The sequence below is a fragment of the Oenanthe melanoleuca genome, unplaced genomic scaffold, assembly GCF_029582105.1.
Source record: "Oenanthe melanoleuca isolate GR-GAL-2019-014 unplaced genomic scaffold, OMel1.0 S075, whole genome shotgun sequence".
In the NCBI taxonomy this organism is placed as follows: Eukaryota; Metazoa; Chordata; class Aves; order Passeriformes; family Muscicapidae; genus Oenanthe; species Oenanthe melanoleuca.
Window position 1 is genome coordinate 1 of NW_026612724.1, and position 67,014 is coordinate 67,014.

Genomic DNA, 67,014 nt, shown 5'->3' on the forward strand with positions numbered 1-67,014 from the left:
ACAGGATATTCCTGGCTTCTAGTGCAGCAGGGAAGGGAAGTGTTTGGATAATCCTGTCTTCATTTGAAGATTTCTTCATGAAAGCCATCACTGCCCTCAATCGGGACATCCAAAACACCCAGGACATCTAAAAAATGAAGAAAAAAATCTAAGCAGAGGATCCAGACAACCAGGAAAAACAACAGAGGTAGAATGCAACACTCCAAGAATACAAGGCATCTTTTTAATTTATCAAAAAAAAAAAAAAAAAAATCAAAAAAAGGACGAAAGCCACCTTTGTCACACAATACAACGTATTATGCCAATTATATATTTGGTTTTTGTTCCCCTGTATTGTTCTGTGTTTGCACTTGCTGCTGCATTTTCATGCCTTGCTCTGTATGTAAATTCACCTTTAGCACTGTGTCCATGGAGTGTATCTGTAATTGAATTGGTACCTGTCCTTGCCTTTGTACACCTTGCTGTGTTTTGCTGTGAATAAAAACATTCATTCAATAAAGTTAAGTCACCCCTAGTCAGGATACCCCACTTCTTCCCCTTGGCTCCTGTCTTTCTTTGGTGTGATTTAGTCTTTTTTTTTCACTGTATTTCTTGCTTTGCTTCTCACTTTACCTTTCAGTCTATTTATGACTGTGCTTTTCTGTTTTTAACTTTATTTTTGACTGCCTCTCTAACTCTATCTCTGTGTTTCTGTTTCTCACTGTTTCTAACTCTATCTCTCTGGTTCTCTAACTCTATGGCTGTTTCCTTATTTCCCTCTACCACTCTTCCACTGAAAGTCTTTCTCTGTTTCTCTAACTCTGTTTTACTATTTTCCCCTAACCCTAACTCCATTTTGCTCTTTCTCTCTATTTCATATTAGCTCTAGTTTTAACCCTAACTCTAACCCTGTTTCCAACTTTGCTTTCTAGCTGTAAAATTAAAAATCAGCAGTAGAAATTTTCAGGCTCCCTGTGAGAAAAAAAAAAACAAAACAAAACCAAACAAATTAAAAAAAAAACAAAGCAAAACAAAACACAACAAAACAAAACAAAAAAAAACACAAAAAAGCCCCGGCAAAATACCTTACATTATTATTTAAATAAAATATTACACCTCAGGAGCCTGAAATTTTCTACTGCTGCACCAGACATACCTATTTTTTCTTCTTTTTCATATATACCAGGTAGGGCCCCTCATTAATACTCCAGATGGCAGTGACTAATAATTACCTTGATTGACCATTCCATGCCTACTCTGGAGTACTAATGAAAGTAGAGAGTTAACTACAGCCACACCTTATTAGTTAGTTGGGCAGTTAATTCAGTATTTAGCTAACTAGCCAATTTCTCGGTGCACCACCACGCCTGTCACTCACCCAAAGATCCACTTCTCACACAAGCCCAGCCCGTCGCAACCCCAGCCCCGCTCCGGCGCCCTGGCAGCGCTGCCGTCCTGTGGGCACAGCGCGGTGCTGCGCGCGTGCCCTTCCGATGATGGGGGCGAGCGCGTGCCGGGACCTGCCCTGTAGGACTGCCGCCACGCTGCGGATGCCGCTTGCGGCAGGAGCCCGGCCGAGACAAGCATCCCCGCCCGTGCCTGCCGCCGCTCGAGCGTCGGCCGGAGCTTTTCGGCGTCGTTGCCGGATTCAGGCAGGCGGATTAGAAATTGACATGGTGAGGGGCGTTACGGGTACCACAACAAAGATGGCAGCCGGGCCGGAAGTGGCCTCTGCCAGTACTAAAGACGGCAGCAGCGAAGGGCGGAAGTCTTGTCTTGCCACTCTCAAGATGGCGGTTTGGCCGGCACGCGCCTGACCTTCTATATATGGCGGCAGAAAGGGCGGGAAAGCAAGGACCTCAGTGTGATTTTGGGGGCTGCCTGCGCGCGACGCAGACACCGATCCCCGCGGCGCGGTTTTCTGCGGCGTTTCCGAGAGTGCGGACACGGGCTGTGGGCTCAGCTGCGCCGCGGGCGCGTGGGAGTCGGACAGGCGCCGACAGGCAGCGGCGGGGATGCCTTTCTCTGCTTCGGGGTTCTGCTGCGGCCGTAGGGCCATCTGGAGCGTGGCTGCAGTCCCACATGGCAGGGTCCCGGCACGGGGGGGGGGGGGGGGGGGGTGGCTTCGCCATCTTGAGAAGGGCAGCATGCAGTACCGCACTGTGCCCACAAGGCGGCAGCACTGCCGCCTTCCCACGCTCGCAGCCACGGCCGGTCTCAGCCTTCGCCAGCGCGGACCTCGCAGCCCGAACTCGGCGTCACCCTCCCCTCTATTCACACACACCCCCGCTCCCCGCTCGATCCCGGGCGGCGGCGGCGACGCCTCAGTGTGAAAAACACGGTTCACGGTTCTGGGAGAATTACAAGGTTTAATAAAAAAGGCAATAGGAGACCTGCACGAAGCCAAGGGTTAAAAGGACCGGGTGCTTGGCATGCTGCCCGGAGCACACCTGCATTGGGAACACCCCTGTAAATACGTTTCACGATCCATCCATTTGTTACATACTCATAGACCTTCATGTACAGTCAGCAGTTTCTGGGAACTGTTTAGCACGGCCACTCCTTGGCTCCGCCTTTTTAGCGTGCCGTGCTGGTTTTTGGCTTGTGGTTTTATTCTTCTCCTTTCCCTTTTCATTTGGGTGGTGGTCCAGCCGGTGAGTGTTGATAATTGTCAGCTGCAGGGGTCCCCAACACCCTAAAATATCTCCCAAAACCCCCCCAAATATCCCAAAAAACAAAAAAAAATCCCAAAAACCCCCAAAAATTGCTAAAAATACCAACCCCCCCCCCCACCAAAACAGCCCAAAAACACCCAAAAGATTACCGAAAACCCCCAAAAATCACCTGAAGCTGGCGGCCAAATAGGAGAAAAAAACCCAAAACCACCCAAAAACATTCTCAAAAATTACCAAAACCTCCCAAAACATTCCCAAAAACAATCCCTAAAATATCCCTAAAAATTACCAAAAAAAACCCCAAAATTCCCCAAAACGCAAAAACAGTTCCCAAAAAAAAAACCCCCAAAATTACAAAAATATTCTTAAAAAAATCCCCCCCAAAATCACCTGGAGCTGGCGGCCAAAGGTAAGAAAAAAACTCAAAAACCCCCAAAATACCCCAAAAAATACCCAAAATATCGCAAAAAAAAAAAAAAAAAAAAAAAAAAAAAAAATCAAAAATCCTCCAAAAATTTCCCAAAACTCCCCAAAAATCAAGAAACCACCAAAAATCTCAATAAAAACTCAAAAAAACCCAAAAAATCCCAAATATATCCCCCAAAATCACCAAAAATCCAAAAAAAATTCCCGCCAAAAAATCCCCAAAGATTACCAGAAATATCCCACCAAAAAACCCCAAAAGCCACGTGGAAGTGGCGGCCAAAGGTAAGAAAAATCCCAAAAAAACCCCACAAAAATACCCCAGACAAAATCCCCAAAAATCGTCAAAAATTAAAAAAAAAAAAAAAAAAATCTCCAAAAAAGTCCCCCTAAAAATTCCCCAAACTGTTGCCTGTAGCTTAGGCTAGTGCGACCTGGTTAGGAGCGAGACCACGGCGCACTTACTACCTTGCCGGACAGATCACATCACACCAATGGGTGAACGGCGAAATGCAATTTCTTCCTGTGGACACCCGCTTATAGAACCGCGGCGTGCCCACGTCACTTCCTTTTGCGGTTACGTAACTTGGCAACTCAATGGAGAGGAAGGGGCCCTACCTCGTACAACCCGAGATCTTCCGTGCGGTTGTGGCTAACTACATTTCCCCCTCTCCATGAACAATTAACTTTAACTTATACAAACGCAACAACTACAATTTGGATAGACAACTTGTTAACAACATGCAAATAAACTAAATCGTTAGTAATTAAACGAGCTTTGCGGTTAGTTTAAGTTAGCTGCCTTTGCTGCAAAAGCAAAATATCAACTTGACTTAACCGGGCTTTAACAAACGGGTGACTCTATTAAGCAAACAAGGTCCAAATATAAGGGCAAGTATTATAACAACAACGGGTCCTATTAGGGTAGAGACTATAGGGGTAATCCAAGGGTGTTGGCTGAAGAGGGATTTAAACCAGTTTTGCTGCTGGAGCTCGTAGCTGCGACGCTTGAGTCTATTTTTGAGCTCTGCCGTAGATTGTCGGATGGGACCTGAGCGGTTCACGTAGGTGCAACACTCTCGTTTAAAGCTGCGCATAATCCTCCCTGCTGCATTAGCAGCAGCTCCAGACCTGCCTATTTTGGAGGACCATTTCTGACAGGAAAAACAAAGATTCTTCCAGTCTTAAAATATTCGTGGATTTCAAGGAGGTCTTCGTCTATTGTTTGCTGTAACTGCTGCAGGCTTTGTTTTTGTGTGGCTAGTGATGTAATGCCGGTGGCTGCACCTGTTCCTCCGAAAGTTAGCAGAACTGCTAGACTGACTGCGGTGGCTACTTCCCGTTTTATTCGCTGCGGCTCAGTCTCGAAGTGCAGCGTGACCTCATCATCCGTGTGGTAAAGGATCCTGGGAATGACAACAACTTGAACACAGAAATCGTTAATTTCGTTAAAGTGCTTTACGGAAACACAGGGGGTAAGCCCGGTGGCGTGACAAGCCCACATATTTCCCGATGCAGGAATGGCCCATTTTTTGCGTTGGTCTAAGCGGATTGAGGAGCCACACAGCTCTTTATTTTGGGTTTTAACACTTTTGTTTCCTATACAAGCTCCATAGCCTGAAATTATTCCTAGGGTGATCCCTTTGCTGGGAGCATCCCACTTGCATTGTTTGGGACTGGCTTCCTGGGAATATTTAAAGGTTTTTTGGAACCAATTCCCTCGTAAAAGGGCGGTCTGGAATCGTAACACAACCAACATGACCTTGTGAGTTCGGGACGTGAGGTGTTAAGGGATATAAAGGCAGCACGCAACATTCGGGTAAACAAATTTTGCGAAAGGGTCTCGGGTGTAGGAATAGCTTGTGCAGGGTTTAATAAGGTAGCGGTGGCAAGCGGTTTTTTTCTCCATGGATAAGGTGGCCATGGGGGTTTATTTTTTCGAAAGGTCGCCAATTCATTAGGCACTACTGCTATGTGTCGCTTATGTGATGGGGACCTAATGATTTGCACGACAGCGCCTCTGTCAGGATTGCGGGTGAGAGACATATCTTCACGCATGTAAATTGACCATAATTTGCCTATTGCCCAAGATGGATCATTCGCCCGCAGGACCGTAACTGTGAGATGTGTGCAGTTTCCAGGATGCTTACCTTGGTAAGTGCTCCTGGAAATGCAGCTACTGGGCCAACCTGTCACTTTTAAGAATTCGTCTTCCTTGGGAGGCTTCCATCGGTTGCCAGTTACTATGGTCTCGCATCCCCAATATCCACAGAACCAGTAACCTGGGTAGGTGCAATACTCTTTACCGGGGTTATTACTCGGGCACCAATATGTCCCTACCTTGATGACTTGAGAGGCTTGGCCGGATCGATCGCTGGTAAAAATGTCTGTCAGGCGCACGGTCCAGGCTGGAGTGTTGGTTTCGGTCTGGCCTATGATGGCGCCAGTGATGAAGTTTCGAAACGTCCAGACGTGGGGCTGATAAGGGTGATGGCCGGTGTTGAGGTGGATCGATGTCAACAGGATGCAAAGGCACAAGAAGAGAGTCGGAGGCTTGGCTGATGGCCTGTAATAGGAGACCTGTGGGAAAATACTCAGAGTGCCTGTTAGCTTTTGCTAGGCAAAACCGGCCTTATGGATTTTAAGGGGCACCACTTAATGTCATTATCTCTTTTTACTGCTGCGTACCCTCTGCCAGTTACAACTAGTTTCCACCCTGTTTCCCATTCTCCTAACTCATTTTTTATGCTGACCGGGGGACCCTCTTGCACCGCTTCTACAGCCCAATGCTTCTGTGAAGGAGCCTGACCTTGATCCCCTCTAGGAAATTAATTTAGGGCGAGCATGGCAGTTGCGAGCAAACGTGGCTGCTCTGACGGGGGAATGGTACTGACAAACCCCTCAGCCCTTGCCAGAGTTTCCAGTTTTGACTTTAGGGTTTGATTGGCTCTCTCCACAATGGCCTGTCCGGTAGTGTTGTATGGAGTGCCCTGCTTCAGGACAATGCCCCATTTGTTGGTGAATTCTTGGGCCGCTTTTGAAACAAAACGAGTTCCGTTGTCTGTTTTAATTTGCCTTGGGATACCGAGCCAGGCCATGGCTGATAACCAGTGTTGGACTGCAGCTTTAGAATTTGCTTTCGCCTGTTGGGTCCCAATAATGACTCCGCTGAACGTGTCTACGGTAACAGCGAGCCACGCTCTGGGTTTTAGTAGCTGGCATAGTGTGAAGTCGGTTTGCCAAATTTCTGAGGCTTTTAGGCCTCTAGGGCTGACACCACAGGACCACAATGGAGACTTCTGGCAGTAAGGACAGGTGGCTACAATGTGCTTGGCATCAGACATGGAAATGTCGCATTGCTTGGCTAGTGCTCTGGCTCCTATGTGCAGGGACTCGTGCAACTGTCGCGCGCTTTGTAAGGTCCATAGGTTCTTGGCTGCGGCATCAGCTTTATCATTTCCCAGCTGGAAATATCCTTTAATGGGGCTGTGGCTGTTTATATGGATGACTGTCACAGTGCCTTGTCGTGAGTGCAGTGCTTCTTCAATCGTTAAAGCAGCCGGTGAAATGGCAACGCCTGGGTGAGACATGGACTGACAGAGCTTTGCTGCAAACAAGGAGTCAGTAACGATATTGAGATGGTTGGTTGGGAACAAGTTGCAAGCCAGCACTATTGCGGACGCTTCTAGCAACTGAACAGACAAAGACTGATCTTTCATTTTTACACATTGCCACCGACCTTGTTCTTGCCATACGACTGCTGCTGTAGAGGTTGTTGATGATGCATCCGTGAACACAGTTGGACCGGGTAGAGGTCGATCTAGGACTTTAGGTGGGAGATTAATGTCCACTACAGCGAGTAGCTGAATCCATGGAGGCTTCGCGGCGTAGCAGAGTTCTCCTCCGAATCCGAACAGAGCTAGTGCAAGGTGTTCTGAAAGCGCTACCGATGCAGAAGGAATTTGCTTTCTGAATGGGAGATATATTTTTGTGGGCTCGGAGCCTAGATGGTTCAGGGCGAGCTTTCGGCCCTTCATAATTACACTTCCGAGGCACTCAACTCCGGGAGTAAAGGCTCCTTGAGATTTTCCCAGGAGTACCCACTGCACTGGCTTGGCTGACTCGGGAGGGCCTTGAGCTAACGCTCCGACTCCCCCCTCCTTTGTGAAATGCACGTACAGGTCTAAAGGCAGGTTGGGATTCCACCTAGCTAGTGCAGCTACAGCCAACTGTCGTTCGATGTAATCAAGCGAGTGGGCGGCCTCTTTTGAGATAACTTTGGATTCCCAGGGGTGCTTGCCTTTCAAGAGGTCATACAAGGGGGACATGACCTCTGGGGGAATAAGGATGGTGTTTCGCAGCCACTGTAAAGACCCTACCAGCTGCTGAACATCATGCAGCGTCTTGACGTCGCGTCGGATTTTGAATGCAGGAGGTGACACACAAGAACTGTCAATTTTTACGCCCAAAAAGGTGACGGAAGGGCCCTTTTTTATCTTTGCTTCTGCTATTTCAAACCCGTTGATTTTCAGGGCACTTGAAACCTCTGTTACGATGGCGTCTACTTGGCTTGATGTGGAGGCGGCGATCAAGATGTCATCCATATACTGGATGATTGTTGCTTCGGGGTTCTTCAATCGGACTGGGGCCAGGGCTTTGCTAACGACGATTTGGCAAATCGTGGGAGAGCTGATCATGCCTTGGGGTAGAACCTTCCACTGAAACCGAAGGCTAGGTTGATGACCATTTGAAAAAATGATGGAAAAGGCGAACCGCTCTTTGTCCTGCTCATGCAGCGGAATTGAGAAAAAGCAGCTTTAATATCAATCACGGCACAAGGCTGGTTTGTGGGTATAAAAGAATTGCTGGGCAGCTTGGGCAGCACTGGTCCCATTGGCTGAATCTTTTTGTTGACAGCTCGTAGGTCATGTAACAGGCGAAAACCTTCGCCACTGCGCTTGGGAATGACAAAAACTGGTGTGTTCCACGGTGAAACTGAGGGCTCGCCATGGCCCTGCTGCTGCTCCAGGCCCTGCCCGAGGGGCTGCCCGCCGGCGCGGAGCCCGCCCAGGCTGAGAGAGCTTGTCAAGATACTGACATTTGCTAAATGTCCTGGAGAGGGAGAGGAGTGACTTGAGCAGGAAACTGGATTTTGTTAATGAAAGAGATAATTCACAGGAGAAGGGTTTTGGCTGGTGTGGACCATCATCATCATCCTCAGCTGCTGTTGTGCTTGCCATCACCGCCGCACCAAGCACCGCCTGCAGGCCCAGCAGCGGCAGCACGAGATCAACCTGATCGCCTACCGGGAGGCCCATAACTACTCAGCCCTGCCCTTCTATTTCCGGTTTTTGCCAAATTATTTGCTACCTCCCTATGAGGAAGTGGTGAACCGACCGCCGACCCCCCCCCCCCGTACAGTGCCTTACATCAGCAGTGTGTCCCAGCAGGCAGCAGTAGCACAATCCCGGACACGCCCAGAGCCCTGCAGCCAGCACAGAGCAGCTCTGCAGCACCCAGCAGCAATACCAGCAGTACTGACAGCACGGGGCGCCCGGCCGCGGGGACCCCGAGCCCTCCACCACCGTGCTGGGTGAGAGAGCCGTGGCCAAAACGCAACGCATGGAGCCCAGCGGCGCCAGCACGGGAGCCGAGCTGGTGGAGAGGGCCGGTCCCGATAAGGATACGGAGTGCAAGGAGGAACTGCTGAAAGGTTACAGCTCTAAAAGCTTGGAGCAAAGCGGCGCCATCCCCGACGCCAAGGACAAGACGCCGGGCAGGCAGCGCCGTTTCACCGGCGACTCGGGCATAGAAGTGTGTGTGTGCAACCGGGGTCATCACCACGACGACCTCAAGGACTTTGATGGGCTCATTGACGACGCTCTGGACGGGCCCCTGGACTTCTGCGACAGCTGCAGCAGCCGTCCCCACGGGGACGAGGAGGAAGGGCTCTTCAGTGCCACGGAGGAGCTCTTTTTGTTTGCACGCCACGGGGTTTGATTTACAAATTCGGCAAAAGTTGCCGGCATAAGCTCTGAGTCTGGGTCGGAATCCGAATAGAAATCTGAATCGAAGCTGGGCTTTGCGCAAGAAGGACATTGTTTTCTAGATTTAAACTCCTTGCACCACTCATCCCGGCTCGGCCTTAGGGGTGTCTCGACCTCGCTCTCTGACTGGGAGGAAGTGGAGTGGTCAGGGACTTCCGGCAGACTGTGCTTTTTAGTTGGACTCCGCCCTCTGGGTTTTTGGTGGCGACGCCTGCCTTACTCCGCCTTTTTTCTAGGGGCTTCTTGGCCATATAACGTGTGATGGCTCGCTCTCTGATAGGCCTCCGGTCTCCCCTCCCAGTTAGAAACCACGCCTCCCTCCCCTTGGTCTTGACCGCGCATGTCTGTGGCGGGAATCAGCTGTTGGCCCCGCCCCTCCCGCTCCCTTCGGCGCCATTTTGTGGGGCATAGGGTGGTGGTCTTATTTTCATTTCACTTTCATTAATATCATTAGTACCGGCGTTAGAAAACGGGGAACTATCGCGTTGGGGAAGTGGGTTTGGGTTAGGTTTAGGATCGGAGGTCGGGAGTGGAGATGAGGGTCGCGACAGCGAAGGGTTGTTAGTATCCAACAACGAATGTGAACTTGCAAGGTTATCGGTAACAACAGTCTGAGTTGCGGCTCCAACACCCAGCTTCGGAATGGCTCTTAAACATTGCTGGGCTGCCTTCCACGTCTCTTGCTCTTCTAGAGCCTTTGTCAATGCTTGTTTAACTTTGCCCCATCTCTTTAGACATTTACTAGAGCCGGAGGCAATAACGTCTTCAGCAAGAGCAGTCGTGCACAACCCCCAACATTCGGAGTGCAAAACGTCCACAGGACGATCAATAGCATTCAGCATTAACAACCGCCTAATAGCAGTATTAAAGTCATTAAACTTGCAATGAATTCCCCACTGTGTGTGGATTTCTTCAATTACCTTCCCGAGTGATTCCATCTCGGTGGTACTGGGAGCGTCCTCCCCACCGGGGTCAGCCAGCTGCCTCGGTCGTCTCCTCCGCCAGCGTGCTTCCCGTCGCCCGCCGCTCAAGCCCGTGTGCCGGGGAGCAGACCGGGTTGCGGCACCACTATGTTGCCTGTAGCTTAGGCTAGTGCGACCTGGTTAGGAGCGAGACCACGGCGCACTTACTACCTTGCCGGACAGATCACACATCACACCAATGTGGTGAACGGCGAAATGCAATTTCTTTCCTGTGGACACCCGCTTATAGAACCGCGGCGTGCCCACGTCACTTCCTTTTGCGGTTACGTAACTTGGCAACTCAATGGAGAGGAAGGGGCCCTACCTCCTCGTACAACCCGAGATCTTCCGTGCGGTTGTGGCTAACTACACCAAACCCCCAAAAAATCCCCCCAAAAATCCGCAAAAAACTCAAAAAACCACCAAAAAACATCCCAAAAAATCCAAAAATTAACAAAAGCCCAAAAGTAATTCCCAAAAATCCCCAGAAAATCCCCAAAAATTTTTAAAAATATCACCCCAAAAAAATCCCAAAAATAAGCTGGAGCTGGTGGCCAAACCAAAAATACTACCCAAAACCACCAAAAATTACAAAAACAAAATATCCAAAAATCGCCAGGATAAAATAAAAATTAAAAAAAACAAAAAAATCCCCGTAAAAATTCCCCAAACCCCCCAAAAATCCCAAAAAATCCCCGCAAAAACCTCAAAAAAAACCCAAAAATACCATCCCAAAAGTATCCCCAAAATTACCAAATTCCTCAAATAAATCTCCAAAAACTACCCAAAAAATCCCCAAAACTTTTAAAAAATATCCCCCCAAAAATCCCAAAAATCCGCTGCAGATGCGGCCAAAGGGGAGAAAGAACCTCAAAATCCACCTAAAAACCCCCCAAAATTACCATAAAAACTCAAAAAAATCGCCAAAAATTTAAAAAAAAAAAAAAAAAAAAAAAAAAAAAAAAAAAAAAAAAAAATCCCCAAAAATATCCCCCAAAAATTCCCAAAAATCCCCCAAAACACACCCCAAAAAACCTCAAAAAACCCCAAAAACCATCCCAAAAATAGCCCCAAAAATTACCAAAATCCCCCAAAAATTCCCAAACTCCCCCAAACCCTCCAAAATTACCAAAACATTCCAAAAAACCCCAAAAACCACCTACCCAATAAAAAAAGCCCAAAATCCCAAAAATTACCAAAAATATCCCCAAAATTCCCAAATTCCAAAAACCCCCAAAAATCCCCCAAAATCCCAAAAAACCCAAAAAACAAAAAAAAAAATCCCATAATATCCCAAAAATTCCCAAACCCGAAAAAAATTTCCTAAAATCCCAAAAGATTCCCAAAAAATTTCCCCCCAAATGCCCCAAAAAATCCCAAAAAAATCCCAAAAATTACCAAACGCCCCTCCCAAAATTTCCAAAAATCCTGAAAAAAATTCCCAAAAACATCCCCCAAAAAACCAAAAATATTCCCCAAAAAAACTCCAAAAATTAGCTGGACCAGGTGGCCAAAGTGAGAAAAAAAACCCAAAAAACACCCCAAAAAACCAGCCAAAACACCCCAAAAATATCCCCAAAAATTATTAAAAATGGCTCAAAATGATGCCCCTTTCACACCGCTGGTAGAAATGACACAATACCAAAAAAACCTGTACCTGTTCCGTTTTCAGACTGAAGCAACAGGATATTCCTGGCTTCTAGTGCAGCAGGGAAGGGAAGTGTTTGGATAATCCTGTCTTCATTTGAAGATTTCTTCATGAAAGCCATCACTGCCCTCAATCGGGACATCCAAAACACCCAGGACATCTAAAAAATGAAGAAAAAAATCTAAGCAGAGGATCCAGACTACCAGGAAAAACAACAGAGGTAGAATGCAACACTCCAAGAATACAAGGCATCTTTTTAATTTATCAAAAAAAAAAAAAAAAAAAAAAAAAAAAAAGGATGAAAGCCACCTTTGTCACACAATACAACGTATTATGCCAATTATATATTTGGTTTTTGTTCCCCTGTATTGTTCTGTGTTTGCACTTGCTGCTGCATTTCCATGCCTTGCTCTGTATGTAAATTCACCTTTAGCACTGTGTCCATGGAGTGTATCTGTAATTGAATTGGTACCTGTCCTTGCCTTTGTACACCTTGCTGTGTTTTGCTGTGAATAAAAACATTCATTCAATAAAGTTAAGTCACCCCTAGTCAGGATACCCCACTTCTTCCCCTTGGCTCCTGTCTTTCTTTGGTGTGATTTAGTCTTTTTTTTTCACTGTATTTCTTGCTTTGCTTCTCACTTTACCTTTCAGTCTATTTATGACTGTGCTTTTCTGTTTTTAACTTTATTTTTGACTGCCTCTCTAACTCTATCTCTGTGTTTCTGTTTCTCACTGCTTCTGTCTCTCTGGTTCTCTAACTCTATGGCTGTTTCCTTATATCCCTCTACCACTCTTCCACTGAAAGTCTTTCTCTGTTTCTCTAACTCTGTTTTACTATTTTCCCCTAACCCGAACTCCGTTTTGCTCTTTCTCTCTATTTCATATTAGCTCTAGTTTTAACCCTAACTCTAACCCTGTTTCCAACTTTGCTTTCTAGCTGTAAAATTAAAAAATCAGCAGTAGAAATTTTCAGGCTCCCTGTGAGAAAAAAAAAACCAAAACAAAACCAAACAAATTAAAAAAAAAAAAAACAAAACAAACACAACAAACAAAAAAAAAAAAAACACAAAAAAGCCCCGGCAAAATACCTTACATTATTATTTAAATAAAATATTTACACCTCAGGAGCCTGAAATTTTCTACTGCTGCACCAGACATACCTATTTTTTCTTCTTTTTCATATATACCAGGTAGGGCCCCTCATTAATACTCCAGATGGCAGTGACTAATAATTACCTTGATTGACCATTCCATGCCTACTCTGGAGTACTAATGAAAGTAGAGAGTTAACTACAGCCACACCTTATTAGTTAGTTGGGCAGTTAATTCAGTATTTAGCTAACTAGCCAATTTCTCGGTGCACCACCACGCCTGTCACTCACCCAAAGATCCACTTCTCACACAAGCCCAGCCCGTCGCAACCCCAGCCCCGCTCCGGCGCCCTGGCAGCGCTGCCGTCCTGTGGGCACAGCGCGGTGCTGCGCGCGTGCCCTTCGATGATGGGGGCGAGCGCGTGCCGGGACCTGCCCTGTAGGACTGCCGCCACGCTGCGGATGCCGCTTGCGGCAGGAGCCCGGCCGAGACAAGCATCCCCGCCCGTGCCTGCCGCCGCTCGAGCGTCGGCCGGAGCTCTTTTCGGCGTCGTTGCCGGATTCAGGCAGGCGGATTAGAAATTGACATGGTGAGGGGCGTTACGGGTACCACAACAAAGATGGCAGCCGGGCCGGAAGTGGCCTCTGCCAGTACTAAAGACGGCAGCAGCGAAGGGCGGAAGTCTTGTCTTGCCACTCTCAAGATGGCGGTTTGGCCGGCACGCGCCTGACCTTCTATATATGGCGGCAGAAAGGGCGGGAAAGCAAGGACCTCAGTGTGTTTTGGGGGCTGCCTGCGCGCGACGCAGACACCGATCCCCGCGGCGCGGTTTTCTGCGGCGTTTCCGAGAGTGCGGACACGGGCTGTGGGCTCAGCTGCGCCGCGGGCGCGTGGGAGTCGGACAGGCGCCGACAGGCAGCGGCGGGGATGCCTTTCTCTGCTTCGGGGTTCTGCTGCGGCCGTAGGCGCCATCTGGAGCGTGGCTGCAGTCCCACATGGCAGGGTCCCGGCACGGGGGGGGGGGGGGGGGGGGGGGGTGGCTTTCGCCATCTTGAGAAGGGTAGCATGCAGTACCGCACTGTGCCCACAAGGCGGCAGCACTGCCGCCCTTCCCACGCTCGCAGCCACGGCCGGTCTCAGCCTTCGCCAGCGCGGACCTCGCAGCCCGAACTCGGCGTCACCCTCCCCTCTATTCACACACACCCCCCGCTCCCCGCTCGATCCGGGCGCGGCGGCGACGCCTCAGTGTGAAAAACACGGTTCACGGTTCTGGGAGAATTACAAGGTTTAATAAAAAAGGCAATAGGAGACCTGCACGAAGCCAAGGGTTAAAAGGACCGGGTGCTTGGCATGCTGCCCGGAGCACACCTGCATTGGGAACACCCCTGTAAATACGTTTCACGATCCATCCATTTGTTACATACTCATAGACCTTCATGTACAGTCAGCAGTTTCTGGGAACTGTTTAGCACGGCCACTCCTTGGCTCCGCCTTTTTAGAGCGTGCCTGGTTTTTGGCTTGTGGTTTTATTCTTCTCCTTTTCCCTTTTCATTTGGGTGGTGGTCCAGCCGGTGAGTGTTGATAATTGTCAGCTGCAGGGGTCCCCAACACCCCTAAAATATCTCCCAAAAACCCCCCCAAATATCCCAAAAAACCAAAAAAAAATCCCAAAAACCCCCAAAAATTGCTAAAAAATACCAACCCCCCCCCCCACCAAAAGCCCAAAAACACCCCAAAAGATTACCGAAAACCCCCCAAAAATCACCTGAAGCTGGCGGCCAAATAGGAGAAAAAAACCCAAAACCACCCAAAAACATTCTCAAAAATTACCAAAAACCTCCCAAAACATTCCCAAAACAATCCCTAAAATATCCCTAAAAATTACCAAAAAAAACCCAAAATTCCCCAAAACGCAAAAACAGTTCCCAAAAAAAAAAACCCCAAAATTACAAAAAATATTCTTAAAAAAATCCCCCCCCAAAATCACCTGGAGCTGGCGGCCAAAGGTAAGAAAAACAACTCAAAAACCCCCCAAAAATACCCCAAAAAATACCCAAAATATCGCAAAAAAAAAAAAAAAAAAAAAAAAAAAAAAATCCCTCCAAAAATTTCCCAAAACTCCCCAAAAATTCAAAAAGAAACCACCAAAAATCTCAATAAAAACTCAAAAAAACCCAAAAAATCCCAAATATATCCCCCAAAATCACCAAAAATCCAAAAAAAATTCCCCGCCAAAAAAATCCCCAAAGATTACCAGAAATATCCCACCAAAAAACCCCAAAAGCCACGTGGAAGTGGCGGCCAAAGGTAAGAAAAATCCCAAAAAAAACCCACAAAAATACCCCAGACAAAATCCCCAAAAATCGTCAAAAATTAAAAAAAAAAAAAAAAAAATCTCCAAAAAAGTCCCCCTAAAAATTCCCCAAACTGTTGCCTGTAGCTTAGGCTAGTGCGACCTGGTTAGGAGCGAGACCACGGCGCACTTACTACCTTGCCGGACAGATCACACATCACACCAATGTGGTGAACGGCGAAATGCAATTTCTTTCCTGTGGACACCCGCTTATAGAACCGCGGCGTGCCCACGTCACTTCCTTTTGCGGTTACGTAACTTGGCAACTCAATGGAGAGGAAGGGGCCCTACCTCCTCGTACAACCCGAGATCTTCCGTGCGGTTGTGGCTAACTACATTTCCCCCTCTCCATGAACAATTAACTTTAACTTATACAAACGCAACAACTACAATTTGGATAGACAACTTGTTAACAACATGCAAATAAACTAAATCGTTAGTAAATTAAACGAGCTTTGCGGTTAGTTTAAGTTAGCTGCCTTTGCTGCAAAAGCAAAATATCAACTTGACTTAACCGGGCTTTAACAAACCGGGTGACTCTATTAAGCAAACAAGGTCCAAATATAAGGGCAAGTATTATAACAACAACGGGTCCTATTAGGGTAGAGACTATAGGGGTAATCCAAGGGTGTTGGCTGAAGAGGGATTTAAACCAGTTTTGCTGCTGGAGCTCGTAGCTGCGACGCTTGAGTCTATTTTTGAGCTCTGCCGTAGATTGTCGGATGGGACCTGAGCGGTTCACGTAGGTGCAACACTCCTCGTTTAAAGCTGCGCATAATCCTCCCTGCTGCATTAGCAGCAGCTCCAGACCTCGCCTATTTTGGAGGACCATTTCTGACAGGAAAAACAAAGATTCTTCCAGTCTTAAAATATTTCCGTGGATTTCAAGGAGGTCTTCGTCTATTGTTTGCTGTAACTGCTGCAGGCTTTGTTTTTGTGTGGCTAGTGATGTAATGCCGGTGGCTGCACCTGTTCCTCCGAAAGTTAGCAGAACTGCTAGACTGACTGCGGTGGCTACTTCCCGTTTTATTCGCTGCGGCTCAGTCTCGAAGTGCAGCGTGACCTCATCATCCGTGTGGTAAAGGATCCTGGGAATGACAACAACTTGAACACAGAAATCGTTAATTTCGTTAAAGTGCTTTACGGAAACACAGGGGGTAAGCCCGGTGGCGTGACAAGCCCACATATTTCCCGATGCAGGAATGGCCCATTTTTTGCGTTGGTCTAAGCGGATTGAGGAGCCACACAGCTCTTTATTTTGGGTTTTAACACTTTTGTTTCCTATACAAGCTCCATAGCCTGAAATTATTCCTAGGGTGATCCCTTTGCTGGGAGCATCCCACTTGCATTGTTTGGGACTGGCTTCCTGGGAATATTTAAAGGTTTTTTGGAACCAATTCCCTCGTAAAAGGGCGGTCTGGAATCGTAACACAACCAACATGACCTTGTGAGTTCGGGACGTGAGGTGTTAAGGGATATAAAGGCAGCACGCAACATTCGGGTAAACAAATTTTGCGAAAGGGTCTCGGGTGTAGGAATAGCTTGTGCAGGGTTTAATAAGGTAGCGGTGGCAAGCGGTTTTTTTCTCCATGGATAAGGTGGCCATGGGGTTTATTTTTTCGAAAGGTCGCCAATTCATTAGGCACTACTGCTATGTGTCGCTTATGTGATGGGGACCTAATGATTTGCACGACAGCGCCTCTGTCAGGATTGCGGGTGAGAGACATATCTTCACGCATGTAAATTGACCATAATTTGCCTATTGCCCAAGATGGATCATTCGCCCGCAGGACCGTAACTGTGAGATGTGTGCAGTTTCCAGGATGCTTACCTTGGTAAGTGCTCCTGGAAATGCAGCTACTGGGCCAACCTGTCACTTTTAAGAATTCGTCTTCCTTGGGAGGCTTCCATCGGTTGCCAGTTACTATGGTCTCGCATCCCCAATATCCACAGAACCAGTAACCTGGGTAGGTGCAATACTCTTTACCGGGGTTATTACTCGGGCACCAATATGTCCCTACCTTGATGACTTGAGAGGCTTGGCCGGATCGATCGCTGGTAAAAATGTCTGTCAGGCGCACGGTCCAGGCTGGAGTGTTGGTTTCGGTCTGGCCTATGATGGCGCCAGTGATGAAGTTTCGAAACGTCCAGACGTGGGGCTGATAAGGGTGATGGCCGGTGTTGAGGTGGATCGATGTCAACAGGATGCAAAGGCACAAGAAGAAGTCGGAGGCTTGGCTGATGGCCTGTAATAGGAGACCTGTGGGAAAATACTCAGAGTGTCTGTTAGCTTTTGCTAGGCAAAACCGGCCTTATGGATTTTAAGGGGCACCACTTAATGTCATTATCTCTTTTTACTGCTGCGTACCCTCTGCCAGTTACAACTAGTTTCCACCCTGTTTCCCATTCTCCTAACTCATTTTTTATGCTGACCGGGGGACCCTCTTGCACCGCTTCTACAGCCCAATGCTTCTGTGAAGGAGCCTGACCTTGATCCCCTCTAGGAAATTAATTTAGGGCGAGCATGGCAGTTGCGAGCAAACGTGGCTGCTCTGACGGGGGAATGGTACTGACAAACCCCTCAGCCCTTGCCAGAGTTTCCAGTTTTGACTTTAGGGTTTGATTGGCTCTCTCCACAATGGCCTGTCCGGTAGTGTTGTATGGAGTGCCCTGCTTCAGGACAATGCCCCATTTGTTGGTGAATTCTTGGGCCGCTTTTGAAACAAAACGAGTTCCGTTGTCTGTTTTAATTTGCCTTGGGATACCGAGCCAGGCCATGGCTGATAACCAGTGTTGGACTGCAGCTTTAGAATTTGCTTTCGCCTGTTGGGTCCCAATAATGACTCCGCTGAACGTGTCTACGGTAACAGCGAGCCACGCTCTGGGTTTTAGTAGCTGGCATAGTGTGAAGTCGGTTTGCCAAATTTCTGAGGCTTTTAGGCCTCTAGGGCTGACACCACAGGACCACAATGGAGACTTCTGGCAGTAAGGACAGGTGGCTACAATGTGCTTGGCATCAGACATGGAAATGTCGCATTGCTTGGCTAGTGCTCTGGCTCCTATGTGCAGGGACTCGTGCAACTGTCGCGCGCTTTGTAAGGTCCATAGGTTCTTGGCTGCGGCATCAGCTTTATCATTTCCCAGCTGGAAATATCCTTTAATGGGGCTGTGGCTGTTTATATGGATGACTGTCACAGTGCCTTGTCGTGAGTGCAGTGCTTCTTCAATCGTTAAAGCAGCCGGTGAAATGGCAACGCCTGGGTGAGACATGGACTGACAGAGCTTTGCTGCAAACAAGGAGTCAGTAACGATATTGAGATGGTTGGTTGGGAACAAGTTGCAAGCCAGCACTATTGCGGACGCTTCTAGCAACTGAACAGACAAAGACTGATCTTTCATTTTTACACATTGCCACCGACCTTGTTCTTGCCATACGACTGCTGCTGTAGAGGTTGTTGATGATGCATCCGTGAACACAGTTGGACCGGGTAGAGGTCGATCTAGGACTTTAGGTGGGAGATTAATGTCCACTACAGCGAGTAGCTGAATCCATGGAGGCTTCGCGGCGTAGCAGAGTTCTCCTCCGAATCCGAACAGAGCTAGTGCAAGGTGTTCTGAAAGCGCTACCGATGCAGAAGGAATTTGCTTTCTGAATGGGAGATATATTTTTGTGGGCTCGGAGCCTAGATGGTTCAGGGCGAGCTTTCGGCCCTTCATAATTACACTTCCGAGGCACTCAACTCCGGGAGTAAAGGCTCCTTGAGATTTTCCCAGGAGTACCCACTGCACTGGCTTGGCTGACTCGGGAGGGCCTTGAGCTAACGCTCCGACTCCCCCCTCCTTTGTGAAATGCACGTACAGGTCTAAAGGCAGGTTGGGATTCCACCTAGCTAGTGCAGCTACAGCCAACTGTCGTTCGATGTAATCAAGCGAGTGGGCGGCCTCTTTTGAGATAACTTTGGATTCCCAGGGGTGCTTGCCTTTCAAGAGGTCATACAAGGGGGACATGACCTCTGGGGGAATAAGGATGGTGTTTCGCAGCCACTGTAAAGACCCTACCAGCTGCTGAACATCATGCAGCGTCTTGACGTCGCGTCGGATTTTGAATGCAGGAGGTGACACACAAGAACTGTCAATTTTTACGCCCAAAAAGGTGACGGAAGGGCCCTTTTTTTCTTTGCTTCTGCTATTTCAAACCCGTTGATTTTCAGGGCACTTGAAACCTCTGTTACGATGGCGTCTACTTGGCTTGATGTGGAGGCGGCGATCAAGATGTCATCCATATACTGGATGATTGTTGCTTCGGGGTTCTTCAATCGGACTGGGGCCAGGGCTTTGCTAACGACGATTTGGCAAATCGTGGGAGAGCTGATCATGCCTTGGGGTAGAACCTTCCACTGAAACCGAAGGCTAGGTTGATGACCATTTGAAAAATGATGGAAAAGGCGAACCGCTCTTTGTCCTGCTCATGCAGCGGAATTGAGAAAAAGCAGCCTTTAATATCAATCACGGCACAAGGCTGGTTTGTGGGTATAAAAGAATTGCTGGGCAGCTTGGGCAGCACTGGTCCCATTGGCTGAATCTTTTTGTTGACAGCTCGTAGGTCATGTAACAGGCGAAAACCTTCGCCACTGCGCTTGGGAATGACAAAAACTGGTGTGTTCCACGGTGAAACTGAGGGCTCGCCATGGCCCTGCTGCTGCTCCAGGCCCTGCCCGAGGGGCTGCCCGCCGGCGCGGAGCCCGCCCAGGCTGAGAGAGCTTGTCAAGATACTGACATTTGCTAAATGTCCTGGAGAGGGAGAGGGAGTGACTTGAGCAGGAAACTGGATTTTGTTAATGAAAGAAGATAATTCACAGGAGAAGGGTTTTGGCTGGTGTGGACCATCATCATCATCCTCAGCTGCTGTTGTGCTTGCCATCACCGCCGCACCAAGCACCGCCTGCAGGCCCAGCAGCGGCAGCACGAGATCAACCTGATCGCCTACCGGGAGGCCCATAACTACTCAGCCCTGCCCTTCTATTTCCGGTTTTTGCCAAATTATTTGCTACCTCCCTATGAGGAAGTGGTGAACCGACCGCCGACCCCCCCGCCCCCGTACAGTGCCTTACATCAGCAGTGTGTCCCAGCAGGCAGCAGTAGCACAATCCCGGACACGCCCAGAGCCCTGCAGCCAGCACAGAGCAGCTCTGCAGCACCCAGCAGCAATACCAGCAGTACTGACAGCACCGGGGCGCCCGGCCGCGGGGACCCCGAGCCCCCACCGTGCTGGGTGAGAGAGCCGTGGCCAAAACGCAACGCATGGAGCCCAGCGGCGCCAGCACGGGAGCCGAGCTGGTGGAGAGGGCCGGTCCCGATAAGGATACGGAGTGCAAGGAGGAACTGCTGAAAGGTTACAGCTCTAAAAGCTTGGAGCAAAGCGGCGCCATCCCCGACGCCAAGGACAAGACGCCGGGCAGGCAGCGCCGTTTCACCGGCGACTCGGCATAGAAGTGTGTGTGTGCAACCGGGGTCATCACCACGACGACCTCAAGGACTTTGATGGGCTCATTGACGACGCTCTGGACGGGCCCCTGGACTTCTGCGACAGCTGCAGCAGCCGTCCCCACGGGGACGAGGAGGAAGGGCTCTTCAGTGCCACGGAGGAGCTCTTTTTGTTTGCACGCCACGGGGTTTGATTTACAAATTCGGCAAAAGTTGCCGGCATAAGCTCTGAGTCTGGGTCGGAATCCGAATAGAAATCTGAATCGAAGCTGGGCTTTGCGCAAGAAGGACATTGTTTTCTAGATTTAAACTCCTTGCACCACTCATCCCGGCTCGGCCTTAGGGGTGTCTCGACCTCGCTCTCTGACTGGGAGGAAGTGGAGTGGTCAGGGACTTCCGGCAGACTGTGCTTTTTAGTTGGACTCCGCCCTCTGGGTTTTGGTGGCGACGCCTGCCTTACTCCGCCTTTTTTCTAGGGGCTTCTTGGCCATATAAGGAAACGTGTGATGCTCGCTCTCTGATAGGCCTCCGGTCTCCCTCCCAGTTAGAAACCACGCCTCCCTCCCCTTGGTCTTGACCGCGCATGTCTGTGGCGGGAATCAGCTGTTGGCCCGCCCCTCCCCGCTCCCCTTCGGCGCCATTTTGTGGGCATAGGGTGGTGGTCTTATTTTCATTTCACTTTCATTAATATCATTAGTACCGGCGTTAGAAAACGGGGAACTATCGCGTTGGGAAGTGGGTTTGGGTTGGTTTAGGATCGGAGGTCGGGAGTGGAGATGAGGGTCGCGACAGCGAAGGGTTGTTAGTCCAACAACGAATGTGAACTTGCAAGGTTATCGGTAACAACAGTCTGAGTTGCGGCTCCAACACCCAGCTTCGGAATGGCTCTTAAACATTGCTGGGCTGCCTTCCACGTCTCTTGCTCTTCTAGAGCCTTTGTCAATGCTTGTTTAACTTTGCCCCAGCTCTTTAGACATTTACTAGAGCCGGAGGCAATAACGTCTTCAGCAAGAGCAGTCGTGCACTCCCCAACATTCGGAGTGCAAAACGTCCACAGGACGATCAATAGCATTCAGCATTAACAACCGCCTAATAGCAGTATTAAAGTCATTAAACTTGCAATGAATTCCCCACTGTGTGTGGATTTCTTCAATTACCTTCCCGAGTGATTCCATCTCGGTGGTACTGGGAGCGTCCTCCCCACCGGGGTCAGCCAGCTGCCTCGGTCATCTCCTCCGCCAGCGTGCTTCCCGTCGCCCGCCGCTCAAGCCCGTGTGCCGGGGAGCAGACCGGGTTGCGGCACCACTATGTTGCCTGTAGCTTAGGCTAGTGCGACCTGGTTAGGAGCGAGACCACGGCGCACTTACTACCTTGCCGGACAGATCACACATCACACCAATGTGGTGAACGGCGAAATGCAATTTCTTTCCTGTGGACACCCGCTTATAGAACCGCGGCGTGCCCACGTCACTTCCTTTTGCGGTTACGTAACTTGGCAACTCAATGGAGAGGAAGGGGCCCTACCTCCTCGTACAACCCGAGATCTTCCGTGCGGTTGTGGCTAACTACACCAAACCCCCAAAAAATCCCCCAAAAATCCGCAAAAAAACTCAAAAAACCACCAAAAACATCCCCAAAAAATCCAAAAAATTAACAAAAGCCAAAAAGTAATTCCCAAAAAAACCAGAAAATCCCAAAAATTTTTAAAAATATCACCCCAAAAAAATCCAAAAATAAGCTGGAGCTGGTGGCCAAACCAAAAAATACTACCCAAAAACCACCAAAAATTACAAAAAACAAAATATCCAAAAAATCGCCAGAAAAATAAAAATTAAAAAAAAACAAAAAAATCCCCGTAAAAATTCCCCAAAACCCCCAAAAATCCCAAAAAATCCCCGCAAAAACCTCAAAAAAACCCAAAAATACCATCCCAAAGTATCCCAAAAATTACCAAAATCCCTCAAATAAATCTCCAAAAAACTACCCAAAAAATACCCCAAACTTCCAAAAAATCTTCAAAATATCCCAAAAAACTTCCAAATAAATTCCCCAAAACCCCCCAAAAATTCCCAAAAAATACCCCAAAATCATCCCCAAATACCCCAAAAATCCCCAAAAATTACCAAAAATATCCCCCAAAAAATTCCCAAAAAACCTAAAGAAACAAATTTTTTAAAAAATCCCCATAAATATCCCATAAAATTTCCTAAAACCCGAAGAAAATTCCATAAAACGCCAAAAATTCCCAAAAAATTTTATCCAAAAATACCACAAAAAATCCCAAAAAATCCCAAAAATATCCCCCCAAAAAACCCCAAAAACCACGTGAAGCTGGCGGCCAAAGGTAAGAAAAAACCCCCAATAACACCCAAAGAAATCTCCAAACAATCCCCAAAATATTAAAAAAAAAATCTCCAACAATGTCCCCCAAAAATTCCCCAAAACCCCCAAAAATCCCCAAATAATCCACAAAAAACCTCGAACCCCCCCCCCACCCCAAAATATCCCCAAAAATTACCAAAACAATTCCCAGAAAAAATCCACAAAAAATCCCCAAACTTTTAAAAAATATCCCCCCAAAAAATCCCAAAAATCCGCTGCAGATGGCGGCCAAAGGGAGAAAGAACCTCAAAAATCTACCTAAAAACCCCAAAAATTACCATAAAAATCTCAAAAAAATCGCCAAAAATTTAAAAAAAAAAAAAAAAAAAAAAAAAAAAAACCCAAAAAAATCCCCAAAAAATATCCCCCCAAAAATTCCCAAAAATCCCCCCAAAAATTCCAAAATATCCCCCTAAAAATTCCAAAAAACCTCAAAAAACCCCCAAAAACCATCCCAAAAATAGCCCCAAAAATTACCAAAATCCCCCCAAAAATTTCCCCAAAAACATCCCCCAAACAACCTCCAAAAATTACCAAAAACATTCCCAAAAGAAACCCCAAAAACCACCTGGAGCTGCCGGCCAAAGGTAAGAAAAAGCCCCCCAAAATCCCCCAAAATTACCAAAAATATTTCCCAAAGAATTCCCAAAGAAGTTCCAAAAACCCACCAAAAATCCCCCCAAAATCCCCAAAAAAGGCCCATAAAACCTAAAACAAACAAATTTAAAAAATCCTCATAAATATTCCCAAAAAATTCCCTAAAACCCGAAAAAAATTCCCTAAAAAATCCCCAAAAATTCCCAAAAAATTCCCCCGAAAAATACCCCAAAAAATCCCAAAAAAATCCCAAAAATTACCACAAAACCCCAAAAAATTACCAAAATCCAAAAAAATTCCCCAAAAATTACCAAAAATATCCTCAAAAAATTCCCCAAAAATCACCTGGAGCTGGCGGCCAAAGGTAAAAAAAAAACCCCAAAAAAACCCCCAAAAATACCCCAAAAAATTTCAAAGAAATCGCCAAAATTTAAAAAAAATCCCCCAAAAAATCCCTCCAAAAATTCCCGAAAACTCCCCAAAATCCCAAAAACATCCCCCCAAAAATTAAAAAAAAAAAAAACCTCAAAAAAACAATTTCAAAATTATCCCCAAAAATTACCAAAACCCTCAAAAAAATTCCCCCCCAAAAATCCCAAAAAAATCTCCATAAATTACCAAAAACATCCCCAAAAGAAACCCCAAAAACCACCTGGAGCTGGCGGCCAAAGGTAAGAACAAAAACCCCAAAAATACCAAAAATACCTCAAGAATACCCCCAAAATATCCCCTAAAATTACCAAAACCAACCCAAAAACTCCCAAAAAAACCCTCTAGAAACCCCCGCAAAAATCCCACAAAATCACAATAACCCGGCGGCCGATGGTGAGAAAAAAACCCAAAAAACACCCCAAAAATGTCCCCCAAAATTAACAAAATCCCCCCCAAAATTCCCCAAAAAACTCCCCAAAAAATCCCCAAAACTTCCAAAAAAATCCTCAAAAAATCCCCAAAAGCTTCCAAATAAATTCCCCAAACACCCCAAAAAGTTCCCAAAAAAACCCCCAAAGAATTCCAAAACCCCCCTAGAAACACCCCAAAAAACCTCCAACATCCCCATAACCTGGCAGCCAAAGGTGAAAAAAAACACAAAAACACCCCGAAAATATCACCAAAAATCCTCAAAAAATATCCCCAAAAATCCCCCAAAAATTCCCTAAAAAAACCAACAAAATCTACCAAAAATATCCCCAAAAAATTCCCCAAATTCCAAAAACCCCCCAAAAATCCCAGAAAATCCCAAAAAAAGTCCCAAAAAACCTCAAAAAACCCCAAAAATATCCCCATCAATATCCCCAAAAAATTCCCAAAAACCCGAAAAAAAATTTCCTAAAATCCCAAAAAGATTCCCAAAAAATTTCCCCCCAAAATGCCCCAAAAAATCCCAAAAAAATCCCAAAAATTACCAAACGCCCCTCCCAAAATTTCCAAAAATCCTGAAAAAAATTCCAAAAACATCCCCCAAAAATTACCAAAAATATTCCCCAAAAAAACTCCAAAAATTAGCTGGACCAGGTGGCCAAAGTGAGAAAAAAACCCAAAAAACACCCCAAAAAACCAGCCAAAAACCCCAAAAATATCCCCAAAAATTATTAAAAATGGCTCAAAATGATGCCCCTTTCACACCGCTGGTAGAAATGACACAATACCAAAAAAACCTGTACCTGTTCCGTTTCAGACTGAAGCAACAGGATATTCCTGGCTTCTAGTGCAGCAGGGAAGGGAAGTGTTTGGATAATCCTGTCTTCATTTGATTTCTTCATGAAAGCCATCACTGCCCTCAATCGGGACATCCAAAACACCCAGGACATCTAAAAAATGAAGAAAAAAATCTAAGCAGAGGATCCAGACTACCAGGAAAAACAACAGAGGTAGAATGCAACACTCCAAGAATACAAGGCATCTTTTTAATTTATCAAAAAAAAAAAAAAAAAAAAAAAAAAAGGATGAAAGCCACCTTTGTCACACAATACAACGTATTATGCCAATTATATATTTGGTTTTTGTTCCCCTGTATTGTTCTGTGTTTGCACTTGCTGCTGCTTTCCATGCCTTGCTCTGTATGTAAATTCACCTTTAGCACTGTGTCCATGGAGTGTATCTGTAATTGAATTGGTACCTGTCCTTGCCTTTGTACACCTTGCTGTGTTTTGCTGTGAATAAAAACATTCATTCAATAAAGTTAAGTCACCCTAGTCAGGATACCCCACTTCCCCTTGGCTCCTGTCTTTCTTTGGTGTGATTTAGTCTTTTTTTTCACTGTATTTCTTGCTTTGCTTCTCACTTTACCTTTCAGTCTATTTATGACTGTGCTTTTCTGTTTTTAACTTTATTTTTGACTGCCTCTCTAACTCTATCTCTGGTTTCTGTTTCTCACTGCTTCTAACTCTGTCTCTCTGGTTCTCTAACTCTATGGCTGTTTCCTTATATCCCTCTACCACTCTTCCACTGAAAGTCTTTCTCTGTTTCTCTAACTCTGTTTTACTATTTTCCCCTAACCCGAACTCCGTTTTGCTCTTTCTCTCTATTTCATATTAGCTCTAGTTTTAACCCTAACTCTAACCCTGTTTCCAACTTTGCTTTCTAGCTGTAAAATTAAAAAATCAGCAGTAGAAATTTTCAGGCTCCCTGTGAGAAAAAAAAAAACCAAACAAAACCAAACAAATTAAAAAAAAAAACAAAGCAAAACAAAACACAACAAAACAAAAAAAAAAAAAACACAAAAAAGCCCCGGCAAAATACCTTACATTATTATTTAAATAAAAATATTTACACCTCAGGAGCCTGAAATTTTCTACTGCTGCACCAGACATACCTATTTTTTCTTCTTTTTCATATATACCAGGTAGGGCCCCTCATTAATACTCCAGATGGCAGTGACTAATAATTACCTTGATTGACCATTCCATGCCTACTCTGGAGTACTAATGAAAGTAGAGAGTTAACTACAGCCACACCTTATTAGTTAGTTGGGCAGTTAATTCAGTATTTAGCTAACTAGCCAATTTCTCGGTGCACCACCACGCCTGTCACTCACCCAAAGATCCACTTCTCACACAAGCCCAGCCCGTCGCAACCCCAGCCCCGCTCCGGCGCCCTGGCAGCGCTGCCGTCCTGTGGGCACAGCGCGGTGCTGCGCGCGTGCCCTTCCGATGATGGGGGCGAGCGCGTGCCGGGACCCTGCCCTGTAGGACTGCCGCCACGCTGCGGATGCCGCTTGCGGCAGGAGCCGGCCGAGACAAGCATCCCCGCCCGTGCCTGCCGCCGCTCGAGCGTCGGCCGGAGCTCTTTTCGGCGTCGTTGCCGGATTCAGGCAGGCGGATTAGAAATTGACATGGTGAGGGGCGTTACGGGTACCACAACAAAGATGGCAGCCGGGCCGGAAGTGGCCTCTGCCAGTACTAAAGACGGCAGCAGCGAAGGGCGGAAGTCTTGTCTTGCCACTCTCAAGATGGCGGTTTGGCCGGCACGCGCCTGACCTTCTATATATGGCGGCAGAAAGGGCGGGAAAGCAAGGACCTCAGTGTGATTTTGGGGGCTGCCTGCGCGCGACGCAGACACCGATCCCCGCGGCGCGGTTTTCTGCGGCGTTTCCGAGAGTGCGGACACGGGCTGTGGGCTCAGCTGCGCCGCGGGCGCGTGGGAGTCGGACAGGCGCCGACAGGCAGCGGCGGGGATGCCTTTCTCTGCTTCGGGTGCTGCGGCCGTAGGCGCCATCTGGAGCGTGGCTGCAGTCCCACATGGCAGGGTCCCGGCACGGGGGGGGGGGGGGGTGGCTTTCCGCCATCTTGAGAAGGGCAGCATGCAGTACCGCACTGTGCCCACAAGGCGGCAGCACTGCCGCCCTTCCCACGCTCGCAGCCACGGCCGGTCTCAGCCTTCGCCAGCGCGGACCTCGCAGCCCGAACTCGGCGTCACCCTCCCTCTATTCACACACACCCCCCGCTCCCCGCTCGATCCGGGCGGCGGCGGCGACGCCTCAGTGTGAAAAACACGGTTCACGGTTCTGGGAGAATTACAAGGTTTAATAAAAAAGGCAATAGGAGACCTGCACGAAGCCAAGGGTTAAAAGGACCGGGTGCTTGGCATGCTGCCCGGAGCACACCTGCATTGGGAACACCCTGTAAATACGTTTCACGATCCATCCATTTGTTACATACTCATAGACCTTCATGTACAGTCAGCAGTTTCTGGGAACTGTTTAGCACGGCCACTCCTTGGCTCCGCCTTTTTAGAGCGTGCCTGGTTTTGGCTTGTGGTTTTATTCTTCCTTTTCCCTTTTCATTTGGGTGTGGTCCAGCCGGTGAGTGTTGATAATTGTCAGCTGCAGGGGTCCCCAACACCCCTAAAATATCTCCCAAAAACCCCCCAAATATCCCAAAAACCAAAAAAAAATCCCAAAAACCCCAAAAATTGCTAAAAAATACCCAACCCCCCCCCCACCAAAACAGCCCAAAAACACCCCAAAAGATTACCGAAAACCCCCAAAAATCACCTGAAGCTGGCGGCCAAATAGGAGAAAAAAACCCAAAACCACCCAAAAACATTCTCAAAAATTACCAAAAACCTCCCAAAACATTCCCAAAACAATCCCTAAAATATCCCTAAAAATTACCAAAAAAAAACCCCAAAATTCCCCAAAACGCAAAAACAGTTCCCAAAAAAAAAACCCCCAAAATTACAAAAAATATTCTTAAAAAATCCCCCCCAAAATCACCTGGAGCTGGCGGCCAAAGGTAAGAAAAAACAACTCAAAAACCCCCAAAAATACCCAAAAAATACCCAAAATATGCAAAAAAAAAAAAAAAAAAAAAAATCCCTCCAAAAATTTCCCAAACTCCCCAAAAATTCAAAAAGAAACCACCAAAAATCTCAATAAAACTCAAAAAACCCCAAAAAATCCCAAATATATCCCCCAAAATCACCAAAAATCCAAAAAAAATTCCCCGCCAAAAAATCCCCAAAGATTACCAGAAATATCCCACCAAAAAACCCCAAAGCCACGTGGAAGTGGCGGCCAAAGGTAAGAAAAATCCCAAAAAAACCCACAAAAATACCCCAGACAAAATCCCCAAAAATCGTCAAAAATTAAAAAAAAAAAAAAAAAAATCTCCAAAAAAGTCCCCCTAAAAATTCCCCAAACTGTTGCCTGTAGCTTAGGCTAGTGCGACCTGGTTAGGAGCGAGACCACGGCGCACTTACTACCTTGCCGGACAGATCACACATCACACCAATGTGGTGAACGGCGAAATGCAATTTCTTTCCTGTGGACACCCGCTTATAGAACCGCGGCGTGCCCACGTCACTTCCTTTTGCGGTTACGTAACTTGGCAACTCAATGGAGAGGAAGGGGCCCTACCTCCTCGTACAACCCGAGATCTTCCGTGCGGTTGTGGCTAACTACATTTCCCCTCTCCATGAACAATTAACTTTAACTTATACAAACGCAACAACTACAATTTGGATAGACAACTTGTTAACAACATGCAAATAAACTAAATCGTTAGTAAATTAAACGAGCTTTGCGGTTAGTTTAAGTTAGCTGCCTTTGCTGCAAAAGCAAAATATCAACTTGACTTAACCGGGCTTTAACAAACGGGTAACTCTATTAAGCAAACAAGGTCCAAATATAAGGGCAAGTATTATAACAACAACGGGTCCTATTAGGGTAGAGACTATAGGGGTAATCCAAGGGTGTTGGCTGAAGAGGGATTTAAACCAGTTTTGCTGCTGGAGCTCGTAGCTGCGACGCTTGAGTCTATTTTTGAGCTCTGCCGTAGATTGTCGGATGGGACCTGAGCGGTTCACGTAGGTGCAACACTCCTCGTTTAAAGCTGCGCATAATCCTCCCTGCTGCATTAGCAGCAGCTCCAGACCTCGCCTATTTTGGAGGACCATTTCTGACAGGAAAAACAAAGATTCTTCCAGTCTTAAAATATTTCCGTGGATTTCAAGGAGGTCTTCGTCTATTGTTTGCTGTAACTGCTGCAGGCTTGTTTTTGTGTGGCTAGTGATGTAATGCCGGTGGCTGCACCTGTTCCTCCGAAAGTTAGCAGAACTGCTAGACTGACTGCGGTGGCTACTTCCCGTTTTATTCGCTGCGGCTCAGTCTCGAAGTGCAGCGTGACCTCATCATCCGTGTGGTAAAGGATCCTGGGAATGACAACAACTTGAACACAGAAATCGTTAATTTCGTTAAAGTGCTTTACGGAAAACAGGGGTAAGCCCGGTGGCGTGACAAGCCCACATATTTCCCGATGCAGGAATGGCCCATTTTTTGCGTTGGTCTAAGCGGATTGAGGAGCCACACAGCTCTTTATTTTGGGTTTTAACACTTTTGTTTCCTATACAAGCTCCATAGCCTGAAATTATTCCTAGGGTGATCCCTTTGCTGGGAGCATCCCACTTGCATTGTTTGGGACTGGCTTCCTGGGAATATTTAAAGGTTTTTTTGGAACCAATTCCCTCGTAAAAGGGCGGTCTGGAATCGTAACACAACCAACATGACCTTGTGAGTTCGGGACGTGAGGTGTTAAGGGATATAAAGGCAGCACGCAACATTCGGGTAAACAAATTTTGCGAAAGGGTCTCGGGTGTAGGAATAGCTTGTGCAGGGTTTAATAAGGTAGCGGTGGCAAGCGGTTTTTTTCTCCATGGATAAGGTGGCCATGGGGGTTTATTTTTCGAAAGGTCGCCAATTCATTAGGCACTACTGCTATGTGTCGCTTATGTGATGGGGACCTAATGATTTGCACGACAGCGCCTCTGTCAGGATTGCGGGTGAGAGACATATCTTCACGCATGTAAATTGACCATAATTTGCCTATTGCCCAAGATGGATCATTCGCCCGCAGGACCGTAACTGTGAGATGTGTGCAGTTTCCAGGATGCTTACCTTGGTAAGTGCTCCTGGAAATGCAGCTACTGGGCCAACCTGTCACTTTTAAGAATTCGTCTTCCTTGGAGGCTTCCATCGGTTGCCAGTTACTATGGTCTCGCATCCCCAATATCCACAGAACCAGTAACCTGGGTAGGTGCAATACTCTTTACCGGGGTTATTACTCGGGCACCAATATGTCCCTACCTTGATGACTTGAGAGGCTTGGCCGGATCGATCGCTGGTAAAAATGTCTGTCAGGCGCACGGTCCAGGCTGGAGTGTTGGTTTCGGTCTGGCCTATGATGGCGCCAGTGATGAAGTTTCGAAACGTCCAGACGTGGGGCTGATAAGGGTGATGGCCGGTGTTGAGGTGGATCGATGTCAACAGGATGCAAAGGCACAAGAAGAGAGTCGGAGGCTTGGCTGATGGCCTGTAATAGGAGACCTGTGGGAAAATACTCAGAGTGTCTGTTAGCTTTTGCTAGGCAAAACCGGCCTTATGGATTTTAAGGGGCACCACTTAATGTCATTATCTCTTTTTACTGCTGCGTACCCTCTGCCAGTTACAACTAGTTTCCACCCTGTTTCCCATTCTCCTAACTCATTTTTTATGCTGACCGGGGGACCCTCTTGCACCGCTTCTACAGCCCAATGCTTCTGTGAAGGAGCCTGACCTTGATCCCCTCTAGGAAATTAATTTAGGGCGAGCATGGCAGTTGCGAGCAAACGTGGCTGCTCTGACGGGGGAATGGTACTGACAAACCCCTCAGCCCTTGCCAGAGTTTCCAGTTTTGACTTTAGGGTTTGATTGGCTCTCTCCACAATGGCCTGTCCGGTAGTGTTGTATGGAGTGCCCTGCTTCAGGACAATGCCCATTTGTTGGTGAATTCTTGGGCCGCTTTTGAAACAAAACGAGTTCCGTTGTCTGTTTTAATTTGCCTTGGGATACCGAGCCAGGCCATGGCTGATAACCAGTGTTGGACTGCAGCTTTAGAATTTGCTTTCGCCTGTTGGGTCCCAATAATGACTCCGCTGAACGTGTCTACGGTAACAGCGAGCCACGCTCTGGGTTTTAGTAGCTGGCATAGTGTGAAGTCGGTTTGCCAAATTTCTGAGGCTTTTAGGCCTCTAGGGCTGACACCACAGGACCACAATGGAGACTTCTGGCAGTAAGGACAGGTGGCTACAATGTGCTTGGCATCAGACATGGAAATGTCGCATTGCTTGGCTAGTGCTCTGGCTCCTATGTGCAGGGACTCGTGCAACTGTCGCGCGCTTTGTAAGGTCCATAGGTTCTTGGCTGCGGCATCAGCTTTATCATTTCCCAGCTGGAAATATCCTTTAATGGGGCTGTGGCTGTTTATATGGATGACTGTCACAGTGCCTTGTCGTGAGTGCAGTGCTTCTTCAATCGTTAAAGCAGCCGGTGAAATGGCAACGCCTGGGTGAGACATGGACTGACAGAGCTTTGCTGCAAACAAGGAGTCAGTAACGATATTGAGATGGTTGGTTGGGAACAAGTTGCAAGCCAGCACTATTGCGGACGCTTCTAGCAACTGAACAGACAAAGACTGATCTTTCATTTTTACACATTGCCACCGACCTTGTTCTTGCCATACGACTGCTGCTGTAGAGGTTGTTGATGATGCATCCGTGAACACAGTTGGACCGGGTAGAGGTCGATCTAGGACTTTAGGTGGGAGATTAATGTCCACTACAGCGAGTAGCTGAATCCATGGAGGCTTCGCGGCGTAGCAGAGTTCTCCTCCGAATCCGAACAGAGCTAGTGCAAGGTGTTCTGAAAGCGCTACCGATGCAGAAGGAATTTGCTTTCTGAATGGGAGATATATTTTTGTGGGCTCGGAGCCTAGATGGTTCAGGGCGAGCTTTCGGCCCTTCATAATTACACTTCCGAGGCACTCAACTCCGGGAGTAAAGGCTCCTTGAGATTTTCCCAGGAGTACCCACTGCACTGGCTTGGCTGACTCGGGAGGGCCTTGAGCTAACGCTCCGACTCCCCCCTCCTTTGTGAAATGCACGTACAGGTCTAAAGGCAGGTTGGGATTCCACCTAGCTAGTGCAGCTACAGCCAACTGTCGTTCGATGTAATCAAGCGAGTGGGCGGCCTCTTTTGAGATAACTTTGGATTCCCAGGGTGCTTGCCTTTCAAGAGGTCATACAAGGGGGACATGACCTCTGGGGAATAAGGATGGTGTTTCGCAGCCACTGTAAAGACCCTACCAGCTGCTGAACATCATGCAGCGTCTTGACGTCGCGTCGGATTTTGAATGCAGGAGGTGACACAAAGAACTGTCAATTTTTACGCCCAAAAAGGTGACGGAAGGGCCCTTTTTTATCTTTGCTTCTGCTATTTCAAACCCGTTGATTTTCAGGGCACTTGAAACCTCTGTTACGATGGCGTCTACTTGGCTTGATGTGGAGGCGGCGATCAAGATGTCATCCATATACTGGATGATTGTTGCTTCGGGGTTCTTCAATCGGACTGGGGCCAGGGCTTTGCTAACGACGATTTGGCAAATCGTGGGAGAGCTGATCATGCCTTGGGGTAGAACCTTCCACTGAAACCGAAGGCTAGGTTGATGACCATTTGAAAAAATGATGGAAAAGGCGAACCGCTCTTTGTCCTGCTCATGCAGCGGAATTGAGAAAAAGCAGTCTTTAATATCAATCACGGCACAAGGCTGGTTTGTGGGTATAAAAGAATTGCTGGGCAGCTTGGGCAGCACTGGTCCCATTGGCTGAATCTTTTTGTTGACAGCTCGTAGGTCATGTAACAGGCGAAAACCTTCGCCACTGCGCTTGGGAATGACAAAAACTGGTGTGTTCCACGGTGAAACTGAGGGCTCGCCATGGCCCTGCTGCTGCTCCAGGCCCTGCCCGAGGGCTGCCCGCCGGCGCGGAGCCCGCCCAGGCTGAGAGAGCTTGTCAAGATACTGACATTTGCTAAATGTCCTGGAGAGGGAGAGGGAGTGACTTGAGCAGGAAACTGGATTTTGTTAATGAAAGAAGATAATTCACAGGAGAAGGGTTTTGGCTGGTGTGGACCATCATCATCATCCTCAGCTGCTGTTGTGCTTGCCATCACCGCCGCACCAAGCACCGCCTGCAGGCCCAGCAGCGGCAGCACGAGATCAACCTGATCGCCTACCGGGAGGCCCATAACTACTCAGCCCTGCCCTTCTATTTCCGGTTTTTGCCAAATTATTTGCTACCTCCCTATGAGGAAGTGGTGAACCGACCGCCGACCCCCCCGCCCCCGTACAGTGCCTTACATCAGCAGTGTGTCCCAGCAGGCAGCAGTAGCACAATCCCGGACACGCCCAGAGCCCTGCAGCCAGCACAGAGCAGCTCTGCAGCACCCAGCAGCAATACCAGCAGTACTGACAGCACGGGGCGCCCGGCCGCGGGGACCCCGAGCCCTCCACCACCGTGCTGGGTGAGAGAGCCGTGGCCAAAACGCAACGCATGGAGCCCAGCGGCGCCAGCACGGGAGCCGAGCTGGTGGAGAGGGCCGGTCCCGATAAGGATACGGAGTGCAAGGAGGAACTGCTGAAAGGTTACAGCTCTAAAAGCTTGGAGCAAAGCGGCGCCATCCCCGACGCCAAGGACAAGACGCCGGGCAGGCAGCGCCGTTTCACCGGCGACTCGGGCATAGAAGTGTGTGTGTGCAACCGGGGTCATCACCACGACGACCTCAAGGACTTTGATGGGCTCATTGACGACGCTCTGGACGGGCCCCTGGACTTCTGCGACAGCTGCAGCAGCCGTCCCCACGGGGACGAGGAGGAAGGGCTCTTCAGTGCCACGGAGGAGCTTTTTGTTTGCACGCCACGGGGTTTGATTTACAAATTCGGCAAAAGTTGCCGGCATAAGTCTGAGTCTGGGTCGGAATCCGAATCGAAATCTGAATCGAAGCGGGCTTTGCGCAAGAAGGACATTGTTTTCTAGATTTAAATCCTTGCACCACTCATCCCGGCTCGGCCTTAGGGGTGTCTCGACCTCGCTCTCTGACTGGGAGGAAGTGGAGTGGTCAGGGACTTCCGGCAGACTGTGCTTTTTAGTTGGACTCCGCCCTCTGGGTTTTTGGTGGCGACGCCTGCCTTACTCCGCCTTTTTTCTAGGGGCTTCTTGGCCATATAAGGAAACGTGTGATGGCTCGCTCTCTGATAGGCCTCCGGTCTCCCCTCCCAGTTAGAAACCACGCCTCCCTCCCCTTGGTCTTGACCGCGCATGTCTGTGGCGGGAATCAGCGTTGGCCCCGCCCCTCCCGCTCCCCTTCGGCGCCATTTTGTGGGGCATAGGGTGGTGGTCTTATTTTCATTTCACTTTCATTAATATCATTAGTACCGGCGTTAGAAAACGGGGAACTATCGCGTTGGGGAAGTGGGTTTGGGTTAGGTTTAGGATCGGAGGTCGGGAGTGGAGATGAGGGTCGCGACAGCGAAGGGTTGTTAGTATCCAACAACGAATGTGAACTTGCAAGGTTATCGGTAACAACAGTCTGAGTTGCGGCTCCAACACCCAGCTTCGGAATGGCTCTTAAACATTGCTGGGCTGCCTTCCACGTCTCTTGCTCTTCTAGAGCCTTTGTCAATGCTTGTTTAACTTTGCCCCATCTCTTTAGACATTTACTAGAGCCGGAGGCAATAACGTCTTCAGCAAGAGCAGTCGTGCACAACCCCCAACATTCGGAGTGCAAAACGTCCACAGGACGATCAATAGCATTCAGCATTAACAACCGCCTAATAGCAGTATTAAAGTCATTAAACTTGCAATGAATTCCCCACTGTGTGTGGATTTCTTCAATTACCTTCCCGAGTGATTCCATCTCGGTGGTACTGGGAGCGTCCTCCCCACCGGGGTCAGCCAGCTGCCTCGGTCGTCTCCTCCGCCAGCGTGCTTCCCGTCGCCCCGCTCAAGCCCGTGTGCCGGGGAGCAGACCGGGTTGCGGCACCACTATGTTGCCTGTAGCTTAGGCTAGTGCGACCTGGTTAGGAGCGAGACCACGGCGCACTTACTACCTTGCCGGACAGATCACACATCACACCAATGTGGTGAACGGCGAAATGCAATTTCTTTCCTGTGGACACCCGCTTATAGAACCGCGGCGTGCCCACGTCACTTCCTTTTGCGGTTACGTAACTTGGCAACTCAACGGAGAGGAAGGGGCCCTACCTCCTCGTACAACCCGAGATCTTCCGTGCGGTTGTGGCTAACTACACAAACCCCAAAAATCCCCCAAAAATCCGCAAAAACTCAAAAAACCACCAAAAAACATCCCAAAAAAATCCAAAAATTAACAAAAGCCCAAAAGTAATTCCCAAAAAAATCCCAGAAAATCCCCAAAAATTTTTAAAAATATCACCCCAAAAAAATCCCAAAAATAAGCTGGAGCTGGTGGCCAAACCAAAAAATACTACCCAAAAACCACCAAAAATTACAAAAAACAAAATATCCAAAAAATCGCCAGAATAAAATAAAAATTAAAAAAAAACAAAAAAACCCCGTAAAAATTCCCCAAACCCCCCCAAAAATCCCAAAAAAATCCCTGCAAAAACCTCAAAAAAAACCCAAAAATACCATCCCAAAAGTATCCCCAAAAATTACCAAATTCCCTCAAATAAATCTCCAAAAAACTACCCAAAAAATCCCCAAAACTTCCAAAAAAGTCTTCAAAATATCCCCAAAAACACTTCCAAATAAATTCCCCAAAACCCCCCAAAAATTCCCAAAAAATACCCTAAAATCATCCCCAAATATCCCCCAAAAATCCCCAAAAATTACCAAAAATATCCCCCAAAAAATTCCCAAAAAACCTAAAGAAACAAATTTTTAAAAAATCCCCATAAATATCCCCATAAAATTTCCTAAAACCCGAAGAAAATTCCATAAAACGCCATAAAAATTCCCAAAAAATTTTATCCAAAAATACCACAAAAAATCCCCAAAAAATCCCAAAAATATCCCCCCAAAAAACCCCAAAAACCACGTGAAGCTGGCGGCCAAAGGTAAGAAAAAACCCCCAATAACACCCCCAAAGAAATCTCCAAACAATCCCCAAAATATTAAAAAATAAATCTCCAACAATGTCCCCCAAAAATTCCCCAAAACCCCCCAAAAATCCCCAAATAATCCACAAAAAACCTCGAACCCCCCCCCCCCCAAAATATCCCCAAAAATTACCAAAAACAATTCCCAGAAAAAATCCACAAAAAATCCCCAAAACTTTTAAAAAATATCCCCCCCAAAAAATCCCAAAAATCCGCTGTAGATGGCGGCCAAAGGGGAGAAAGAACCTCAAAAATCTACCTAAAAACCCCCCAAAATTACCATAAAAAAATCTCAAAAAAATCGCCAAAAATTTAAAAAAAAAAAAAAAAAAAAAAAAAAAAAAAACAACCCAAAAAAATCCCCAAAAAATATCCCCCCAAAAATTCCCAAAAATCCCCCCAAAAATTCCAAAATATCCCCCTAAAAATTCCAAAAAACCTCAAAAAACCCCCAAAAACCATCCCAAAAATAGCCCCAAAAACCATCCCAAAAATAGCCCCAAAAATTTCCCCAAAAACATCCCCCAAACAACCTCCAAAAATTACCAAAAACATTCCCAAAAGAAACCCCAAAAACCACCTGGAGCTGCCGGCCAAAGGTAAGTAAAAAGCCCCCCAAAATCCCCCAAAAATTACCAAAAATATTTCCCCAAAGAATTCCCAAAGAAGTTCCAAAAACCCACCAAAAATCCCCCCAAAATCCCCAAAAAAGGCCCATAAAAACCTAAAACACACAAATTTAAAAAAATCCTCATAAATATTCCCAAAAAATTCCCTAAAACCCGAAAAAAATTCCCTAAAAAATCCCCAAAAAGTTCCCAAAAAATTCCCCTGAAAAATCCCCCAAAAAATCCCAAAAAAATCCCAAAAATTACCACAAAACCCCCAAAAATTACCAAAATCCAAAAAAATTCCCCAAAAATTACCAAAAATATCCTCAAAAAATTCCCCAAAAATCACCTGGAGCTGGCGGCCAAAGGTAAGAAAAAAAAACCCCCAAAAACCCCCAAAAATACCCCCAAAAAATTTCAAAGAAATCGCCAAAATTTAAAAAAAATCCCCCAAAAAATCCCTCCAAAAATTCCCGAAAACTCCCCAAAAATCCCAAAACATCCCCCCAAAAATTAAAAAAAAAAAAAAACCTCAAAAAAACAATTTCAAAATTATCCCCCAAAATTACCAAAACCCTCAAAACAATTCCCCCCCAAAAAATCCCCAAAAAAATCTCCTTAAATTACCAAAAACATCCCCAAAAGAAACCCCAAAAACCACCTGGAGCTGGCGGCCAAAGGTAAGAACAAAAACCACCAAAAATAATACCAAAAATACCTCAAGAATACCCCCCAAAATATCCCCTAAAATTACCAAAACCAACCCAAAAACTCCCAAAAAAACCCTCTAGAAACCCCCGCAAAAATCCCACAAAATCACAATAACCCGGCGGCCGATGGTGAGAAAAAAAACCCAAAAAACACCCCAAAAATGTCCCCCAAAATTAACAAAATCCCCCCCAAAATTCCCCAAAAAACTCCCCAAAAAATCCCCAAAACTTCCAAAAAAATCCTCAAAAAATCCCCAAAAGCTTCCAAATAAATTCCCCAAGACACCCCAAAAAGTTCCCAAAAAAACACCCTAAAATTACCAAAAGCCCCCCAAAAAATTCCCAAAAACCCCCCTAGAAACACCCCAAAAAAACCTCCAACATCCCCATAACCTGGCAGCCAAAGGTGAAAAAAAAAACACAAAAACACCCCGAAAATATCACCAAAAATCCTCAAAAAATATCCCCAAAAATCCCCCAAAAATTCCCTAAAAAAACCAACAAAATCTACCAAAAATATCCCCAAAAAATTCCCAAATTCCAAAAACCCCCCAAAAATCCCAGAAAATCCCAAAAAAAGTCCCAAAAAACCCTCAAAAAACCCCCAAAAATATCCCCATCAATATCCCCAAAAAATTCCCAAAAACCCGAAAAAAATTTCCTAAAATCCCAAAAGATTCCCAAAAAATTTCCCCCCAAAATGCCCCAAAAAATCCCAAAAAAATCCCAAAAATTACCAAACGCCCCTCCCAAAATTTCCAAAAATCCTGAAAAAAATTCCCAAAAACATCCCCCAAAAATTACCAAAAATATTCCCCAAAAAAACTCCAAAAATTAGCTGGACCAGGTGGCCAAAGTGAGAAAAAAAACCCAAAAAACACCCCAAAAAAACCAGCCAAAAACACCCCAAAAATATCCCCAAAAATTATTAAAAATGGCTCAAAATGATGCCCCTTTCACACCGCTGGTAGAAATGACACAATACCAAAAAAACCTGTACCTGTTCCGTTTTCAGACTGAAGCAACAGGATATTCCTGGCTTCTAGTGCAGCAGGGAAGGGAAGTGTTTGGATAATCCTGTCTTCATTTGAAGATTTCTTCATGAAAGCCATCACTGCCCTCAATTGGGACATCCAAAACACCCAGGACATCTAAAAAATGAAGAAAAAAATCTAAGCAGAGGATCCAGACTACCAGGAAAAACAACAGAGGTAGAATGCAACACTCCAAGAATACAAGGCATCTTTTTAATTTATCAAAAAAAAAAAAAAAAAAAAAAAAAAAAAAAGGACGAAAGCCACCTTTGTCACACAATACAACGTATTATGCCAATTATATATTTGGTTTTTGTTCCCCTGTATTGTTCTGTGTTTGCACTTGCTGCTGCATTTCCATGCCTTGCTCTGTATGTAAATTCACCTTTAGCACTGTGTCCATGGAGTGTATCTGTAATTGAATTGGTACCTGTCCTTGCCTTTGTACACCTTGCTGTGTTTTGCTGTGAATAAAAACATTCATTCAATAAAGTTAAGTCACCCCTAGTCAGGATACCCCACTTCTTCCCCTTGGCTCCTGTCTTTCTTTGGTGTGATTTAGTCTTTTTTTTTCACTGTATTTCTTGCTTTGCTTCTCACTTTACCTTTCAGTCTATTTATGACTGTGCTTTTCTGTTTTTAACTTTATTTTTGACTGCCTCTCTAACTCTATCTCTGTGTTTCTGTTTCTCACTGCTTCTAACTCTGTCTCTCTGGTTCTCTAACTCTATGGCTGTTTCCTTATATCCCTCTACCACTCTTCCACTGAAAGTCTTTCTCTGTTTCTCTAACTCTGTTTTACTATTTTCCCCTAACCCGAACTCCGTTTTGCTCTTTCTCTCTATTTCATATTAGCTCTAGTTTTAACCCTAACTCTAACCCTGTTTCCAACTTTGCGTTCTAGCTGTAAAATTAAAAAATCAGCAGTAGAAATTTTCAGGCTCCCTGTGAGAAAAAAAAAACCAAAACAAAACCAAACAAATTAAAAAAAAAAAAACAAAGCAAAACAAAACACAACAAAACAAACAAAAAAAAAACACAAAAAAGCCCCGGCAAAATACCTTACATTATTATTTAAATAAAAATATTTACACCTCAGGAGCCTGAAATTTTCTACTGCTGCACCAGACATACCTATTTTTTCTTCTTTTTCATATATACCAGGTAGGGCCCCTCATTAATACTCCAGATGGCAGTGACTAATAATTACCTTGATTGACCATTCCATGCCTACTCTGGAGTACTAATGAAAGTAGAGAGTTAACTACAGCCACACCTTATTAGTTAGTTGGGCAGTTAATTCAGTATTTAGCTAACTAGCCAATTTCTCGGTGCACCACCACGCCTGTCACTCACCCAAAGATCCACTTCTCACACAAGCCCAGCCCGTCGCAACCCCAGCCCCGCTCCGGCGCCCTGGCAGCGCTGCCGTCCTGTGGGCACAGCGCGGTGCTGCGCGCGTGCCCTTCCGATGATGGGGGCGAGCGCGTGCCGGGACGCTGCCCTGTAGGACTGCCGCCACGCTGCGGATGCCGCTTGCGGCAGGAGCCCGGCCGAGACAAGCATCCCCGCCCGTGCCTGCCGCCGCTCGAGCGTCGGCCGGAGCTCTTTTCGGCGTCGTTGCCGGATTCAGGCAGGCGGATTAGAAATTGACATGGTGAGGGGCGTTACGGGTACCACAACAAAGATGGCAGCCGGGCCGGAAGTGGCCTCTGCCAGTACTAAAGACGGCAGCAGCGAAGGGCGGAAGACTTGTCTTGCCACTCTCAAGATGGCGGTTTGGCCGGCACGCGCCTGACCTTCTATATATGGCGGCAGAAAGGGCGGGAAAGCAAGGACCTCAGTGTGATTTTGGGGGCTGCCTGCGCGCGACGCAGACACCGATCCCCGCGGCGCGGTTTTCTGCGGCGTTTCCGAGAGTGCGGACACGGGCTGTGGGCTCAGCTGCGCCGCGGGCGCGTGGGAGTCGGACAGGCGCCGACAGGCAGCGGCAGAGATGCCTTTCTCTGCTTCGGGGTTCTGCTGCGGCCGTAGGCGCCATCTGGAGCGTGGCTGCAGTCCCACATGGCAGGGTCCCGGCACGGGGTGGGGGGTCGGGGGGGGGGGGGGGGTGGCTTTCGCCATCTTGAGAAGGGTAGCATGCAGTACCGCACTGTGCCCACAAGGCGGCAGCACTGCCGCACTTCCCACGCTCGCAGCCACGGCCGGTCTCAGCCTTCGCCAGCGCGGACCTCGCAGCCCGAACTCGGCGTCACCCTCCCCTCTATTCACACACACCCCCCGCTCCCCGCTCGATCCGGGCGGCGGCGGCGACGCCTCAGTGTGAAAAACACGGTTCACGGTTCTGGGAGAATTACAAGGTTTAATAAAAAAGGCAATAGGAGACCTGCACGAAGCCAAGGGTTAAAAGGACCGGGTGCTTGGCATGCTGCCCGGAGCACACCTGCATTGGGAACACCCCTGTAAATACGTTTCACGATCCATCCATTTGTTACATACTCATAGACCTTCATGTACAGTCAGCAGTTTCTGGGAACTGTTTAGCACGGCCACTCCTTGGCTCCGCCTTTTTAGAGCGTGCCTGGTTTTTGGCTTGTGGTTTTATTCTTCTCCTTTTCCCTTTTCATTTGGGTGGTGGTCCAGCCGGTGAGTGTTGATAATTGTCAGCTGCAGGGGTCCCCAACACCCCTAAAATATCTCCCAAAAACCCCCCCAAATATCCCAAAAAAACAAAAAAAAATCCCAAAAACCCCCAAAAATTGCTAAAAAATACCAACCCCCCCCCCCCACCAAAACAGCCCAAAAACACCCCAAAAGATTACCGAAAACCCCCCAAAAATCACCTGAAGCTGGCGGCCAAATAGGAGAAAAAAACCCAAAACCACCCAAAAACATTCTCAAAAATTACCAAAAACCTCCCAAAACATTCCCAAAACAATCCCTAAAATATCCCTAAAAATTACCAAAAAAAACCCCAAAATTCCCCAAAACGCAAAAACAGTTCCCAAAAAAAAAAAACCCCAAAATTACAAAAAATATTCTTAAAAAAATCCCCCCCCAAAATCACCTGGAGCTGGCGGCCAAAGGTAAGAAAAACAACTCAAAAACCCCCCAAAAATACCCCAAAAAATACCCAAAATATCGCAAAAAAAAAAAAAAAAAAAAAAAAAAAAAATCCCTCCAAATATTTCCCAAAACTCCCCAAAAATTCAAAAAGAAACCACCAAAAATCTCAATAAAAACTCAAAAAAACCCCAAAAAATCCCAAATATATCCCCCAAAATCACCAAAAATCCAAAAAAAATTCCCCGCCAAAAAAATCCCCAAAGATTACCAGAAATATCCCACCAAAAAACCCCAAAAGCCACGTGGAAGTGGCGGCCAAAGGTAAGAAAAATCCCAAAAAAACCCCACAAAAATACCCCAGACAAAATCCCCAAAAATCGTCAAAAATTTAAAAAAAAAAAAAAAAAAATCTCCAAAAAAGTCCCCCTAAAAATTCCCCAAACTGTTGCCTGTAGCTTAGGCTAGTGCGACCTGGTTAGGAGCGAGACCACGGCGCACTTACTACCTTGCCGGACAGATCACACATCACACCAATGGGGTGAACGGCGAAATGCAATTTCTTTCCTGTGGACACCCGCTTATAGAACCGCGGCGTGCCCACGTCACTTCCTTTTGCGGTTACGTAACTTGGCAACTCAATGGAGAGGAAGGGGCCCTACCTCCTCGTACAACCCGAGATCTTCCGTGCGGTTGTGGCTAACTACATTTCCCCCTCTCCATGAACAATTAACTTTAACTTATACAAACGCAACAACTACAATTTGGATAGACAACTTGTTAACAACATGCAAATAAACTAAATCGTTAGTAAATTAAACGAGCTTTGCGGTTAGTTTAAGTTAGCTGCCTTTGCTGCAAAAGCAAAATATCAACTTGACTTAACCGGGCTTTAACAAACCGGGTGACTCTATTAAGCAAACAAGGTCCAAATATAAGGGCAAGTATTATAACAACAACGGGTCCTATTAGGGTAGAGACTATAGGGGTAATCCAAGGGTGTTGGCTGAAGAGGGATTTAAACCAGTTTTGCTGCTGGAGCTCGTAGCTGCGACGCTTGAGTCTATTTTTGAGCTCTGCCGTAGATTGTCGGATGGGACCTGAGCGGTTCACGTAGGTGCAACACTCCTCGTTTAAAGCTGCGCATAATCCTCCCTGCTGCATTAGCAGCAGCTCCAGACCTCGCCTATTTTGGAGGACCATTTCTGACAGGAAAAACAAAGATTCTTCCAGTCTTAAAATATTTCCGTGGATTTCAAGGAGGTCTTCGTCTATTGTTTGCTGTAACTGCTGCAGGCTTTGTTTTTGTGTGGCTAGTGATGTAATGCCGGTGGCTGCACCTGTTCCTCCGAAAGTTAGCAGAACTGCTAGACTGACTGCGGTGGCTACTTCCCGTTTTATTCGCTGCGGCTCAGTCTCGAAGTGCAGCGTGACCTCATCATCCGTGTGGTAAAGGATCCTGGGAATGACAACAACTTGAACACAGAAATCGTTAATTTCGTTAAAGTGCTTTACGGAAACACAGGGGGTAAGCCCGGTGGCGTGACAAGCCCACATATTTCCCGATGCAGGAACGGCCCATTTTTTGCGTTGGTCTAAGCGGATTGAGGAGCCACACAGCTCTTTATTTTGGGTTTTAACACTTTTGTTTCCTATACAAGCTCCATAGCCTGAAATTATTCCTAGGGTGATCCCTTTGCTGGGAGCATCCCACTTGCATTGTTTGGGACTGGCTTCCTGGGAATATTTAAAGGTTTTTTTGGAACCAATTCCCTCGTAAAAGGGCGGTCTGGAATCGTAACACAACCAACATGACCTTGTGAGTTCGGGACGTGAGGTGTTAAGGGATATAAAGGCAGCACGCAACATTCGGGTAAACAAATTTTGCGAAAGGGTCTCGGGTGTAGGAATAGCTTGTGCAGGGTTTAATAAGGTAGCGGTGGCAAGCGGTTTTTTTCTCCATGGATAAGGTGGCCATGGGGGGTTTATTTTTTCGAAAGGTCGCCAATTCATTAGGCACTACTGCTATGTGTCGCTTATGTGATGGGGACCTAATGATTTGCACGACAGCGCCTCTGTCAGGATTGCGGGTGAGAGACATATCTTCACGCATGTAAATTGACCATAATTTGCCTATTGCCCAAGATGGATCATTCGCCCGCAGGACCGTAACTGTGAGATGTGTGCAGTTTCCAGGATGCTTACCTTGGTAAGTGCTCCTGGAAATGCAGCTACTGGGCCAACCTGTCACTTTTAAGAATTCGTCTTCCTTGGGAGGCTTCCATCGGTTGCCAGTTACTATGGTCTCGCATCCCCAATATCCACAGAAGCAGTAACCTGGGTAGGTGCAATACTCTTTACCGGGGTTATTACTCGGGCACCAATATGTCCCTACCTTGATGACTTGAGAGGCTTGGCCGGATCGATCGCTGGTAAAAATGTCTGTCAGGCGCACGGTCCAGGCTGGAGTGTTGGTTTCGGTCTGGCCTATGATGGCGCCAGTGATGAAGTTTCGAAACGTCCAGACGTGGGGCTGATAAGGGTGATGGCCGGTGTTGAGGCGGATCGATGTCAACAGGATGCAAAGGCACAAGAAGAGAGTCGGAGGCTTGGCTGATGGCCTGTAATAGGAGACCTGTGGGAAAATACTCAGAGTGTCTGTTAGCTTTTGCTAGGCAAAACCGGCCTTATGGATTTTAAGGGGCACCACTTAATGTCATTATCTCTTTTTACTGCTGCGTACCCTCTGCCAGTTACAACTAGTTTCCACCCTGTTTCCCATTCTCCTAACTCATTTTTTATGCTGACCGGGGGACCCTCTTGCACCGCTTCTACAGCCCAATGCTTCTGTGAAGGAGCCTGACCTTGATCCCCTCTAGGAAATTAATTTAGGGCGAGCATGGCAGTTGCGAGCAAACGTGGCTGCTCTGACGGGGGAATGGTACTGACAAACCCCTCAGCCCTTGCCAGAGTTTCCAGTTTTGACTTTAGGGTTTGATTGGCTCTCTCCACAATGGCCTGTCCGGTAGTGTTGTATGGAGTGCCCTGCTTCAGGACAATGCCCCATTTGTTGGTGAATTCTTGGGCCGCTTTTGAAACAAAAGGAGTTCCGTTGTCTGTTTTAATTTGCCTTGGGATACCGAGCCAGGCCATGGCTGATAACCAGTGTTGGACTGCAGCTTTAGAATTTGCTTTCGCCTGTTGGGTCCCAATAATGACTCCGCTGAACGTGTCTATGGTAACAGCGAGCCACGCTCTGGGTTTTAGTAGCTGGCATAGTGTGAAGTCGGTTTGCCAAATTTCTGAGGCTTTTAGGCCTCTAGGGCTGACACCACAGGACCACAATGGAGACTTCTGGCAGTAAGGACAGGTGGCTACAATGTGCTTGGCATCAGACATGGAAATGTCGCATTGCTTGGCTAGTGCTCTGGCTCCTATGTGCAGGGACTCGTGCAACTGTCGCGCGCTTTGTAAGGTCCATAGGTTCTTGGCTGCGGCATCAGCTTTATCATTTCCCAGCTGGAAATATCCTTTAATGGGGCTGTGGCTGTTTATATGGATGACTGTCACAGTGCCTTGTCGTGAGTGCAGTGCTTCTTCAATCGTTAAAGCAGCCGGTGAAATGGCAACGCCTGGGTGAGACATGGACTGACAGAGCTTTGCTGCAAACAAGGAGTCAGTAACGATATTGAGATGGTTGGTTGGGAACAAGTTGCAAGCCAGCACTATTGCGGACGCTTCTAGCAACTGAACAGACAAAGACTGATCTTTCATTTTTACACATTGCCACCGACCTTGTTCTTGCCATACGACTGCTGCTGTAGAGGTTGTTGATGATGCATCCGTGAACACAGTTGGACCGGGTAGAGGTCGATCTAGGACTTTAGGTGGGAGATTAATGTCCACTACAGCGAGTAGCTGAATCCATGGAGGCTTCGCGGCGTAGCAGAGTTCTCCTCCGAATCCGAACAGAGCTAGTGCAAGGTGTTCTGAAAGCGCTACCGATGCAGAAGGAATTTGCTTTCTGAATGGGAGATATATTTTTGTGGGCTCGGAGCCTAGATGGTTCAGGGCGAGCTTTCGGCCCTTCATAATTACACTTCCGAGGCACTCAACTCCGGGAGTAAAGGCTCCTTGAGATTTTCCCAGGAGTACCCACTGCACTGGCTTGGCTGACTCGGGAGGGCCTTGAGCTAACGCTCCGACTCCCCCCTCCTTTGTGAAATGCACGTACAGGTCTAAAGGCAGGTTGGGATTCCACCTAGCTAGTGCAGCTACAGCCAACTGTCGTTCGATGTAATCAAGCGAGTGGGCGGCCTCTTTTGAGATAACTTTGGATTCCCAGAGGTGCTTGCCTTTCAAGAGGTCATACAAGGGGGACATGACCTCTGGGGGAATAAGGATGGTGTTTCGCAGCCACTGTAAAGACCCTACCAGCTGCTGAACATCATGCAGCGTCTTGACGTCGCGTCGGATTTTGAATGCAGGAGGTGACACACAAGAACTGTCAATTTTTACGCCCAAAAAGGTGACGGAAGGGCCCTTTTTTATCTTTGCTTCTGCTATTTCAAACCCGTTGATTTTCAGGGCACTTGAAACCTCTGTTACGATGGCGTCTACTTGGCTTGATGTGGAGGCGGCGATCAAGATGTCATCCATATACTGGATGATTGTTGCTTCGGGGTTCTTCAATCGGACTGGGGCCAGGGCTTTGCTAACGACGATTTGGCAAATCGTGGGAGAGCTGATCATGCCTTGGGGTAGAACCTTCCACTGAAACCGAAGGCTAGGTTGATGACCATTTGAAAAAATGATGGAAAAGGCGAACCGCTCTTTGTCCTGCTCATGCAGCGGAATTGAGAAAAAGCAGCCTTTAATATCAATCACGGCACAAGGCTGGTTTGTGGGTATAAAAGAATTGCTGGGCAGCTTGGGCAGCACTGGTCCCATTGGCTGAATCTTTTTGTTGACAGCTCGTAGGTCATGTAACAGGCGAAAACCTTCGCCACTGCGCTTGGGAATGACAAAAACTGGTGTGTTCCACGGTGAAACTGAGGGCTCGCCATGGCCCTGCTGCTGCTCCAGGCCCTGCCCGAGGGGCTGCCCGCCGGCGCGGAGCCCGCCCAGGCTGAGAGAGCTTGTCAAGATACTGACATTTGCTAAATGTCCTGGAGAGGGAGAGGGAGTGACTTCAGCAGGAAACTGGATTTTGTTAATGAAAGAAGATAATTCACAGGAGAAGGGTTTTGGCTGGTGTGGACCATCATCATCATCCTCAGCTGCTGTTGTGCTTGCCATCACCGCCGCACCAAGCACCGCCTGCAGGCCCAGCAGCGGCAGCACGAGATCAACCTGATCGCCTACCGGGAGGCCCATAACTACTCAGCCCTGCCCTTCTATTTCCGGTTTTTGCCAAATTATTTGCTACCTCCCTATGAGGAAGTGGTGAACCGACCGCCGACCCCCCCGCCCCCGTACAGTGCCTTACATCAGCAGTGTGTCCCAGCAGGCAGCAGTAGCACAATCCCGGACACGCCCAGAGCCCTGCAGCCAGCACAGAGCAGCTCTGCAGCACCCAGCAGCAATACCAGCAGTACTGACCAGCACCGGGGCGCCCGGCCGCGGGGACCCTGAGCCCTCCACCACCGTGCTGGGTGAGAGAGCCGTGGCCAAAACGCAACGCATGGAGCCCAGCGGCGCCAGCACGGGAGCCGAGCTGGTGGAGAGGGCCGGTCCCGATAAGGATACGGAGTGCAAGGAGGAACTGCTGAAAGGTTACAGCTCTAAAAGCTTGGAGCAAAGCGGCGCCATCCCCGACGCCAAGGACAAGACGCCGGGCAGGCAGCGCCGTTTCACCGGCGACTCGGGCATAGAAGTGTGTGTGTGTGCAACCGGGGTCATCACCACGACGACCTCAAGGACTTTGATGGGCTCATTGACGACGCTCTGGACGGGCCCCTGGACTTCTGCGACAGCTGCAGCAGCCGTCCCCACGGGGACGAGGAGGAAGGGCTCTTCAGTGCCACGGAGGAGCTCTTTTTGTTTGCACGCCACGGGGTTTGATTTACAAATTCGGCAAAAGTTGCCGGCATAAGCTCTGAGTCTGGGTCGGAATCCGAATAGAAATCTGAATCGAAGCAGGGCTTTGCGCAAGAAGGACATTGTTTTCTAGATTTAAACTCCTTGCACCACTCATCCCGGCTCGGCCTTAGGGGTGTCTCGACCTCGCTCTCTGACTGGGAGGAAGTGGAGTGGTCAGGGACTTCCGGCAGACTGTGCTTTTTAGTTGGACTCCGCCCTCTGGGTTTTTGGTGGCGACGCCTGCCTTACTCCGCCTTTTTTCTAGGGGCTTCTTGGCCATATAAGGAAACGTGTGACGGCTCGCTCTCTGATAGGCCTCCGGTCTCCCCTCCCAGTTAGAAACCACGCCTCCCTCCCCTTGGTCTTGACCGCGCATGTCTGTGGCGGGAATCAGCTGTTGGCCCCGCCCCTCCCGCTCCCCTTCGGCGCCATTTTGTGGGGCATAGGGTGGTGGTCTTATTTTCATTTCACTTTCATTAATATCATTAGTACCGGCGTTAGAAAACGGGGAACTATCGCGTTGGGGAAGTGGGTTTGGGTTAGGTTTAGGATCGGAGGTCGGGAGTGGAGATGAGGGTCGCGACAGCGAAGGGTTGTTAGTATCCAACAACGAATGTGAACTTGCAAGGTTATCGGTAACAACAGTCTGAGTTGCGGCTCCAACACCCAGCTTCGGAATGGCTCTTAAACATTGCTGGGCTGCCTTCCACGTCTCTTGCTCTTCTAGAGCCTTTGTCAATGCTTGTTTAACTTTGCCCCATCTCTTTAGACATTTACTAGAGCCGGAGGCAATAACGTCTTCAGCAAGAGCAGTCGTGCACAACCCCCAACATTCGGAGTGCAAAACGTCCACAGGACGATCAATAGCATTCAGCATTAACAACCACCTAATAGCAGTATTAAAGTCATTAAACTTGCAATGAATTCCCCACTGTGTGTGGATTTCTTCAATTACCTTCCCGAGTGATTCCATCTCGGTGGTACTGGGAGCGTCCTCCTCACCGGGGTCAGCCAGCTGCCTCGGTCGTCTCCTCCGCCAGCGTGCTTCCCGTCGCCCGCCGCTCAAGCCCGTGTGCCGGGGAGCAGACCGGGTTGCGGCACCACTATGTTGCCTGTAGCTTAGGCTAGTGCGACCTGGTTAGGAGCGAGACCACGGCGCACTTACTACCTTGCCGGACAGATCACACATCACACCAATGTGGTGAACGGCGAAATGCAATTTCTTTCCTGTGGACACCCGCTTATAGAACCGCGGCGTGCCCACGTCACTTCCTTTTGCGGTTACGTAACTTGGCAACTCAATGGAGAGGAAGGGGCCCTACCTCCTCGTACAACCCGAGATCTTCCGTGCGGTTGTGGCTAACTACACCAAACCCCCAAAAAATCCCCCCAAAAATCCGCAAAAAAACCTCAAAAAAACCACCAAAAAGCATCCCAAAAAAATCCCAAAAATTAACAAAAGCCCAAAAGTAATTCCCAAAAAAATCCCCAGAAAATCCCCAAAAATTTTTAAAAATATCACCCCAAAAAAATCCCAAAAATAAGCTGGAGCTGGTGGCCAAACCAAAAAATACTACCCAAAAACCACCAAAAATTACAAAAAACAAAATATCCAAAAAATCGCCAGGATAAAATAAAAATTAAAAAAAACAAAAAAATCCCCGTAAAAATTCCCCAAACCCCCCCCCAAAAATCCCAAAAAATCCCCGCAAAAACCTCAAAAAAAACCCAAAAATACCATCCCAAAAGTATCCCCAAAAATTACCAAATTCCCTCAAATAAATCTCCAAAAAACTACCCAAAAAATCCCCAAAACTTTTAAAAAATATCCCCCCCAAAAAATCCCAAAAATCCGCTGCAGATGGCGGCCAAAGGGGAGAAAGAACCTCAAAAATCCACCTAAAAACCCCCCAAAATTACCATAAAAAATCTCAAAAAAATCGCCAAAAATTTAAAAAAAAAAAAAAAAAAAAAAAAAAAAAAAAAAAAAAAAAAAAAAAAAAATCCCCAAAAAATATCCCCCCAAAAATTCCCAAAAATCCCCCCAAAAACACCCCAAAAAACCTCAAAAAACCCCCAAAAACCATCCCAAAAATAGCCCCAAAAATTACCAAAATCCCCCCAAAAATTTCCCCAAAAACATCCCCCAAACAACCTCCAAAAATTACCAAAAACATTCCCAAAAGAAACCCCAAAAACCACCTGGAGCTGCCGGCCAAAGGTAAGAAAAAAGCCCCCCAAAATCCCCCAAAAATTACCAAAAATATTTCCCCAAAGAATTCCCAAAGAAGTTCCAAAAACCCACCAAAAATCCCCCCAAAATCCCCAAAAAAGGCCCATAAAAACCTAAAACAAACAAATTTAAAAAAATCCTCATAAATATTCCCAAAAATTCCCAAAAACCCGAAAAAAATTTCCTAAATCCCAAAAAGATTCCCAAAAAATTTCCCCCCAAAATGCCCCAAAAAAATCCCAAAAAAATCCCAAAAATTACCAAACGCCCCTCCCAAAATTTCCAAAAATCCTGAAAAAAATTCCCAAAAACATCCCCCAAAAATTACCAAAAATATTCCCCAAAAAAACTCCAAAAATTAGCTGGACCAGGTGGCCAAAGTGAGAAAAAAAACCCAAAAAACACCCAAAAAAACCAGCCAAAAACACCCCAAAAATATCCCCAAAAATTATTAAAAATGGCTCAAAATGATGCCCCTTTCACACCGCTGGTAGAAATGACACAATACCAAAAAAACCTGTACCTGTTCCGTTTTCAGACTGAAGCAACAGGATATTCCTGGCTTCTAGTGCAGCAGGGAAGGGAAGTGTTTGGATAATCCTGTCTTCATTTGAAGATTTCTTCATGAAAGCCATCACTGCCCTCAATTGGGACATCCAAAACACCCAGGACATCTAAAAAATGAAGAAAAAAATCTAAGCAGAGGATCCAGACTACCAGGAAAAACAACAGAGGTAGAATGCAACACTCCAAGAATACAAGGCATCTTTTTAATTTATCAAAAAAAAAAAAAAAAAAAAAAAAAAAAAAAAGGACGAAAGCCACCTTTGTCACACAATACAACGTATTATGCCAATTATATATTTGGTTTTTGTTCCCCTGTATTGTTCTGTGTTTGCACTTGCTGCTGCATTTCCATGCCTTGCTCTGTATGTAAATTCACCTTTAGCACTGTGTCCATGGAGTGTATCTGTAATTGAATTGGTACCTGTCCTTGCCTTTGTACACCTTGCTGTGTTTTGCTGTGAATAAAAACATTCATTCAATAAAGTTAAGTCACCCCTAGTCAGGATACCCCACTTCTTCCCCTTGGCTCCTGTCTTTCTTTGGTGTGATTTAGTCTTTTTTTTTCACTGTATTTCTTGCTTTGCTTCTCACTTTACCTTTCAGTCTATTTATGACTGTGCTTTTCTGTTTTTTAACTTTATTTTTTGACTGCCTCTCTAACTCTATCTCTGTGTTTCTGTTTCTCACTGCTTCTAACTCTGTCTCTCTGGTTCTCTAACTCTATGGCTGTTTCCTTATATCCCTCTACCACTCTTCCACTGAAAGTCTTTCTCTGTTTCTCTAACTCTGTTTTACTATTTTCCCCTAACCCGAACTCCGTTTTGCTCTTTCTCTCTATTTCATATTAGCTCTAGTTTTAACCCTAACTCTAACCCTGTTTCCAACTTTGCGTTCTAGCTGTAAAATTAAAAAATCAGCAGTAGAAATTTTCAGGCTCCCTGTGAGAAAAAAAAACCAAAACAAAACCAAACAAATTAAAAAAAAAAAAAAAACAAAGCAAAACAAAACACAACAAAACAAACAAAAAAAAAAAACACAAAAAAGCCCCGGCAAAATACCTTACATTATTATTTAAATAAAAATATTTACACCTCAGGAGCCTGAAATTTTCTACTGCTGCACCAGACATACCTATTTTTTCTTCTTTTTCATATATACCAGGTAGGGCCCCTCATTAATACTCCAGATGGCAGTGACTAATAATTACCTTGATTGACCATTCCATGCCTACTCTGGAGTACTAATGAAAGTAGAGAGTTAACTACAGCCACACCTTATTAGTTAGTTGGGCAGTTAATTCAGTATTTAGCTAACTAGCCAATTTCTCGGTGCACCACCACGCCTGTCACTCACCCAAAGATCCACTTCTCACACAAGCCCAGCCCGTCGCAACCCCAGCCCCGCTCCGGCGCCCTGGCAGCGCTGCCGTCCTGTGGGCACAGCGCGGTGCTGCGCGCGTGCCCTTCCGATGATGGGGGCGAGCGCGTGCCGGGACGCTGCCCTGTAGGACTGCCGCCACGCTGCGGATGCCGCTTGCGGCAGGAGCCCGGCCGAGACAAGCATCCCCGCCCGTGCCTGCCGCCGCTCGAGCGTCGGCCGGAGCTCTTTTCGGCGTCGTTGCCGGATTCAGGCAGGCGGATTAGAAATTGACATGGTGAGGGGCGTTACGGGTACCACAACAAAGATGGCAGCCGGGCCGGAAGTGGCCTCTGCCAGTACTAAAGACGGCAGCAGCGAAGGGCGGAAGACTTGTCTTGCCACTCTCAAGATGGCGGTTTGGCCGGCACGCGCCTGACCTTCTATATATGGCGGCAGAAAGGGCGGGAAAGCAAGGACCTCAGTGTGATTTTGGGGGCTGCCTGCGCGCGACGCAGACACCGATCCCCGCGGCGCGGTTTTCTGCGGCGTTTCCGAGAGTGCGGACACGGGCTGTGGGCTCAGCTGCGCCGCGGGCGCGTGGGAGTCGGACAGGCGCCGACAGGCAGCGGCAGAGATGCCTTTCTCTGCTTCGGGGTTCTGCTGCGGCCGTAGGCGCCATCTGGAGCGTGGCTGCAGTCCCACATGGCAGGGTCCCGGCACGGGGTGGGGGGTCGGGGGGGGGGGGGGGGTGGCTTTCGCCATCTTGAGAAGGGTAGCATGCAGTACCGCACTGTGCCCACAAGGCGGCAGCACTGCCGCACTTCCCACGCTCGCAGCCACGGCCGGTCTCAGCCTTCGCCAGCGCGGACCTCGCAGCCCGAACTCGGCGTCACCCTCCCCTCTATTCACACACACCCCCCGCTCCCCGCTCGATCCGGGCGGCGGCGGCGACGCCTCAGTGTGAAAAACACGGTTCACGGTTCTGGGAGAATTACAAGGTTTAATAAAAAAGGCAATAGGAGACCTGCACGAAGCCAAGGGTTAAAAGGACCGGGTGCTTGGCATGCTGCCCGGAGCACACCTGCATTGGGAACACCCCTGTAAATACGTTTCACGATCCATCCATTTGTTACATACTCATAGACCTTCATGTACAGTCAGCAGTTTCTGGGAACTGTTTAGCACGGCCACTCCTTGGCTCCGCCTTTTTAGAGCGTGCCTGGTTTTTGGCTTGTGGTTTTATTCTTCTCCTTTTCCCTTTTCATTTGGGTGGTGGTCCAGCCGGTGAGTGTTGATAATTGTCAGCTGCAGGGGTCCCCAACACCCCTAAAATATCTCCCAAAAACCCCCCCAAATATCCCAAAAAAACAAAAAAAAAATCCCAAAAACCCCAAAAATTGCTAAAAAATACCAACCCCCCCCCCCCCACCAAAACAGCCCAAAAACACCCCAAAAGATTACCGAAAACCCCCCAAAAATCACCTGAAGCTGGCGGCCAAATAGGAGAAAAAAACCCAAAACCACCCAAAAACATTCTCAAAAATTACCAAAAACCTCCCAAAACATTCCCAAAACAATCCCTAAAATATCCCTAAAAATTACCAAAAAAAACCCCAAAATTCCCCAAAACGCAAAAACAGTTCCCAAAAAAAAAAAACCCCAAAATTACAAAAAATATTCTTAAAAAAATCCCCCCCCAAAATCACCTGGAGCTGGCGGCCAAAGGTAAGAAAAACAACTCAAAAACCCCCCAAAAATACCCCAAAAAATACCCAAAATATCGCAAAAAAAAAAAAAAAAAAAAAAAAAAAAAAAAAAATCCCTCCAAATATTTCCCAAAACTCCCCAAAAATTCAAAAAGAAACCACCAAAAATCTCAATAAAAACTCAAAAAAACCCCAAAAATCCCAAATATATCCCCCAAAATCACCAAAAATCCAAAAAAAATTCCCCGCCAAAAAAATCCCCAAGATTACCAGAAATATCCCACCAAAAAACCCCAAAAGCCACGTGGAAGTGGCGGCCAAAGGTAAGAAAAATCCCAAAAAAACCCCACAAAAATACCCCAGACAAAATCCCCAAAAATCGTCAAAAATTTAAAAAAAAAAAAAAAAAAATCTCCAAAAAAGTCCCCCTAAAAATTCCCCAAACTGTTGCCTGTAGCTTAGGCTAGTGCGACCTGGTTAGGAGCGAGACCACGGCGCACTTACTACCTTGCCGGACAGATCACACATCACACCAATGGGGTGAACGGCGAAATGCAATTTCTTTCCTGTGGACACCCGCTTATAGAACCGCGGCGTGCCCACGTCACTTCCTTTTGCGGTTACGTAACTTGGCAACTCAATGGAGAGGAAGGGGCCCTACCTCCTCGTACAACCCGAGATCTTCCGTGCGGTTGTGGCTAACTACATTTCCCCCTCTCCATGAACAATTAACTTTAACTTATACAAACGCAACAACTACAATTTGGATAGACAACTTGTTAACAACATGCAAATAAACTAAATCGTTAGTAAATTAAACGAGCTTTGCGGTTAGTTTAAGTTAGCTGCCTTTGCTGCAAAAGCAAAATATCAACTTGACTTAACCGGGCTTTAACAAACCGGGTGACTCTATTAAGCAAACAAGGTCCAAATATAAGGGCAAGTATTATAACAACAACGGGTCCTATTAGGGTAGAGACTATAGGGGTAATCCAAGGGTGTTGGCTGAAGAGGGATTTAAACCAGTTTTGCTGCTGGAGCTCGTAGCTGCGACGCTTGAGTCTATTTTTGAGCTCTGCCGTAGATTGTCGGATGGGACCTGAGCGGTTCACGTAGGTGCAACACTCCTCGTTTAAAGCTGCGCATAATCCTCCCTGCTGCATTAGCAGCAGCTCCAGACCTCGCCTATTTTGGAGGACCATTTCTGACAGGAAAAACAAAGATTCTTCCAGTCTTAAAATATTTCCGTGGATTTCAAGGAGGTCTTCGTCTATTGTTTGCTGTAACTGCTGCAGGCTTTGTTTTTGTGTGGCTAGTGATGTAATGCCGGTGGCTGCACCTGTTCCTCCGAAAGTTAGCAGAACTGCTAGACTGACTGCGGTGGCTACTTCCCGTTTTATTCGCTGCGGCTCAGTCTCGAAGTGCAGCGTGACCTCATCATCCGTGTGGTAAAGGATCCTGGGAATGACAACAACTTGAACACAGAAATCGTTAATTTCGTTAAAGTGCTTTACGGAAACACAGGGGGTAAGCCCGGTGGCGTGACAAGCCCACATATTTCCCGATGCAGGAACGGCCCATTTTTTTGCGTTGGTCTAAGCGGATTGAGGAGCCACACAGCTCTTTATTTTGGGTTTTAACACTTTTGTTTCCTATACAAGCTCCATAGCCTGAAATTATTCCTAGGGTGATCCCTTTGCTGGGAGCATCCCACTTGCATTGTTTGGGACTGGCTTCCTGGGAATATTTAAAGGTTTTTTTGGAACCAATTCCCTCGTAAAAGGGCGGTCTGGAATCGTAACACAACCAACATGACCTTGTGAGTTCGGGACGTGAGGTGTTAAGGGATATAAAGGCAGCACGCAACATTCCGGTAAACAAATTTTGCGAAAGGGTCTCGGGTGTAGGAATAGCTTGTGCAGGGTTTAATAAGGTAGCGGTGGCAAGCGGTTTTTTTTCTCCATGGATAAGGTGGCCATGGGGGGTTTATTTTTTCGAAAGGTCGCCAATTCATTAGGCACTACTGCTATGTGTCGCTTATGTGATGGGGACCTAATGATTTGCACGACAGCGCCTCTGTCAGGATTGCGGGTGAGAGACATATCTTCACGCATGTAAATTGACCATAATTTGCCTATTGCCCAAGATGGATCATTCGCCCGCAGGACCGTAACTGTGAGATGTGTGCAGTTTCCAGGATGCTTACCTTGGTAAGTGCTCCTGGAAATGCAGCTACTGGGCCAACCTGTCACTTTTAAGAATTCGTCTTCCTTGGGAGGCTTCCATCGGTTGCCAGTTACTATGGTCTCGCATCCCCAATATCCACAGAACCAGTAACCTGGGTAGGTGCAATACTCTTTACCGGGGTTATTACTCGGGCACCAATATGTCCCTACCTTGATGACTTGAGAGGCTTGGCCGGATCGATCGCTGGTAAAAATGTCTGTCAGGCGCACGGTCCAGGCTGGAGTGTTGGTTTCGGTCTGGCCTATGATGGCGCCAGTGATGAAGTTTCGAAACGTCCAGACGTGGGGCTGATAAGGGTGATGGCCGGTGTTGAGGCGGATCGATGTCAACAGGATGCAAAGGCACAAGAAGAGAGTCGGAGGCTTGGCTGATGGCCTGTAATAGGAGACCTGTGGGAAAATACTCAGAGTGTCTGTTAGCTTTTGCTAGGCAAAACCGGCCTTATGGATTTTAAGGGGCACCACTTAATGTCATTATCTCTTTTTACTGCTGCGTACCCTCTGCCAGTTACAACTAGTTTCCACCCTGTTTCCCATTCTCCTAACTCATTTTTTATGCTGACCGGGGGACCCTCTTGCACCGCTTCTACAGCCCAATGCTTCTGTGAAGGAGCCTGACCTTGATCCCCTCTAGGAAATTAATTTAGGGCGAGCATGGCAGTTGCGAGCAAACGTGGCTGCTCTGACGGGGGAATGGTACTGACAAACCCCTCAGCCCTTGCCAGAGTTTCCAGTTTTGACTTTAGGGTTTGATTGGCTCTCTCCACAATGGCCTGTCCGGTAGTGTTGTATGGAGTGCCCTGCTTCAGGACAATGCCCCATTTGTTGGTGAATTCTTGGGCCGCTTTTGAAACAAAAGGAGTTCCGTTGTCTGTTTTAATTTGCCTTGGGATACCGAGCCAGGCCATGGCTGATAACCAGTGTTGGACTGCAGCTTTAGAATTTGCTTTCGCCTGTTGGGTCCCAATAATGACTCCGCTGAACGTGTCTATGGTAACAGCGAGCCACGCTCTGGGTTTTAGTAGCTGGCATAGTGTGAAGTCGGTTTGCCAAATTTATGAGGCTTTTAGGCCTCTAGGGCTGACACCACAGGACCACAATGGAGACTTCTGGCAGTAAGGACAGGTGGCTACAATGTGCTTGGCATCAGACATGGAAATGTCGCATTGCTTGGCTAGTGCTCTGGCTCCTATGTGCAGGGACTCGTGCAACTGTCGCGCGCTTTGTAAGGTCCATAGGTTCTTGGCTGCGGCATCAGCTTTATCATTTCCCAGCTGGAAATATCCTTTAATGGGGCTGTGGCTGTTTATATGGATGACTGTCACAGTGCCTTGTCGTGAGTGCAGTGCTTCTTCAATCGTTAAAGCAGCCGGTGAAATGGCAACGCCTGGGTGAGACATGGACTGACAGAGCTTTGCTGCAAACAAGGAGTCAGTAACGATATTGAGATGGTTGGTTGGGAACAAGTTGCAAGCCAGCACTATTGCGGACGCTTCTAGCAACTGAACAGACAAAGACTGATCTTTCATTTTTACACATTGCCACCGACCTTGTTCTTGCCATACGACTGCTGCTGTAGAGGTTGTTGATGATGCATCCGTGAACACAGTTGGACCGGGTAGAGGTCGATCTAGGACTTTAGGTGGGAGATTAATGTCCACTACAGCGAGTAGCTGAATCCATGGAGGCTTCGCGGCGTAGCAGAGTTCTCCTCCGAATCCGAACAGAGCTAGTGCAAGGTGTTCTGAAAGCGCTACCGATGCAGAAGGAATTTGCTTTCTGAATGGGAGATATATTTTTGTGGGCTCGGAGCCTAGATGGTTCAGGGCGAGCTTTCGGCCCTTCATAATTACACTTCCGAGGCACTCAACTCCGGGAGTAAAGGCTCCTTGAGATTTTCCCAGGAGTACCCACTGCACTGGCTTGGCTGACTCGGGAGGGCCTTGAGCTAACGCTCCGACTCCCCCCTCCTTTGTGAAATGCACGTACAGGTCTAAAGGCAGGTTGGGATTCCACCTAGCTAGTGCAGCTACAGCCAACTGTCGTTCGATGTAATCAAGCGAGTGGGCGGCCTCTTTTGAGATAACTTTGGATTCCCAGAGGTGCTTGCCTTTCAAGAGGTCATACAAGGGGGACATGACCTCTGGGGGAATAAGGATGGTGTTTCGCAGCCACTGTAAAGACCCTACCAGCTGCTGAACATCATGCAGCGTCTTGACGTCGCGTCGGATTTTGAATGCAGGAGGTGACACACAAGAACTGTCAATTTTTACGCCCAAAAAGGTGACGGAAGGGCCCTTTTTTATCTTTGCTTCTGCTATTTCAAACCCGTTGATTTTCAGGGCACTTGAAACCTCTGTTACGATGGCGTCTACTTGGCTTGATGTGGAGGCGGCGATCAAGATGTCATCCATATACTGGATGATTGTTGCTTCGGGGTTCTTCAATCGGACTGGGGCCAGGGCTTTGCTAACGACGATTTGGCAAATCGTGGGAGAGCTGATCATGCCTTGGGGTAGAACCTTCCACTGAAACCGAAGGCTAGGTTGATGACCATTTGAAAAAATGATGGAAAAGGCGAACCGCTCTTTGTCCTGCTCATGCAGCGGAATTGAGAAAAAGCAGCCTTTAATATCAATCACGGCACAAGGCTGGTTTGTGGGTATAAAAGAATTGCTGGGCAGCTTGGGCAGCACTGGTCCCATTGGCTGAATCTTTTTGTTGACAGCTCGTAGGTCATGTAACAGGCGAAAACCTTCGCCACTGCGCTTGGGAATGACAAAAACTGGTGTGTTCCACGGTGAAACTGAGGGCTCGCCATGGCCCTGCTGCTGCTCCAGGCCCTGCCCGAGGGGCTGCCCGCCGGCGCGGAGCCCGCCCAGGCTGAGAGAGCTTGTCAAGATACTGACATTTGCTAAATGTCCTGGAGAGGGAGAGGGAGTGACTTCAGCAGGAAACTGGATTTTGTTAATGAAAGAAGATAATTCACAGGAGAAGGGTTTTGGCTGGTGTGGACCATCATCATCATCCTCAGCTGCTGTTGTGCTTGCCATCACCGCCGCACCAAGCACCGCCTGCAGGCCCAGCAGCGGCAGCACGAGATCAACCTGATCGCCTACCGGGAGGCCCATAACTACTCAGCCCTGCCCTTCTATTTCCGGTTTTTTGCCAAATTATTTGCTACCTCCCTATGAGGAAGTGGTGAACCGACCGCCGACCCCCCCGCCCCCGTACAGTGCCTTACATCAGCAGTGTGTCCCAGCAGGCAGCAGTAGCACAATCCCGGACACGCCCAGAGCCCTGCAGCCAGCACAGAGCAGCTCTGCAGCACCCAGCAGCAATACCAGCAGTACTGACAGCACCGGGGCGCCCGGCCGCGGGGACCCTGAGCCCTCCACCACCGTGCTGGGTGAGAGAGCCGTGGCCAAAACGCAACGCATGGAGCCCAGCGGCGCCAGCACGGGAGCCGAGCTGGTGGAGAGGGCCGGTCCCGATAAGGATACGGAGTGCAAGGAGGAACTGCTGAAAGGTTACAGCTCTAAAAGCTTGGAGCAAAGCGGCGCCATCCCCGACGCCAAGGACAAGACGCCGGGCAGGCAGCGCCGTTTCACCGGCGACTCGGGCATAGAAGTGTGTGTGTGTGCAACCGGGGTCATCACCACGACGACCTCAAGGACTTTGATGGGCTCATTGACGACGCTCTGGACGGGCCCCTGGACTTCTGCGACAGCTGCAGCAGCCGTCCCCACGGGGACGAGGAGGAAGGGCTCTTCAGTGCCACGGAGGAGCTCTTTTTGTTTGCACGCCACGGGGTTTGATTTACAAATTCGGCAAAAGTTGCCGGCATAAGCTCTGAGTCTGGGTCGGAATCCGAATAGAAATCTGAATCGAAGCAGGGCTTTGCGCAAGAAGGACATTGTTTTCTAGATTTAAACTCCTTGCACCACTCATCCCGGCTCGGCCTTAGGGGTGTCTCGACCTCGCTCTCTGACTGGGAGGAAGTGGAGTGGTCAGGGACTTCCGGCAGACTGTGCTTTTTAGTTGGACTCCGCCCTCTGGGTTTTTGGTGGCGACGCCTGCCTTACTCCGCCTTTTTTCTAGGGGCTTCTTGGCCATATAAGGAAACGTGTGACGGCTCGCTCTCTGATACGCCTCCGGTCTCCCCTCCCAGTTAGAAACCACGCCTCCCTCCCCTTGGTCTTGACCGCGCATGTCTGTGGCGGGAATCAGCTGTTGGCCCCGCCCCTCCCGCTCCCCTTCGGCGCCATTTTGTGGGGCATAGGGTGGTGGTCTTATTTTCATTTCACTTTCATTAATATCATTAGTACCGGCGTTAGAAAACGGGGAACTATCGCGTTGGGGAAGTGGGTTTGGGTTAGGTTTAGGATCGGAGGTCGGGAGTGGAGATGAGGGTCGCGACAGCGAAGGGTTGTTAGTATCCAACAACGAATGTGAACTTGCAAGGTTATCGGTAACAACAGTCTGAGTTGCGGCTCCAACACCCAGCTTCGGAATGGCTCTTAAACATTGCTGGGCTGCCTTCCACGTCTCTTGCTCTTCTAGAGCCTTTGTCAATGCTTGTTTAACTTTGCCCCATCTCTTTAGACATTTACTAGAGCCGGAGGCAATAACGTCTTCAGCAAGAGCAGTCGTGCACAACCCCCAACATTCGGAGTGCAAAACGTCCACAGGACGATCAATAGCATTCAGCATTAACAACCACCTAATAGCAGTATTAAAGTCATTAAACTTGCAATGAATTCCCCACTGTGTGTGGATTTCTTCAATTACCTTCCCGAGTGATTCCATCTCGGTGGTACTGGGAGCGTCCTCCTCACCGGGGTCAGCCAGCTGCCTCGGTCGTCTCCTCCGCCAGCGTGCTTCCCGTCGCCCGCCGCTCAAGCCCGTGTGCCGGGGAGCAGACCGGGTTGCGGCACCACTATGTTGCCTGTAGCTTAGGCTAGTGCGACCTGGTTAGGAGCGAGACCACGGCGCACTTACTACCTTGCCGGACAGATCACACATCACACCAATGTGGTGAACGGCGAAATGCAATTTCTTTCCTGTGGACACCCGCTTATAGAACCGCGGCGTGCCCACGTCACTTCCTTTTGCGGTTACGTAACTTGGCAACTCAATGGAGAGGAAGGGGCCCTACCTCCTCGTACAACCCGAGATCTTCCGTGCGGTTGTGGCTAACTACACCAAACCCCCAAAAAATCCCCCCAAAAATCCGCAAAAAACCTCAAAAAACCACCAAAAAGCATCCCAAAAAAATCCCAAAAATTAACAAAAGCCCAAAAGTAATTCCCAAAAAAATCCCCAGAAAATCCCCAAAAATTTTTAAAAATATCACCCCAAAAAAATCCCAAAAATAAGCTGGAGCTGGTGGCCAAACCAAAAAAAATACTACCCAAAAACCACCAAAAATTACAAAAAACAAAATATCCAAAAAATCGCCAGGATAAAATAAAAATTAAAAAAAACAAAAAAATCCCCGTAAAAATTCCCCAAACCCCCCCAAAAATCCCAAAAAATCCCCGCAAAAACCTCAAAAAAAAAAACCCAAAAATACCATCCCAAAAGTATCCCCAAAAATTACCAAATTCCCTCAAATAAATCTCCAAAAAACTACCCAAAAAATCCCCAAAACTTTTAAAAAATATCCCCCCCAAAAAATCCCAAAAATCCGCTGCAGATGGCGGCCAAAGGGGAGAAAGAACCTCAAAAATCCACCTAAAAACCCCCCAAAATTACCATAAAAAATCTCAAAAAAATCGCCAAAAATTTAAAAAAAAAAAAAAAAAAAAAAAAAAAAAAAAAAAAAAACCAAAAAAATCCCCAAAAAATATCCCCCCAAAAATTCCCAAAAATCCCCCAAAAACACCCCAAAAAACCTCAAAAAACCCCCAAAAACCATCCCAAAAATAGCCCCAAAAATTACCAAAATCCCCCCAAAAATTTCCCCAAAAACATCCCCCAAACAACCTCCAAAAATTACCAAAAACATTCCCAAAAGAAACCCCAAAAACCACCTGGAGCTGCCGGCCAAAGGTAAGAAAAAAGCCCCCCAAAATCCCCCAAAAATTACCAAAAATATTTCCCCAAAGAATTCCCAAAGAAGTTCCAAAAACCCACCAAAAATCCCCCCAAAATCCCCAAAAAAGGCCCATAAAAACCTAAAACAAACAAATTTAAAAAAATCCTCATAAATATTCCCAAAAAATTCCCAAAAACCCGAAAAAAATTTCCTAAAATCCCAAAAAGATTCCCAAAAAATTTCCCCCCAAAATGCCCCAAAAAATCCCAAAAAAATCCCAAAAATTACCAAACGCCCCTCCCAAAATTTCCAAAAATCCTGAAAAAAATTCCCAAAAACATCCCCCAAAATTACCAAAAATATTCCCCAAAAAAACTCCAAAAATTAGCTGGACCAGGTGGCCAAAGTGAGAAAAAAAACCCAAAAAACACCCCAAAAAAACCAGCCAAAAATACCCCAAAAATATCCCCAAAAATTATTAAAAATGGCTCAAAATGATGCCCCTTTCACACCGCTGGTAGAAATGACACAATACCAAAAAAACCTGTACCTGTTCCGTTTTCAGACTGAAGCAACAGGATATTCCTGGCTTCTAGTGCAGCAGGGAAGGGAAATGTTTGGATAATCCTGTCTTCCTTTGAAGATTTCTTCATGAAAGCCATCACTGCCCTCAATCGGGACATCCAAAACACCCAGGACATCTAAAAAACTGAAGAAAAAAATCTAAGCAGAGGATCCAGACTACCAGGAAAAACAACAGAGGTAGAATGCAACACTCCAAGAATACAAGGCATCTTTTTAATTTATCAAAAAAAAAAAAAAAAAAAAATCAAAAAAAGGACGAAAGCCACCTTTGTCACACAATACAACGTATTATGCCAATTATATATTTGGTTTTTGTTCCCCTGTATTGTTCTGTGTTTGCACTTGCTGCTGCATTTCCATGCCTTGCTCTGTATGTAAATTCACCTTTAGCACTGTGTCCATGGAGTGTATCTGTAATTGAATTGGTACCTGTCCTTGCCTTTGTACACCTTGCTGTGTTTTGCTGTGAATAAAAACATTCATTCAATAAAGTTAAGTCACCCCTAGTCAGGATACCCCACTTCTTCCCCTTGGCTCCTGTCTTTCTTTGGTGTGATTTAGTCTTTTTTTTTCACTGTATTTCTTGCTTTGCTTCTCACTTTACCTTTCAGTCTATTTATGACTGTGCTTTTCTGTTTTTAACTTTATTTTTGACTGCCTCTCTAACTCTGTCTCTCTGGTTCTCTAACTCTATGGCTGTTTCCTTATATCCCTCTACCACTCTTCCACTGAAAGTCTTTCTCTGTTTCTCTAACTCTGTTTTACTATTTTCCCCTAACCCGAACTCCGTTTTGCTCTTTCTCTCTATTTCATATTAGCTCTAGTTTTAACCCTAACTCTAACCCTGTTTCCAACTTTGCTTTCTAGCTGTAAAATTAAAAAATCAGCAGTAGAAATTTTCAGGCTCCCTGTGAGAAAAAAAAAAAAAACAAAACAAAACCAAACAAATTAAAAAAAGAAAAAAACAAAGCAAAACAAAACAAAACAAAAAGCACAAAAAAGCCCCGGCAAAATACCTTACATTATTATTTAAATAAAAATGTTTACACCTCAGCAGCCTGAAATTTTCTACTGCTGCACCAGACATACCTATTTTTTCTTCTTTTTCATATATACCAGGTAGGGCCCCTCATTAATACTCCAGATGGCAGTGACTAATAATTACCTTGATTGACCATTCCATGCCTACTCTGGAGTACTAATGAAAGTAGAGAGTTAACTACAGCCACACCTTATTAGTTAGTTGGGCAGTTAATTCAGTATTTAGCTAACTAGCCAATTTCTCGGTGCACCACCACGCCTGTCACTCACCCAAAGATCCACTTCTCACACAAGCCCAGCCCGTCGCAACCCCAGCCCCGCTCCGGCGCCCTGGCAGCGCTGCCGTCCTGTGGGCACAGCGCGGTGCTGCGCGCGTGCCCTTCCGATGATGGGGGCGAGCGCGTGCCGGGACGCTGCCCTGTAGGACTGCCGCCACGCTGCGGATGCCGCTTGCGGCAGGAGCCCGGCCGAGACAAGCATCCCCGCCCGTGCCTGCCGCCGCTCGAGCGTCGGCCGGAGCTCTTTTCGGCGTCGTTGCCGGATTCAGGCAGGCGGATTAGAAATTGACATGGTGAGGGGCGTTACGGGTACCACAACAAAGATGGCAGCCGGGCCGGAAGTGGCCTCTGCCAGTACTAAAGACGGCAGCAGCGAAGGGCGGAAGTCTTGTCTTGCCACTCTCAAGATGGCGGTTTGGCCGGCACGCGCCTGACCTTCTATATATGGCGACAGAAAGGGCGGGAAAGCAAGGACCTCAGTGTGTTTTTGGGGGCTGCCTGCGCGCGATGCTGACACCGATCCCCGCGGCGCGATTTTCTGCGGCGTTTCCGAGAGTGCGGACACGGGCTGTGGGCTCAGCTGCGCCGCGGGCGCGTGGGAGTCGGACAGGCGCCGACAGGCAGCGGCGGGGATGCCTTTCTCTGCTTCGGGGTCCTGCTGCGGCCGTAGGCGCCATCTGGAGCGTGGCTGCAGTCCCACATGGCAGGGTCCCGGCACGGGGTGGGGGGTCGGGGGGGGGGGGGGGCTTCCGCCATCTTGAGAAGGGCAGCATGCAGTACCGCACTGTGCCCACAAGGCGGCAGCACTGCCGCACTTCCCACGCTCGCAGCCACGGCCGGTCTCAGCCTTCGCCAGCGCGGACCTCGCAGCCCGAACTCGGCGTCACCCTCCCCTCTATTCACACACACCCCCCGCTCCCCGCTCGATCCGGGCAGCGGCGGCGGCGACGCCTCAGTGTGAAAAACACGGTTCACGGTTCTGGGAGAATTACAAGGTTTAATAAAAAAGGCAATAGGAGACCTGCACGAAGCCAAGGGTTAAAAGGACCGGGTGCTTGGCATGCTGCCCGGAGCACACCTGCATTGGGATCACCCCTGTAAATACGTTTCACGATCCATCCATTTGTTACATACTCATAGACCTTCATGTACAGTCAGCAGTTTCTGGGAACTGTTTAGCACGGCCACTCCTTGGCTCCGCCTTTTTAGAGCGTGCCTGGTTTTTGGCTTGTGGTTTTATTCTTCTCCTTTTCCCTTTTCATTTGGGTGGTGGTCCAGCCGGTGAGTGTTGATAATTGTCAGCTGCAGGGGTCCCCAACACCCCTAAAATATCTCCCAAAAACCCCCCCAAATATCCCAAAAAACCAAAAAAAAAATCCCAAAAACCCCCAAAAATTGCTAAAAAATACCAACCCCCCCCCCCCCCCCACCAAAACAGCCCAAAAACACCCCAAAAGATTACCGAAAACCCCCCAAAAATCACCTGAAGCTGGCGGCCAAATAGGAGAAAAAAACCCAAAACCACCCAAAAACATTCTCAAAAATTACCAAAAACCTCCCAAAACATTCCCAAAACAATCCCTAAAATATCCCTAAAAATTACCAAAAAAAAAACCAAAATTCCCCAAAACGCAAAAACAGTTCCCAAAAAAAAAAAAACCCCAAAATTACAAAAAATATTCTTAAAAAAATCCCCCCCCAAAATCACCTGGAGCTGGCGGCCAAAGGTAAGAAAAACAACTCAAAAACCCCCCAAAAATACCCCAAAAAATACCCAAAATATCGCAAAAAAAAAAAAAAAAAAAAAAAAAAAAAAAAAAAAAAAAAAAAAAAAAAAAAATCCCTCCAAAATTTCCCAAAACTCCCCAAAAATTCAAAAAGAAACCACCAAAAATCTCAATAAAAACTCAAAAAAACCCCAAAAAATCCCAAATATATCCCCCAAAATCACCAAAAATCCAAAAAAAATTCCCCGCCAAAAAAATCCCCAAAGATTACCAGAAATATCCCACCAAAAAACCCCAAAAGCCACGTGGAAGTGGCGGCCAAAGGTAAGAAAAATCCCAAAAAAAACCCACAAAAATACCCCAGACAAAATCCCCAAAAATCGTCAAAAATTTAAAAAAAAAAAAAAAAAAAATCTCCAAAAAAGTCCCCCTAAAAATTCCCCAAACTGTTGCCTGTAGCTTAGGCTAGTGCGACCTGGTTAGGAGCGAGACCACGGCGCACTTACTACCTTGCCGGACAGATCACACATCACACCAATGTGGTGAACGGCGAAATGCAATTTCTTTCCTGTGGACACCCGCTTATAGAACCGCGGCGTGCCCACGTCACTTCCTTTTGCGGTTACGTAACTTGGCAACTCAATGGAGAGGAAGGGGCCCTACCTCCTCGTACAACCCGAGATCTTCCGTGCGGTTGTGGCTAACTACATTTCCCCCTCTCCATGAACAATTAACTTTAACTTATACAAACGCAACAACTACAATTTGGATAGACAACTTGTTAACAACATGCAAATAAACTAAATCGTTAGTAAATTAAACGAGCTTTGCGGTTAGTTTAAGTTAGCTGCCTTTGCTGCAAAAGCAAAATATCAACTTGACTTAACCGGGCTTTAACAAACCGGGTGACTCTATTAAGCAAACAAGGTCCAAATATAAGGGCAAGTATTATAACAACAACGGGTCCTATTAGGGTAGAGACTATAGGGGTAATCCAAGGGTGTTGGCTGAAGAGGGATTTAAACCAGTTTTGCTGCTGGAGCTCGTAGCTGCGACGCTTGAGTCTATTTTTGAGCTCTGCCGTAGATTGTCGGATGGGACCTGAGTGGTTCACGTAGGTGCAACACTCCTCGTTTAA

The 67,014-nt window shown here is 47.4% G+C and overlaps 1 protein-coding gene and 4 pseudogenes across 1 annotated transcript; all 5 read left to right on the forward strand.

Moving 5' to 3' along the window:
* The first annotated feature begins 8,085 nt into the window (after window positions 1–8,085).
* Window positions 8,086–9,319, forward strand: LOC130266527 (WW domain binding protein 1-like; annotated as a pseudogene).
* Window positions 9,320–19,869: 10,550 nt separating this feature from the next.
* On the forward strand, window positions 19,870–20,903 carry LOC130266528 (WW domain binding protein 1-like; annotated as a pseudogene).
* A 12,036-nt stretch (window positions 20,904–32,939) lies between these two features.
* On the forward strand, window positions 32,940–34,493 carry LOC130266529 (WW domain binding protein 1-like). The gene is given in 3 exon segments (XM_056515782.1): window positions 32,940–33,090; window positions 33,566–33,934; window positions 33,937–34,493. Coding segments are annotated over 3 exon segments (1,077 nt in total).
* A 12,584-nt stretch (window positions 34,494–47,077) lies between these two features.
* Window positions 47,078–48,119, forward strand: LOC130266530 (WW domain binding protein 1-like; annotated as a pseudogene).
* Window positions 48,120–59,024: 10,905 nt separating this feature from the next.
* LOC130266531 (WW domain binding protein 1-like) lies at window positions 59,025–60,066 on the forward strand (annotated as a pseudogene).
* Window positions 60,067–67,014: the final 6,948 nt, after the last annotated feature.